General features: G+C 42.5%; 1 protein-coding gene across 7 annotated transcripts; it reads left to right on the plus strand.

Annotated features, from left to right (window-relative positions):
- The first annotated feature begins 1,402 nt into the window (after positions 1 to 1,402).
- On the plus strand, positions 1,403 to 38,763 carry LOC121534954 (SH3-containing GRB2-like protein 3-interacting protein 1). 7 transcript variants are annotated; one of them, XM_045206217.1, is made up of 25 exons: positions 1,403 to 1,860; positions 18,980 to 19,043; positions 19,339 to 19,360; positions 19,532 to 19,588; positions 20,079 to 20,136; positions 26,192 to 26,367; positions 27,182 to 27,193; positions 28,294 to 28,305; positions 28,661 to 28,685; positions 28,967 to 29,030; positions 29,252 to 29,352; positions 29,597 to 29,677; positions 29,946 to 29,990; positions 30,228 to 30,956; positions 31,200 to 31,321; positions 31,526 to 31,676; positions 32,723 to 32,782; positions 33,193 to 33,304; positions 33,520 to 33,555; positions 33,837 to 33,992; positions 34,408 to 34,537; positions 34,644 to 34,858; positions 35,120 to 35,184; positions 35,355 to 35,519; positions 35,778 to 38,763. In XM_045206217.1, exons 1-25 carry the CDS (start codon positions 1,851 to 1,853, stop codon positions 35,798 to 35,800), a joined length of 2,691 nt encoding a protein of 896 aa, XP_045062152.1. In that variant the 5' UTR covers positions 1,403 to 1,850; the 3' UTR covers positions 35,801 to 38,763. The 7 variants fall into 7 exon arrangements, with proteins under 7 accessions (XP_045062152.1, XP_045062153.1, XP_045062155.1 ...); XM_045206218.1 differs by having other exon boundaries at positions 34,656 to 34,858; XM_045206220.1 differs by lacking the exon at positions 33,520 to 33,555.
- Positions 38,764 to 60,062: the final 21,299 nt, after the last annotated feature.

A 60,062-nucleotide genomic window follows, 5' to 3' on the forward strand; every position in this document is an offset into this window, starting at 1 on the left:
CAATTTGTCTGTCATAGTTGACGTGTACCTATGATGAAAATTACAGGCCTCTCTCATCTTTTTAAGTGGGAGAACTTGCACAATTGGTGGCTGACTAAATACTTTTTTTCCCCACTGTACATTCTCGCCAGTAAGTATCTAGCCTACAGTATATCTCTTTCACGCTCACAGATCTGGGGGTGTAGCTGGACAGTAGCAAAACACTTTAGGTTGCTAGCGACCGAGAGGTTATGAGTTCAAATACCATTTAAGGCGAAGTCACAGTACAATATTTTATAGTAATTTACATCAGAATACACAAGCAGTACAACATTTTATAGAAATAACACCTTCAGGTTTTTGTATATATTTACTTTATTTTTACTGGAACTTTAGGCAAATTGCAGAAGTGTATTCTTGGCAATTAATACAGCATATAGCCAATCTTCATTATGTCAACAGAACTGGTGGCGCAGCAGGAACTTCAGGTAGCTAGCGACCAAGAGGTTTTGTGTTCAAATTCCAAGTGAGGTTGAGTCCCAAATAATCAGCATCATACTGTCCTTTCACATTAACACCGTATTTTAGCTGTAAAAATGCAGTATCATATTCATGTTTACATTTTTCCTTCCCATGTTGTCACAAGAGATCTTGTTCTCACATATTATCACATATTGTCACATGTTGTCACATTAACTTCACATTAATCACATGTGAAATGCATGTGTTTTTTTCGGTAAGGGAATGGTTATTTTATTTATAGAGTGCTCCTGAGCTAAACTGTCCCATGACAATTACCCCAATTCCAAATAAATACCCTTATCCCTTCCCACATACACATTTTAATCCTCCTTCTAATGTACCTAATTGACAAATCTCCCTCTCTCTTTCTCTGACAAGCTAAGATGTGTGTGTGTGACGTCCTACCTACTATTCCCTGTATGTGTGTATTTGTGTGCTGATGATTGTTGACAATGCAACTTTGGCATAAAGGACTGTCATCCTGTGATGCGAAAAAAGAGCGACAAACATACTGATGTGAATATGCATACAGTAAATACAAAAAAATTAACACACACACACAGTCATGCAGAAATTAAGACATGTTGTGTCCTTGGTATGATTTCACATCTGCACATCAAAAACGGAATATACTGTTAGATGCATGTAGAATTGTCCACATACTGTTGATAGATATTTTAAGCATCCCTGTGCTATGTTGCTGTATTAGCAGGCACAATAAAATAAAATAAAACATGCAATGAGTGTGCAATGATATGTATAGGCTACATTTTGTCTGCTAACAGACCAAGCTAAAGAGCTAAAGCATCAGGGGACAGAAGCCATGTGACAAAGCAGATGACTGCCGGAGTGCCGGGATTGGCTCAGCTCAGGTGTGACATCAGCAAGCATCTTACTCACTCCCTGTCCCTCTCTCTTTCTCTCTCTCCGTCTGCCTCTCTCTCGCTTTATGTTTTTTTCTCCTCCGTCTTTCCTCCTCAGCATCCACCTCTCGTTGATGGCGTGTATCGGTGCTGCTGGGGAGACTAAGGCCTGACGCGCTGGGCCCTTCCCCCGATTCGCTACACCTTCTCTGGGACTCTATCTCTGCCCGTTAGCCTGCCTGCCTGGCTACCTCCCCCACCCCCCGTGTGCTGGTGTCTGGAAGCTGGGCTCAAGGGGTGGAGGAGGAGGGAGCAACGGCGTTCCGCTTCACCTGGGAGCTGTTCAGCAATTAGCAATGCCCTACCCCGGCATCCTTTAGCCACTTGGAAAATCTCGGATTTATCCATCTGCCTGTCTGTCTCTCTATCCATCTGTCGGTCTCCCTCCATCCGTGGAGGGGGACAGAGGAATGAAAATCTGCAATCATGATGGAAGGTAATTATTTGTGCGCCCCCCTCCCCTGCTCCTCCTTCTTTTTGATCCTCCATCTCCCTCTCTTCTCCTACCCTCTTCTGCCCTTCTGCAAGGCGGTATGTTGGGTGCTATTGCTTGGTAATAAGCTCTAGTGGGTATCTAACTATCTGGAGCAACTCTGTGTTTTGGTGATTAGGCTACCGTATGTTTTATCTATCTATAGTGTGACGTGGCTCTGTCAGATGAGGCCAACGTCGGGCTCGGCAGGGTTGCGTGTGTGTGTGTGTGTGTGTGTGTGTGTGTGTGTGTGTGTGTGTGTGTGTGTGTGTGTGTGTGTGTGTGTTTCTGTCTCTGTCTCGGGCTCTCTCGTGATGGCTGTGTAAGTAGTTAATAGTCTTGTCTCAAGGTTATACCAACTGAGGTTGTGGCTGATACTAACTGTGCTAGAATTCGGTGAGCTCAAGTGTATTCTATTCGAGTCTTTTGTGTTGGCTGAAATAATGCTAATTTCAGAATGTGTTTGAATCAGTGACCCATTCACTGATCACCTATCATATTAAGAGGACATTATCAAAACATTCTTTATGGCGCAAATTAAACAGTGTTTTCATTGTGACATTCTTGGTCTATTCTCTATTTGTTATATTTCTTTAAACATAATGTCAACATGGTAGACATTGTTAACAAAACACATACACATACAAGTACCAGTCAAAAGTTTGGACACACCTACTCATTCAAGGGGTTTTCTTAATTTTTACTATTTTTTACATTGTAGAATAATAGTGAAGACATCAACACTGAAAGAACACATATGGAATCATTTAGTAACCAAAAAAGTGTTAAACAAATCAAAATATATTTTATATTTGAGATTCTTCAAATAGCCCCCCTTTGCCTTGATGACAGCTTTGCACACTCTTGGCATTCTCTCAACCAGCTTCACATGGAATGCTTTTCCAACAGTCTTTAAGGAGTTCCCACGTATGCTGAGCACTTGTTGGCTGCTTTTCCTTCACTCTGCCGTCCGACTCATCCCAAACCATCTCAATTGGGTTGAGGTCGGGGGATTGTGGAGGCCAGGTCATCTGATGCAGCACTCCATCACTCTTCTTCTTGGTCAAATAGCCCTTACACAGCCTGGAGGTGTGTCGGGTCATTGACCTGTTGAAAAACAAATGCTATTCCCACTAAGCCCAAACCAGGTGAGATGGCTTTTGGCTGCAGAATGCTGTGGTAGCTATGCTGGTTAAGTGTGCCTTGAATTCTAAATAAATCACAGACAGTGTCACCAGCAAAGCACCCCCACACCATAACACCTCCTCCTTCATGCTTTACGGTGGGAACTACACATGCGGAGATCATCCGTTCACCCACACCGCGTCTCAGAAAGACACGGCGGTTTGAACCAAAAATCTCCAGTTTGGACTCCAGACCAAAGGACACATTTCCACGGTCTAATGTCCATTGCTCGTGTTTCTTGGCCCAAGCAGGTCTCTTCTTCTTATTGGTGTCCTTTAGTAGTGGTTTCTTTGCAGCAATTCGACCATGAAGGCCTGATTCACACATTCCCCTCTGAATAATATAATATAATATGCCATTTAGCAGACGCTTTTATCCAAAGCGACTTACAGTCATGCGTGCATACATTTTTGTGTATGGGTGGTCCCGGGGATCGAACCCACTACCTTGGCGTTACAAGCGCCGTGCTCTACCAGCTGAGCTACAGAGGACCACATGAAGTTGATGTTGAGATGTGAACAGTTGATGTTGAGATGTGTCTGTTACTTGAACTCTGTGAAGCATTTATTTGGGCTGCAATTTCGGAGGCTGGTAACTCTAATGAACTTATCCTCTGCAGCAGAGGTAACTCTGGGTCTTCCATTCCTGTGGCGGTCCTCATGAGAGCCAGTTTCATCATAGTGCTTGATGGTTTTTGCGACTGCACTTGAAGAAACTTTCAAAATACTACATGATTCCATATGTGTTATTTCATAGTTTTGATGTCTTCACTATTATTCTACAATGTAAAAAATAGTAAAAATTAAGAAAAACCCTTGAATGAATAGGTGTGTCCAAACTTTTGACTATTAGTGTACATGGTCTAACATTGCTTAATTTCATATGTATTGTGTTGTCAAACAAATACTGTATTATACTGTATGTTGCTTAGGTTTGCTGAATGAATGGCTCACATAAGAAGTGTAGAATGGTTTATTGATAATGATTATTTGTGAATCATGCCATTGATGACATGACAGTGTCATCGACTGAATCATTTCTAGACTTTACATTTACATTTACATTTTTTGTTTGTTTTGTTTTTCTTTATTTTTTCTTTCTTTATTTTTTTTTGGGGGGGGGTAGAAGGATTACTTTATCCTATCCCAGGTATTCCTTAAAGAGGTGGGGTTTCAAATGTCTCCGGAAGGTGGTGAGTGACTCCGCTGTCCTGGCGTCGTGAGGGAGCTTGTTCCACCATTTGGGTGCCAGAGCAGCGAACAGTTTTGACTGGGCTGAGCGGGAACTATGCTTCCGCAGAGGAAGGGGAGCCAGCAGGCCAGAGGTGGATGAACGCAATGCCCTCGTTTGGGTGTAGGGACTGATCAGAGCCTGAAGGTACAGATGTGCCGTTCCCCTCACAGCTCCATAGGCAAGCACCATGGTCTTGTAACAGATGCGAGCTTCAACTGGAAGCCAGTGGAGTGTGCGGAGGAGCGGGGTGACGTGAGAGAACTTGGGAAGGTTGAACACCAGACGGGCTGCGGCATTCTGGATGAGTTGCATGCCAAGCTGGCTAAAACAATTGAGATGTGAGGCTTTATCTCCATTCATCATTGAGAGCAATGGTAGTGTGGGCTTCAGTGCCCATGTGAATAGCAAGGTGCACTATGGGATTGAAAGGTCTTAGGTAACAGATAGGCATACTGGCCAGAAATAGAGATGCTGTGAGATGCATTCTGTAGTAGCGTGAGGGAGGGTCTTGTCTAGGGTTTCTCTGAGGCCAGTTGACTGCTATTCAGTGCAGTGTTACTGTACAATATTTTATTAAGTCGTCCATTAAGGAATCTGGAGCGGAGTGGGAAAGGGAAAACTGGGTGCATCTCAATAGTCTAAAGCAGCTTCATCCCCATGTGCCCTCTCTTTTTTTTTTACTGGCCTTGAAAAACATTGAACATTGGTTAACGCAATGGGGTAGAGCTCTTTCATGTCAGTGCAAATTAGGGAAAAGAGACTATTGAGATGCATCTCAGAAGTGTCCAAGGCTGTTTTTGTCTACTTATTGTGCTTGGCATAAACTAGGCCCAAATCAAAACAGCTGAATAAAATTGACCCCATGATTCAGTTATACTGTAGTTAAAATTATTAGTAGCGTTTCCATGTTACTACTGTACTGTGCCTACAGGCCCTGTTAAGTCAAACTTGGTAACGTGGTTTTCAAACACAACATTGTTCTTGCACTTCTTCATAGGCTGCATTTGGATTCAATGCACTTAACAAAACTATATTTAGAGGGTAAAAATAAATATATTAACATGTTACTGGGTGGGAGATGTTTTTAACTTCTCCATGAGACACAGTTACAGGTCATGATTCAAAATAGGCCCTTAAAGTACCTGTCCAGTGTTTCCAGATTTGTATTAAATATGACCTATAATCAATTACAATATGAGTTAAATAGTTTTCCTTCCAAAAAATGTATGTATGTTAATAAGTAGCTTTTCTGTGTTGGAATGGTGTGTGCGTACCCCAACAACAGAATGGTGTGGGCGTATACCGGTCATTACAAATATTCAAGTAGACTGCTGATTGGCCAGCTCAGCCAATGAGCCAACATGACATCATGTTCTATGAGGAAATAGCAAGCATTTTTTAAACAGTGTTTGAGATACAAGTTTGAGTTGGGGTTTTTGAAGAGTTTTTACTCCAATTTGTGCTTTGGCCACAAATACAAGTATAGTCAACAACATTAGTTGGGTATGAATTAAAGATGCGTTATAATTTCAGCCAGTAGTTTTGAAGTAGCGCTCACGAGCCAAAATGGATCCCCGAAGATTGTGCACAATTGTGTACAACATAATCAATTTCCTTTGATATGTTATGTCCTGAAAATATATATATAACAAAGTCCCCCTGCAATTCCAATTCGTACAATCTCTTTAACACAGGGGTTCTTAAACTTTTACAGCCTGTGCCCCAAATGAGAAATTCAGTATTTTCCTGGGACCCAAGTGCATGAAAGCATGCCTCCTTTTAGGGATTTGGTTGGGCGGGACCCCACTTCACAGGCTAAACATTTTAGTGGCCCCCCTCTTGATATCAGTGAGAAACATTTTAGAAACACATCAGCAGCCTGGTGATCCAAAATAGCATAACTGGTCAATTTTAACACCTTTAAACCCATCCGTTTAAAAATGAATTTAGTGTATGTCAATCTAGCAAACCAGGCAGCTAAAAGCAACTTTCTAAACAATGTTTTGGTTTGTTTCTTGCTTGTTAGCTAGCTAGCTAACGTTAAGTTAGCTGGCTAGCCAGTTCAAATAATGACCATATCATATAGCTGACAACGTCTTAACTTTAGCTAACTCTTAACTTTAGCTAATTTGTATTCATTATTACAGGGAAATAAACTCACAATAAGATCCTTATTTACAAGTTAATGGCGAGATAATTACAGAAAATAGCTTACGGTTGCGAGTGTGACGTAATAAAAGCAAAGCATTCTACCGGAGAATTGTAGAACTTGGACACTGTCTCGTTGGCCTAACGTTATATCCTAATTTGACTTTGGTGCAGGTCATGCTGTTCTTCACATTACTGTTTCTGGTAAACACATACTATATCAAATAAAATCAACGTTTATTTGTCACATGCACAGGATACAGAAGATGTAAACTGTACAGTGACATGGTTACTTGCATAATGGAGTATTTTGTTTAGACATGTAGCTAGCTAGCCAGCTAGCTAAACAATGAACCATAATTCCAACTCATAATGTTACTACCCTGCATGAATCTGCAGGTAGCTAACGCTAACCAACTAGTTTCAATGTTAGCTAAGTAGCTAACATTAGGCTATAACTAGCAATGCAAATGGCTCTGAGATACAAATAATATTACAACACAGATCATACACTTAATGTTAGCTAGCTAACAGTACGCTTTAACTTGCAATGAAAATGACTTTCTGACAAAATTAGAAACATATCATATCTGAAAATGTATACATGGGAACGCTTCTCCCTTTTTGTCACGGATGCCATGGTTGCCCTTAGTTTGAAGATGTAATCCGGAGACAGGTGTTTTATACAACAGCCTTCTGTGTTCCCTTTTCAACTCCCTCCGCATATTTGCAATCAAACTCGGTCCTCCCGAAATTGAAAAAGCATTAGCCTAGCAGTTCTTCATTATATATTTTTTAAAAGCTGCATTAGAAAGGATTACCTACACATACTGGGTAGCTCATGTTATAGACAGAAGCGTGCTACATAGCAGACCAATCCAAACTCATCTCTCGACATGTCCAGCCCATCCATTATCTCAGCCAATAATGGCTAGCGGCAAGGTTCCGGTCTTTTTCCGTGGCTAAACCAACTAGGTTCGTAATTATTATTTTTTATTCATATTTACAGATGGCATACAAGTTTGTTATTAAGGCACATGAAAGTTCACACGTTCAAATGCCTCTCCTGTGAAGTAGTGATGTGCGACATATGCCTAGTTTCCTGAAAGGAGTCACATTTTGCCATGGGGCGTAGAGACGTTTTATTTTTTGCAGTTTTACAGCTAATTTCCTGCAATTCTACCCATTTTGCCATGGGGTGGAGAGAAATCTTTGTGGTTTTAAAGCTTATTTCCTGTAATTCTACACATTTTGCCGTGGGGCAGAGATCTTTTTTTGTGTGCAGTTTTACAGCTAATTTCTTGCAATTCTACACATTTTGCCATGACTTAAGTCATGTTAATATGGTATTTGGTATTGGTATTTTATTAGGATCCCTATTAGCTGTTGAGATAGCAGCAGCTACTCTTCCTGAGGTCCACACAAAACATGAAACATGACAAGAGCAGCTCAAGAACAGAACTACATCAATTTAAAACAAGAAAAATATAACTAAAAGGCTCTGTACTGACTCTACTGAGAGAAAAAACACAGAGAGACCTACTATTCTAGGCCTACATTTATCATTTACATTTTTCATATATTACATTTACAGTCAGTAGCATCAATCAGTACATACAATGGTGGCCCCCTGGAGGGCAGGGCCCCTGGGCACGTGCCCTTCGTGCCCGGTCGGCACTTGGCCATGATTACTAGTTTAGATAGCTGGCTAGACTAATTTACCAGTCTAAAAATTGTTAGCTGACATGGCTAATTGAGTGACTGTCAGTGACTGACATACTGTAACAAGAGAAAAACTGCTGATGCACAACCAAATTTCAAAATTGCAGCTTGTGTATTCTACAATTCCCAACAGTATGTACACTATATATACTAAAGTATGTGGACACCCCTTAAAATTAGTGGATTCGGCTATTTCAGCCACACCCGTTGCTGACAGGTGTATAAAATCGAGCACACAGCCATGCGATCTCCATAGACAAACATTGGTAGTAGAATGGCCTTACTGACGAGCTCAGTGAATTTCAACGTGGCACCGTCATTGGATGCCACATTTCCAACAAGTCAGTTCGTCTGCCCCGGTCAACTGTAAGTGCTGTTATTGTGAAGTGGAAACGTCTAGGATCAACCACGGCCACACAAGCTCACAGAATGGGACAGCCGAGTGCTGAAGCGCGTAGCGTCTGTCCTCGGTTGCAACACTCACTACTGAGTTCCAAACTGCCTCTGGAAGCAACGTCAGCACAATAACTGTTTCTCGGGAGTTTCATGAAATGGGTTTCAATGGCCGAGCAGCCGCACATAAGCCTAAGATCACCATGCGCAATGCCAAGCGTCGGCTGGAGTGGTGTAAAGCTTGTCGACATCAGACTCTTGAGCAGTGGAAACGCATTCCCTGGAGTGATGAACACTTCACCATCTGACAAATCTGGGTTTGGCGGAAGCCAGGAGAACGCTACTTGCGCAACTGCATAGTGCCAATTGTAAAGTTGTTGGAGGAGGAATAATGGTCTGGGGCTGTTTTTCATGGTTCGGGCTAGGCCCCTTAGTTCCAGTGAAGATAAATCTTAACGCTACAGCATACAATGACATTCTAGACAATTCTGTGCTTCCAACTTTGTGGCAACAGTTTCGGGAAAGCCCTTTCCTGTTTCAGCATGACAATGCCCCAGTGCACAAAGCGAGGTCCATACAGAAATGGTTTGTCGAGATCGGTGTGGAGGAACTTGACTGGCCTGCACAGAGCCCTGACCTCAACCCCATCGAAAACCTTTGGGATGAATTAGAACACCGACTGCGAGCCAGGCCTAATCACCCAACATCAGTGCCCGACCTCACTAATGCTCTTCTGGCTGAATGGAAGAAAGTCCCCCGCAGAAATGTTCCAACATTTAATGGAAAGCCTTCCCAGACAAGTGGAGGCTGTTATAGCAGTAAAGGGGGGACCAACTTCATATTAATGCCCATGATTTTGGAATGAGATGTTCGACGAGCACTGTTGGTCATGTACTGTACAGTGGGGAAAAAAAGTATTTAGTCAGCCACCAATTGTGCAAGTTCCCCCACTTAAAAAGATGAGAGATGTAATTTTCATCATAGGTACACGTCAACTATGACAGACAAAATGAGATTTTTTTTTCCAGAAAATCACATTGTAGGATTTTTAATGAATTTATTTGCAAATTATGGTGGAAAATAAGTATTTGGTCAATAACGAAAGTTTCTCAATACTTTGTTATATACCCTTTGTTGGCAATGACACAGGTCAAACGTTTTCTGTAAGTCTTCACAAGGTTTTCACACACTGTTGCTGGTATTTTGGCCCATTCCTCCATGCAGATCTCCTCTAGAGCAGTGATGTTTTGGGGCTGTCGCTGGGCAACACGGACTTTCAACTCCCTCCAAATATTTTCTATGGGGTTGAGATCTGGAGACTGGCTAGGCCACTCCAGGACCTTGAAATGCTTCTTACGAAGCCACTCCTTCGTTGCCCGGGCGGTGTGTTTGGGATCATTGTCATGCTGAAAGACCCAGCCACGTTTCATCTTCAATGCCCTTGCTGATGGAAGTAGGTTTTCACTCAAAATCTCACGATACATGGCCCCATTCATTCTTTCCTTTACACGGATCAGTCGTCCTGGTCCCTTTGCAGAAAAACAGCCCCAAAGCATGATGTTTCCACCCCCATGCTTCACAGTAGGTATGGTGTTCTTTGGATGCAACTCAGCATTCTTTGTCCTCCAAACACTGACGAGTTGAGTTTTTACCAAAAAGTTCTATTTTGGTTTCATCTGACCATATGACATTCTCCCAATCCTCTTCTGGATCATCCAAATGCACTCTAGCAAACTTCAGACGGGCCTGGACATGTACTGGCTTAAGCAGGGGGACACGTCTGGCACTGCAGGATTTGAGTCCCTGGCGGCGTAGTGTGTTACTGATGGTAGGCTTTGTTACTTTGGTCCTCTGTAGCTCAGCTGGTAGAGCACGGCGCTTGTAACGCCAAGGTAGTGGGTTCGATCCCCGGGACCACCCATACACAAAAAATGTATGCACGCATGACTGTAAATCGCTTTGGATAAAAGCGTCTGCTAAATGGCATATTATTATTATTATTATATTATACTTTGGTCCCAGCTCTCTGCAGGTCATTCACTAGGTCCCCCCATGTGGTTCTGGGATTTTTGCTCACCATTCTTGTGATCATTTTGACCCCACGGGGTGAGATCTTGCGTGGAGCCCCAGATCGAGGGAGATTATCAGTGGTCTTGTATGTCTTCCATTTCCTAATAATTGCTCCCACAGTTGATTTCTTCAAACCAAGCTGCTTACCTATTGCAGATTCAGTCTTCCCAGCCTGGTGCAGGTCTACAATTTTGTTTCTGGTGTCCTTTGACAGCTCTTTAGTCTTGGCCATAGTGGAGATTGGAGTGTGACTGTTTGAGGTTGTGGACAGGTGTCTTTTATACTGATAACAAGTTCAAACAGGTGCCATTAATACAGGTAACGAGTGGAGGACAGAGGAGTCTCTTAAAGAAGAAGTTACAGGTCTGTGAGAGGCAGAAATCTTGCTTGTTTGTAGGTGACCAAATACTTATTTCCCACCATAATTTGCAAATACATTCATTAAAAATCCTACAATGTAATTTTCTGGAATTTATTTTCTCAATTTGTCTGTCATAGTTGACGTGTACCTATGATGAAAATTACAGGCCTCTCTCATCTTTTTAAGTGGGAGAACTTGCACAATTGGTGGCTGACTAAATACTTTCTTTCCCCACTGTATATATATGTTTTTACTCCCACCATTAACATGTCCGCGACCCATACTTTAAGAAAGGCTGCTTTAACAGAATATTAACCTTTTTAAATGAGATTTTCACTGGACAGTTACTTTAAAGTGTCTATACAGAACTTTTGCTTCTGGGGTTGCCCTTGAGCCACAAGGGGTACCCTAAATGCACAGAACTATTGTCCAAAAATGTGAAATAACTAAATTCTGCACCCACACCCAGTACTACGTTTTTCCACCTGTGCTCCAAAGTCACCTTAAACTGTACCAACATGGGAGCCCTCCGGGGGACATAGGCCCTTAGCTCTATGCTGTGCCCACACATTAAACTGTGTCAGGGTGTTGGTTTTTCCAGTTGCCCTGATTACAACACTGTATGATGCCAACTACCAACCCTGGAGGGGGCTTGGCTTCCGTTTTGGAACAGAATGGCCACCGTAGCTAGATTTCCCTCTGGCTTAATGGGGTGTATAGATTGATCACTACTGGCATTTCTTCCCTTTCCATACTGTCTTTGGTTGTACAAATGTGGTGATTGTGTTCCTGTCTTACAGTGCCTGGTGAAAGTCTGCACACCCTTTGCACAGTCTTCACATTTTGCTGCCTTAAAATTTAATAGAAAAAAGGCATATTTGGATGTAAATACAAATGAAGATGTCTTGATTGCATATGTTTTCACACCCCAGAGTTAATACTTGGTGGAAGCACCTTTGGCAGCCATTGCAGCTGTTAATCACTTTGAATAATATTCTACCAACTTTGCACAACTAGGCAACATTTATCCGTTGTTTTTGTCAAAATTGCTCAAGCTCAGTAAAATAAAAGAAATATATGAAAGGAACAAAAAGCCCAGGTAAAAAGTTAGAGGAAAACCCGCCTCAGTCTTCTGAAAACCTATCCCTGGGAGAAGTTAAACAAATGTTAATGCCAAAGACGCACCAGAAAGTCTTTCCAATAGATGTTGAGCGTTTCTGAATGGTCCAGTCTCAGTCCTGACTTAAATCTGCTTGAAAATCTGAGACAAGGTTTGAATATTGCTGTCCATCAATGTTTCCCAACCAAAAGCTTGAGCAATTTTGACAAAAACAATGAACAAAAAAATAAATGCAACATGCAACGATTTTACTGAGTTACAGTTCATATAAGGAAATCAGCTAATTGAAATAAATAAATTAGGCCCTAGTCTATGGATTTCACATGACTGGGAATACAGGTATGCATCTGTTGTGACCACCATTTGCCTCATGCAGTGCGACACATCTCCTTCGCATAGAGTTGATCAGGCTGTTGATTGTGGCCTGTGAAATATTGTCCCACTCCTCTTCAATGGCTGTGCGAAGTTGCTGGATATTGGCGGGAACTGGAACACGCTGTCGTACACGTCGATCCAGAGCATCCCAAACATGCTCAATGGGTGATATGTCTGGTGAGTATGCAGGCTATGGAAGAACTGGGACATTTTCAGCTTCCAGGAATTGTGTATAGATCCTTGCGACATGGGGCCGTGCATTATCATGCTGAAACATGAGGTGATGGCGGCGGATGAATGGCACGACAATGGGCCTCAGGATCTCGTCACGGTATCTCTGTGCATTGAAATTGCCATCGATAAAATGCAATTGTGTTCGCAGTCCGTAGCTTATGCCTGCCCATACCATAACCCCACCGCCACCATGGGGCACTCTGTTCACAACGTTGACATCAGCAAACCGTTCGGCCATACGACGCCATACACACTGTCTGCCATCTGCCCGGTACAGTTGAAACCGGGATTCATCTGTGAAGAGCACACTTCTCCAGCATGCCAGTGGCCATCGAAGGTAAGCATTTGCCCACTGAAGTCAGTCACGATGCCGAACTGCAGTCTGGTCAAGACCCTGGTGAGGATGACGAGCACGCAGATGAGCTTCCCTGAGACTGTTTCTGACAGTTTGTGCCGAAATTCTTCGGTTGTGCAAACCCACAGTTTCATCAGTTGTCCGGTTGGCTGGTCTCAGACGATCCCGCAGGTGAAGAAGCTGGATGTGGAGGTCCTGGTCTGGCGTGGTTCCACGTGGTCTCCGGTAGTGAGGCCGGTTGGACGTACTGCCAGATTCTCTATAACGATGTTGGAGGCAGCTTATGGTAGAGAAATGAACATTAAATTATCTGGCAACAGCTCTGGTGGACTTTCTTGCAGTCAGCATGCCAATTGCATGCTCCCTCAAAACTTGAGGCATCTGTAACATTGTGTTGTGTGACAAAACTGCACATTTTAGAGTGGCCTTTTATTGTACCCAGCACAAGGTGCACCTGTGTAATGATCATGCTGTTTAATCAGCTTCTTGATATGCCACTCCTGTCAGGTGGATTATCTTGGCAAAGGAGAAATGCTCACTAACAGGGATGTAAACAAAATTCGGGAGAAATAAGCTTTTTGTGCATATGGAAAATGTCTGGGATCTTTTATTTCATGAATCATGGGACAACACTTTATATGTTGTGTTTATATTTGTGTTCAGTGTACATGTATGTTGCCCTAAGAGTGGTGCAAGGTTGGTAGAATCTTATGCAAAATGATTCACAGCTGTAATGGCTGCCAAAAGTGCTTCAAACAAGTATTAATTCTGGGGTGAAGACATACGCAATTAAGAAATCTTCTTTTTTTGTAGAACATTTTCTATAATTTTCTTTGAAATTTGAAGTACGTTGTGTAGTAATTTAATCCCATGTTAGATGTAATTTTAATGCAGCAAAATGAAAAGACTGTGCAAAAGGCTGACTTTCACTAGGCACTGTATGTATCCTACCTTTGTTAATGTAGTGAATGTAGTAGTTCACATACTCTGTTTGTCAAAACATTGAGACTGCAATTGAATCTTTCTCCTTAGGAATTCATTTTATGCACCTTTGTATAAGAAAATTGTTACTTTTGGCTTGGTTTGTTGAACTGTACGTACCCTCTCAGAACTGCATCATTCTGCCTCAAACTGATTGAAGCAACTCAAACAATTTAAGTTATCAGGCCAATTCCACGTTAATGGAATTACACTTTAACTCCGTTTTTTTTTTTTACTTTAAAATGAACAGTGCATTCGGGAACTATTCAGACCCCTTGAATTTTTCCAAATTTTGTTACATTACAACCTTATTCTAAAATTGATTAAATTGATTATTTTCCTCATCAATCTACACACAATACCCCATAATGACGAAGCAAAAAAAGGTTTTTAGAAATTTTTGCCAATTTATAAAGAAAAATAAACTGAAATATCACATTTACATAAATATTCAGACCCTTTACTCAGTACTTTGTTGAAGCACCTTTGGCAGCGATTACAGCCTTGAGTCTTTTATTTTTTATTTTTTTTATTTAACCTTTATTTAACCAGGTAAGCCAGTTGAGAACAAGTTCTCATTTACAACTGCGACCTGGCCAAGATAAAGCAAAGCAGTGCGATAAAAACAACAACACAGAGTTACATATGGGGTAAAACAAAACATAAAGTCAAAAATACAACAGAAAAATATACAGTGTGTGCAAATGTAGCAAGTTATGGAGGTAAGGCAATAAATAGGCTATAGTGCAAAATAATTACAATTAGTATTAACACTGGAATGATAGATGTGCAAGAGATGATGTGCAAATAGAGATACTGGGGTACAAATGAGCAAAATAAATAACAATATAGGGATGAGGTAGTTGGGCGGGCTAATTTCAGATGGGCTGTGTACAGGTGCAGTGATCGGTAAGGTGCTCTGACAACTGATGCTTAAAGTTAGTGAGGGAGATAAGTGTCTCCAGCTTCAGAGATTTTTGCAATTTGTTCCAGTCATTGGCAGCAGAGAACTGGAAGGAATGGCGGCCAAAGGAGGTGTTGGCTTTGGGGATGACCATTGAGATATACCTGCTGGAGCGCATACTACGGGTGGGTGTTGCTATGGTGACCAATGAGCTAAGATAAGGCGGGGATTTGCCTAGCAGTGATTTATAGATGGCCTGGAGCCAGTGGGTTTGGTTACGAATATGTAGTGAGGACCAGCCAACAAGAGCGTACAGGTCACAGTGGTGGGTAGTATATGGGGCTTTGGAGACAAAACGGATGGCACTGTGATAGACTACATCCAATTTGCTGAGTAGAGTGTTGGAGGCTAGTCAAGGATCGGTAGGATAGTCAGTTTTACGAGGTACGTCTTCTTGGGTATGACGCTACAAGCTTGGCACACCTGTATTTGGGGAGTTTCTCCCAATCTTCTCTGCAGATCCTTTCAAGCTGTATCAGGTTGGATGGGGAGCGTCGCTGCACAGCTGTTTTCAAGTCTCTCCAGAGATGTTCGATCGGGTTCAAGTCCGGGCTCTGGCTGGGCCACTCAAGGACATTCAGAGACTTGTCCCGAAGCCACTCCTGCGTTGTCTTGGCTGTGTGCTTAGGGTCGTTATCCTGTTGGAAGGTGAACCTTTGCCCCGGTCTGAGGTCCTGAGCGCTCTGTAGCAGGTTTTCATCAAGGATCTCTCTGTACTTTGCTCCATTCATCTTTCCCTCGATCCTGACTAGTCTCCCAGTCCCTGCCGCTGAAACACATCCCCACAGCATGATGCTGCCACCACCATCCTTCACCGTAGGGTAGGTGCCAGGTTTCCTCCAGATGTGACGCTTGGCATTCAGGCCAAAGAGTTCAATCTTGGTTTCATCAGACCAGAGAATCTTGTTTCTCATGGTTTGAGAGTCTTTAGGTACCCTTTGGGAAACTCCAAGCGGGCTGTCATGTGCCTTTTACTAAGGAGTGGTTTCCATTTTGCCACTGTACCATAAAGGCCTGATTAGTGGAGTGCTGCAGAGATGGTTGTCCTTCTGGAAGGTTCTCCCATCTCCACAGAGGAACTCTGGAGCTCTGTTAGAGTGACCATTGAGTTCTTGGCCACCTCCCTGACCAAGGCCATTCTCCCCCGATTGCTCAGTTTGGCTGGGCGGCCAGCTCTACGAAGAGTCTTGGTGGTTCCAAACTTCTTCCATTTAAGAATGATGGAGGCCACTGTGTTCTTGGGGACCTTCAATGCTGCAGACATTTTTTGGTACCCTTCCCCAGATCTGTGCCTCCATACAATCCTGTCTCGGAGCTCTATGGACAATTCCTTCGACCTCATGGCTTGGTTTTTGCTCTGACGTGCACTGTCAACTGTGGGACCTTATATAGACAGGTGTGGGCCTTTCCAAATCATGTCTAATCAATTGAATTTACCACAGGTGGACTCCAATCAAGTTGTAAGGATGATCAATGGAAATGCACCTGAGCTCAATGTCGAGTCTCATAGCAATGTAAATAAGGTATTTTGGGGGTTTTTTTGTTGGTTTTTTTGCAACATTTCCAAATAAACTGTTTTTGCTTTATGATTTTGGGGTATTGTCACGGATCCCCCCGGTACTGCTGCTCCTTCCGTTCACCAGCTCTGGAGGTCTACGTCACCGGCCTTCTAGGCGTCACTGACCTGGTTCATTACCACCAACCCCGGACTGTCTTGTCTCATTACGCACACCTGGTTCCCATTCCCCCTGATTAGTATGTGTATATATGTGCCCTCTGTTCCCCATTGTCCTTGTCGATTATTTTCCCATGTTCGTTCGTCTCGTGAGTACCGTATATTGTGCTCTTGTTATTACGGGTCTCGTCCCGTGTATTGTGTAGAGGTTACACCTCACTGTTTTGTTTGGGTTACATCCCTTTGTTATATATATATATATATATATATATATATATATATATATATATATATACGTGTTTGTTTTGGGCTTCGTCCCCGTCGTTTTCCATGACGTACCTTGTGTTGGGTGGAGTAAATAAAACCCCTAATACGTATTCATGCGCCTGTCTTCAAATCATTATACAACGTGAAACTTGAGCGTGCATCTAGCCACAGGGATTTTTGCCCATTCTTCAAGGCAAAACTGCTCCAGCTCCTTCAAGTTGGATGGGTTCCGCTGGTGTACAGTCGTGGTCCAAAGTTTTGAGAATGACACAAGTATTGGTCTTCACAAAGTTCGCTGCTTCAGTGTTATGAGATATTTTTGTCAGATGTTACTATGGCATACTGAAGTATAATTACAAGCATTCCATAAGTGTCAAAGGCTTTTATTGACAATTACATTAAGTTTATGCAAAGAGTCAATATTTGCAGTGTTGACCCTTCTTTTTCAAGACCTCTGCAATCCGCCCTGGCATGCTGTCAATTAACTTCTGGGCCACATCCTGACTGATGGCAGCCCATTCTTGCATAATCAATGCTTGGAGTTTGTCAGAATTTGTGGGTTTTTGTTTGTCAACCCGCCTCTTGAGGATCGACCACAAGTTCTCAATGGGATTAAGGTCTGGGGAGTTTCCTGGCCATGGACCCAAAATGTCGATGTCTTTTGCCTTACGGCAAGGTGCTCCATCATGCTGGAAAAGGCATTGGTCGTCACCAAACTGTTCTTGGATGGTTGGGAGAAGTTGCTCTCAGAGGATGTGTTGGTACCATTCTTTATTTCAGGCTGTGTTCTTAGGCAAAATTGTGAGTGAGCCCACTCCCTTGGCTGAGAAGCAACCCCAAACATGATTGGTCTCAGGATGCTTTACTGTTGGCATGACACAGGACTGATGGTAGCGCTCACCGTGTCTTCTCAGAACAAAGTGTTTTCCGATGCCCCAAACAATCAGAAAGGGGATTCATTCGAGAAAATGACTTTACCCCAGTCCTCAGCAGTCCAATCCCTGTACCTTTTGCAGAATATCAGTCTGTCCCTGATGTTTTTCCTGGAGAGAAGTGGCTTCTTTGCTGCCCTTCTTGACACCTGGCCATCCTCCAAAAGTCTTCGCCTCACTGTGCGTGCAGATGCACTCACACCTGCTTGCTGCCATTCCTGAGCAAGCTCTGCACTGGTGGTGCCCCGATCCCGCAGCTGTATCAACTTTAGGAGACGGTCCTGGCGCTTGCTGGGCTTTCTTGGGCGCCCGACATCTTCTTCACAACAATTTAACCTCTCTCCTTGAAGTTCTTGATGATCCGATAAATGGTTGATTTAGGTGCAATCTTACTAGCAGCAATATCCTTGCCTGTGAAGCCCTTTTTGTGCAAAGCAATGATGACGGCACGTGTTTCCTTGCAGGTAACCATGGTTAACAGAGGAAGAACAATGATTTCAAGCACCACCCTCCTTTTAAAGCTTCCAGTCTGTTATTCTAACTCAATCAGCATGACAGAGTGATCTCTAGCCTTGTCCTCGTCAACACTCTCACCTGTGTTAACGAGAGAATCACTGACATGATGGCAGCTGGTCCTTTTGTGGCAGGGCTGAAATGCAGTGGAAATGTTTTTTGGGAATTAAGTTAATTTTCATGGCAAAGAGGGACTTTGCATTTAATTGCAATTCATCTGATCACTCTTCATGACATTCTGGAGTATATGCAAATTGCCATCATCAAAACTGAGGCAACAGACTTTATGAAAATTAGTATTTGTGTCATTCTCAAAACTTTTGACCAAGACTGTACTTATACCTACTTTTTAAGATGGAAAATGGTTGAAAAATGTATCTATGCCTTCATTTTCCAAAAATATACTCTTAGCTATCATTTGACATCCAATTTGATATGCTCCTATGAATTTCACGTTAGTGCTCATGGGTACCTTTCAATGGAAATGCCCATCAGTATTTCATTACTCTCTCTAACTCACTTTCTCTCCTTCTTCTTCTCTTTCTTCGCTGCTAGGACTGAAAAGACGCACCAGGAAGGCCTTTGGGTTACGAAAGAAAGAGAAGGACACAGATTCCACGTGAGTGTGCACGAGTAGACAGTTTAACATGCAGAATTAAACACCTGGCACCAAGACATTAAAAACATTACATAATTCAGCAGCTAGATTTACTTTGGTAACACTTATTTGATTGTAAGTCCATAGACATGCAGTTAGCATATTGCTGCATGTTCAACATCTATGGACTATCTAAGTGTTTAATTTTTTATTTTGGTCTGATAGCTATTAGAGCGGTCATTTAAAACTTCTGAGCTTTTGTCAAAGTAGTATTACCTGATGATTCTGTCCTTTCCTCTCGTGTCTCTCTATACAGGGGCTCACCTGACAAAGATGGAGTAAGTACGGGAAAGGTAGACTATGGGGTAAACTTTAGTTGAATGTATCCCCTTTGTGAATGTTGTTGTTGTTGTTATTGTTGTTTTTTCAAGCTATGGGTATTTAAAATATGGGTATATAAAATGCTTGTTGTTATGAGAGTTTCTCACTCACACGTTCCATTATCACAGAAAAAGACCAACGGGGCTCCAAATGGCTATTATGGGGAGATTGATTGGGATCGATATGTAAGTACATTCATACAGTGCAGTAAGTAATCCCTCTATAGTGTCAGTAATTAGTAATAATACAATGGGTTAGTGAATAAGCAATAACATTTATAGGGAGCACAAGAGGAAATGCCGCCCTGGTTGTCAGAACTCGACCCCCATATGACAATTTCTATAAACCATATTCTAAACTTTACTTCCTACAACCAGACGTTACTTCCGCTTCTGCTACCTATAATTTTCTTGGTTATGGCAATCAATCATCCTCATGTAACTTTGAATTTGGAATCAAAACGTGATCTCTGTTTTCAGAATCGTACATAAAGTTTGTGTGAGTCTGAACAAACAAGCATCTTCAAACATCTTTAGCTATGAAAAACACAGGACTGCAGTTTTTGTGTGCATTTATTTAATCACAAGCATGAGAGAAGTGACTGTATTTGTTGTCACACAATGTCATAAACCATAAATTGACCACTTAGTTATACATATTTACTTCCTGTTACAGGCAACTCCAGATGTGGATGCTGAGGGCTTCAGTCTCAGACCCGGAGAGGAGGGGGAAAATATCCTTTTATCAGATGTAGCTGATGTGGAATGGCTAGCTAGTTAGCGGTGCACTAGTAATGGGAATCTTGAAAGTGAAGTCACCTGCTCTGAGACCTAGTACTGTTGCCGGGCACCAAGAAATATTTGACATTTTGACATTTTTGTCATTTATCAAGAGCGACTTACATTAGTGCATTCATTTTAAGAAGCCGCCTTGCCTCCGAGTCCTCACCAATGGAGGTGGGCAGCACCCCCTACACCACCACGGACCACAGATCTCCTGGCGGCTCCCTATCTAGTCGGTATGACTTCCGTCGCCGCTCCGTGAGTGTTCCGTCATCTCCTGTCATCAAACCATTGTTGTTAGTTCCCCTAATGGTGAATGGTTCTTCCTTTTCTTCGCTTTCCACGGCAATGATAGATTACGGATCAGTGGGGAACATTATAGATAGGGAGCTGGTCTCTGAATGGGGGTTGCCCACCGTGCCACTGCCTTCTCCGCTACACATCACCTCGCTGGACAATAAACCACTTGGATCAGGCACCATTACGCACGTCACTCTCCCCATCACCATCACCATTCCCACACTACCGGAGCACCACGAGGAGCTGTCCTTCCACATCATCACGTCACCCCTTCACCGGATCGTCTTGGGATTGCCCTGGCTCAGACTACACAACCTCACCATCAATTGGATCACCAAGAGGATCACAGCCTGGTCCCCCTCATGCCGGAGGACCTGCCTGCCGGTAGTTTGTTGTTCCACGTCAGTGGAGAGTCCGGAGTCCGCCCTCCAGCCCAACATTCCACGTGAGTACGCAGATTTCTCCGATGTCTTCTCTGCCTCCAAGGCTAAGTGTCTCCCTCCTCACAGGCCCTGGGACTGCGCCATTGACCTGCTGGCGGGACAACCCCTCCCAGAAGAGTCGCATTTACTCCATCTCCATAGCGGAGACTGAGGCCATGGAGAAGTATGTGGCGGAGACCCTGAAACAGGGGTTCATCAGACGCTTAACTTGTCCTGCCTCCGCCAGCTTCTTCTTCGTGGCCAAAAAAGACGGAGGACTGAGGCCGTGCATTGACTACTGGGGGCTGAACGCAGTCACCAGCAAGTACCGGTACCCCATCCCTATGGTTCCGTCGGCCATCGAGCAGCTGTGAGGGGCCCGGTACTTTACCAAGCCTACAACCTGATCCGAATCCGGGAAGGAGACGAGTGGAAGACGGCATTCAGCACTACCTCAGGCCACTATGAATACTGCGTCATGCCCTACGGCCTCGCCAACGCACCTTCCGTGTTCCAGTCCTTTGTCAATGACGTGTTCCGAGACATGCTGAGTAGACAGGTGAAGGTGTACATTGACAATATCCTGATCTACTCGGGTTACGTTCGAGGAGCATGTTAGTGACGTCAGAGCGGTCCTACTCCGCCTTCGGGAACACAGCCTGTTTGTGAAGGGGGAGAAATGCGAATTCCACTAACAGGCCATCTCCTTCCTGGGATACAGGATCAGACCTCAGGGGGTGTTCATGGAAAGAGCGAAGACAGACGCCTTCAGGTCATGGCCAGTCCCCACCACCATCAAGGGCCTACAGAGCTTCCAGGGCGTCGCACATTTCCTCCGCCGTTTCATCAGGTACTTCAGCTCCATAGCCGCCCCGCTCACCTCTCACCTTAAGGGGGGCCTCAGAAGCTGGCCTGGAACCCTGAGGCTGACGCTGCCTTCAAGAGGCTGAAGGAGAAGTTCACCACAGTGCCCCTCCTAAAACACCCAGATCCATCTCGTCCTTTCATCCTGGAGGTGGATGCATCTGAGGAGGGCGTGGGTGGGGTCCTCTCCCAGCGGCAAGGTAAGCCAGAGAAAATGTATCCATGTGCCTTTTTCTCGAAAAAGCTTACCCCCGCAGAGAGGAACTATGGAGTTGGAGACAGGAAGCTGTTGGCGGTGGTCCTCGCTCTTGAGGAATGGAGACACTGGCTGGAGGGCGCAGTCCATGCATTCCGGATACTCACTGACCACCGAAATTTGGAGCACATACGGGCAGCGAAACGGATGAACTCTCGTCAAGCCAGGTAGGCCCAATTTCTTACTCGCTTTCAGTTTATTCTGTCCTACCGCCCAGGATCCCAGAATGTGAAAGCCGACGCACTCTCCAGGATGCGCCATACCAGAGAAGGGAAGGATCTTGGGGGTCCTATCCTGCCTCTGTCTCTCATCGTGGCACCTGTCGTTTGGGATGTGGACGAAGACATCCACCTGGCGGCTCAGGAGGACCCAGCGCCCGCCAAAGCCCCTCCGGGGCACGTGTATGTACCCACCAGGGTCCGTGACACCACCCTTATGGCAGGGCACTCCGGTATGACGCGCACCCTACATTTTCTCTCACAAAAATACTGGTGGCCCACCTTGGCTACTGATGTCTCCGGCTATATCAACTCCTGTTCCGTATGTGTCCAAATGAAGACACCTCAGAACGCCCCGGCAGGCAAACTATTTCCTCTCCCAGTACCTCAGCGACCTTGGTCACACCTGTCCATAGACTTTGTCACCGACCTCTCACGTTCTGACGGCTTCACCACAGTCCTGGTGGTCGTAGATCGGTTCTCCAAATCATGCCGTTTTTTCCACTAACTGGTCTTCCTTCTGCTCTCCAGGTCGCTGAGGTCCTGTTCCAACAGGTCTTCCGGCATTATGGACTTCAGGAGGACATCGTCTCGGACCGTGGCCCCCAATTCACCTCCCGAGTATGGACAGCTTTCCTGGAGAAGATCGGGGCCACGGCCAGCATCACTTCCGGGTATAAGCCTCAGTCGAATGAGCAGGTGGAGCACATGAACCAAGAGCTGGGGAGGTTTCTTCGTTGCCACTGTCAGGACCGGCAGGGTGAGTGGGCAAGGTTTCCTCCCTCGCTCCCTTCCAGTGCGTCCTGGGGTACCAGCCGGGCCTGGCCCCTTGGACACCCAGCCAGACCGATGCACCCGCTCTCGAGTGGTTACGCAGGGCCGGACAGGTCTGGGATTCCGCCCATGTCCATCTCCAGAGGGCCATTCATCGGCAGAAGGACCAAGCTGACCGCCACCGCAGTGAGGCCCCCGTATTCCAGCCTGGTGATCTGGCTGTCCACTAAAAACCTCCCTCTCCGCCTGCCCTGCAAGAAACTGAGCCCCCGGTTCGTGGGGCCGTTTAAGGTCCTCTGCCGGATAAATTAGGTATCGTACCAGCTGCTCCTTCCCCCTCACTACCGTGTCTCACCCACTTTTCATGTGTCTCTCCTCAGGCCGATGGTTCCTGGTCCTCCCGGGGTACGCCCCCTCCGCCCCTGGACATTGACGGGAGTCCGGCGTATGCGGTGAGGGACCTGCTGGACTTCAGGTTCCGTGGAGGATGGCTCCGTTACCTGGTGGACTGGGAGGGGTATGGTCCTGAGGAGAGGAGCTGGGTTCCGGCTGGGGACGCTCTGGACCCCAACCTAATTCGGGACTTCCACCGTCGCTGCCCTGACCGGCCCGCTCCTCGTCGTTGGGGTCGTCCTCATGGTTGGTGACGTCCTGCGGCGGGAGCCGCATGTCCGGGGGGGTGTACTCTCACGTCTCCCATCGTTGCTCCCCTCTGGCGCTCTGATTTGCCAGTCTACTGAGCCACCGGTCTGAGCGCACCACCTTGGCAACACCAGAATGGAAACCCAACGCACCCTAATCACCTCCAGCGCACCTGCACCTCATCATCTCATCACCACCACTATATAGCCCTGGACTGTTCAGTGTTGTGTTGTGTGTGATTGTTAGTGTCTTGTCGTGTACTCGCTCTTTGTTGTTCTCCTGCTCAGTGTTAAGTAAACCTTTACATTGTTGATTCCTTCGTCTGCGTCCTGCCTCTTCGTATCCTCAGTACTCGTCACACTACTTCACCGATAGTTTCTTTCATTTTTGCAAAAAATAGTTGTGTGTTGTTCCAGTAGTTAGCTACACCGCTACATATAAGAAGTAGTAATTAATTAGTGAAAACACTACCAAGATTTGAATTTAGTTCAACTACCACCAAGCTACTGCAAAATGTAGTTATATTACTAGTGGAACTAAATGTAGTTCACTACTCCCCAACACTGGTGAAAGGGTAACACAACCTGAACTCAGGGGTAGACGTAACATAGCAAAGTTACATTTGTTTCCCTCCATTTAGTGTCATATGTTACGTTTTGTATGATATGTATGAATTTGTGGATGTCCATCATCCATTTCATATGATATGTTACTTCGTACAATATGTTACGAATTTTAAATATGTATGATATGTTACGAATTCCAATTTGTTGTGGCTAACGGCTAACGAGAGCTAGCTAGGTGGCTAAGGTTAGGGGTTAGGGTTAGGAGTTAAGGTCCCGTGTAGCTCAGTTGGTAGAGCATGGCGCTTGCAACGCCAGGGTTGTGGGTTCGATTCCCACAGGGGACCAGTACGAACAAATATGAAAATGTATGCATTCACTACTGTAAGTCGCTCTGGATAAGAGTGTCTGCTAAATGACGTAAATGTAAGGTAAGGGTTATGGGTTAAGGTTAGGGGTTAGGGGAAGGGTTAGATAACATTAGTAGTTAAGAAGTTGCTAAAATGCTGAAGTTGTCGTGGTATTCAAACTTTTTCAGCGGGGACCCCATTTTTTTCGCCATAATTTCTGGGGACCCCATTTTTTCCGCAACAGTTTCTCGCGAACCCACCCCAAATCTAATGATACAACCTTAAAATCTGTACATTTCGATTTTTACATCAACAAATAACCTTCAATTCATTACATTTTGATCTCTTGAAAATAAACCAATAAATACATTTACTCAATACATCTTTTTTTTTCAAATTATCTTTCTCAAAACGTTTGTATATTTCCGCATAAAATAATCTGTTCTCATAATTGTTTGTTCCAAATTATTTGTTATTTTATTTTATTGACCCCACTGCAGTTCCCCCGTCGCGTCCCCGACTTTGAATACCAATGTCGTGGTGTGATTCGAACACGCAACCTTTGGGTTGCTAGATATCCTAGTTCCTGTCTTAAGTAACCTTCTGTCTTATGTAACCATACCAAACATAACATATCATACTAATTGGACCGATACAAATGTACATCTACTATGTTACGTCTAGTCAGTGTGGCCAGGCTGGTTAACAGGGCAGAGTCAAATAAGAGTAGCCTATCTCTGTTGCATCCCGCCTAGAAAGTTTTCAATACCATTGGTTTCAATTGAAAAGTTATGTTTTCACTGGCCCAGAATCAAATTAGCAATTGAGCCATTGGACAACGTTAGGGGTAGGGCAATATTCAGTGAGATTTTCTACCATCAGCAGTGAGAAATAACAGTATTTGGGCTAGGGTAATCTGATCCTAGAACAGGGACAATATCTACTTCAGTTTCAGCAGGTGCAGTGTAGTAAACTGGGCCATACCAGACGGAGTCAGACAGGTATACTGTATATCGCTGCACCATTTGTACTCCAGCGACTATTGGCTTTGCATCTGACAAAGTATCTATTTGGCCCAATTCTGATATTTTGCCACTAATTCATCTTTTGACCAATCAGATCAGATCTTTTGCCAATAATTGGATAAAAGATCAGAATTGGGCTGCCTTAGTAAATGCACCCTTTGTGTCTTTGGAACAGATGTATGCTAACGCTAATTATACATTTTGTGGCAAGGGAAATTGATAGGCACTTGGCTCGACATGCTGGGATTGGCTCTGGTATTTGAGTATGTGTGAGTATTGGTTTTTGATGCCCTTAATTTCATTTAGGGATCAAATTACACATTGACCCATTGAGGTACCCGAAAGATAGGGAGTGGACAATCTTTAGTAATTTAGTTCATTGGAAATGCTTGGGGTGCTCCTTTGTCTACCCCTCTCTCATGGACAGACGTATGTAACATAAATGTATCTAACCATAATAGAGAAGGTCATGCAATAACGCAATATTTTTGTTCTGGGTTTCCAAGATTAGGTTATAGGTGCCAAGATTACCCCTGTGCACCTCTGTAATGTGACTCTTTGTAAAATATATTGTTCCTTAACGAGTGTTCACCAGCTCCCAAAGGCAAGCAACACTTCTTCTCCTCCAGCGACTCGGAGGACGAGGACGACAAGAGGAAGTTCAAGATCAAGATCAAGCCGTTGCCTTCCGACACTGCCAAGTGTGCCGTCCCATCTATGGACGAACTGAAAGCTTCAGTTGGGGGCTTGGCTCTATCTCCCTCTCTGGTGAGCCCTTGATGTTCTAACTGTGTGTAATTGGAGTAGGGTGAAGTTGTCCCAAGACGCTGCTCTTCGGTTAGTTTAGCATATTTCTCACTAATGGTTAAGGATAGGATTGGGGAAGGGGAAGCTGACCCTAGATTTGTACCTAGTAAAGTCGGTTATAGTGCAATGTACCTGACCAGGGCTTGAACTCGGGTTACTATGACCAAGGGCCACCGCCGTAACTCAGGCTCTCCAGGATTTTGCTGGGATTTCTTTGTGATATTTGCTGGCAAAAATGCTTGATTTTGCTGCCGCAATTCTGACATTTTACATGACAATATGCAATGATTTTGTCCAATTTGTTGCGAAAATGCGCAGACGAGGGAAAACGTTTGTTGACGTGTGGCTTGATTGAACCATATTATGCGGCAAATGTGCGGTGATTGGTTGAAATTGCAAGCTCTCTTTTTGTACTGCGGTGATGGGTCAGTTTTATGCGATAATATTGCGATGATTTAACTGTTTTATGAGGAAATAGTGCTGTGATAAGTAAAATTTGCAAACTCTCACATAAATTGGCAGAATCGCATAATCCTGGAGGGACTGGTATCTGCTACTCCAAAGCTAGCTCTCTCTGGTGTTATATGAAGTATTACTGTATATGAATCTGTTTGTTGAAACTTGAGACAGCTACAGCTAATTCTAGCCTGTGAAATTATCGGGAATGTACTGAACATCTGAATATCTTTCCCTCCTCTCACTTCCTCTCCTTTATCTCTCCGTCTCTTCCCTTTCTATTCCATCTCTCTGTTTCTTACGTCTGTTGCTCTTGTAGAGGAGAAGTCCGGTAAGCCAGGTTTTTTCTTCCACTTCTTTATCTGTTTCACAATAAAGAAAGAGCATGGCTGTGGATTCACTTGGCTGTGGATTCACTTGGCTGTGGATTCTTTTCTCATGTGGATTCTCTTTCCCCTACAGAAGCAAAAAAAATCCCCAGCAGGCAAAATGTTGCATGTGATGTGACGTCAGTTTCTTTTGTTAGAAATTGATTTTCTGATTCAGAAGTCTTCATATCACCAGATTATAACCAACCAACCTATGTTTTCATGACGAAATCAAGAAAGACGTCATATATTGGTTGTTATCTGGTCAGGTATAACCTGATTACAACCAGATGAAGATCTATTTTTCTGGTTGCTAAAAATACATTTACAAAACGTCCTTTTACAACCGTAATGATGCCATTGATGTCATTGCAACCAGTTTTTCCTGCTGGGATTGGCTCTGGTATTTGAGTTGTTTAGTTATTCTAATTCCTCTCTGCATATTATATATGTTTTATATTACTAACACTTTCACACTGCATGCCTTTAACACATTTTAAAGAGCATCCTTGGTTAGAACGTTTTATTTTAGTTGAAAACTTACTTGAACTTCCCCTGCAAGGCTTACATGGTACATAATGCACAATTCTTCACATAACACCTGTTGATAGCCCATTGATTCTGTTTGACCAAAGCTGATTGGTAGGCTAGCAAACGGGATCACATGTGCAGCTTTGTCAAATAAATAACAGCAGGGTCTTGTTCTTAGGCACCAAATGGAAGAAAACAGACTAAAGCTGGGAGGGTCTAAATGGACATGTCCAATAGGAAACCCTTTTTAATGGACATGTCCAATAGGAAACCCTTTTTAATTAACTTTAGCAAAACATTTCTTAAATATATTTTCCATTCTGTGCCCTAAAGAACAGGACCCAGGCCTATGTTGATTGACAAGCTCAGGTAACGTAACCTACCAGGTGCTATGTTGTATTGCTGCATTATCGTGTGTAGGCTTTATGGCATAGTGCTGAAGTAAAGGGGTGTTATATTATTTTCCATTCCATTTGACTGATTTGTCACTCTCTGACCAGGTCTGTTCTCTCTTCCTTTTTGCTGGTCTCAGAGATGCAGCCCGGTAAGTCGCCACCTGGTGGCACCCAAAATGCTTGCAGGGAAATAAATGAATTATTGAAGATTATCTTTTGGTGCTGTCCATTTAATTTTCTACAAACCCAAACACGGCCTTTCAACTCCTATTCTCCAGTCCAGCAATATGAAATGTACTGATGGCCTCACAAAATGTGGTCTTTTGTCAGTGTCCATACTTACAGTTAGTTCTTCACTCTATTAATTCACATTAGCAGTTGTACAGGGAGACTCATCCGGGGAAACTCTTAATTATCGGTTGCACTGTTTACCTTCATGTTTCTTATGTGAGGTTAGGATTCCTTTTTACTGTTATACTGAAAATGACTTTCTTTTCGTTGCAGGGATCGATAAAGAGACACCTGTCTTGTAAGTACATTGCTAGAAGTAGTGTAATGCTATCTGTAATTAGTTTGACATTCTGTCAGTGTCAACTACATCCATGTACAGTACAGTATCTTTTCATAGTTCTACACCATCAGTTAAGCAATTTGTTTACAGTTGGGATACATACTGTAGTTACAATAGTTTGAGTTTAGATGCACATTCAGTGGCTGTCACAGAATTTGAAGACCTCCAGTATACATTTAATAATATATGATATAATGTTATGCTATATAATATTAGTGGTATTGGGTTGTTCTTTCCAGGTGAGGAGATAGCCAGACCCAGACGCTCCACCCCTATGCCAAGCCCCGCCCCCGAGACACAAAGGTCAGAGTTCAAACCCGTGCTAATGCTAACAATGCAAACAGGCTAGCATATTAACATACTGTATTGTTAGAATTTGTGTTGGGTGTGCTAAATGTTATCTTTGGGAAAAATAAAGCTGTTAAATTCAATTTCAATAACACACTACAAGAAAATCGATGAAATCTTGAATATCAGAGTCATAAAATCATATTTACATATCTTAACTTTATCATCTCTTGCAGTGAGAGAGTATCCCAGAATCGCAGAGCATCCCCAGCTTTCTTCGGGCTTCCTCCAGAGATTACCTATGAGACACACAGATATGATAGTAACAGAAATGATGGTAACTCTCACAAAAATAGTCTTTCTGACTGCATATGTGTGTTTGTGTTGCATGGGTTTTAGCTATGTGTTAGTATAGTGGTATGTTGGTTGATTGCTCCTAATCATAATAATACTATCTATAGCTGTATTATCACCCAAAAGTGCCTGGTCTGGTTTAGTGTGATATATTTGTGCATTTGTGTTCCCACTGAAGTTTGATAAACCTTTGATCAAGTTTGATATCATGTCTTCCTTTATCATAGTGGTCTGCATAGAGGCTGATGCATGGTGTGACTCCAGACCATACTCTGACTCCCCTCTGACCCGATCCTTTCCCACAGGAGGTAAGCCCCAACTGTATCATGCATCAGTCATGCTTGTGCTTTTATATTATTATATTTCTAAGACTTCCACGGGCCATTAAATCGGCTTGTGGTCCGCATCTGGCCCGCGGGCCGCCAGTTTGAGACCAACGTTTTAGTCAATAGTGTTACCAAGTGTTATAGTAAGTCTACAGACTGACCTAGTGTCACACTCTCTAGTGCCGTAGTACTGTAGACTAACTATTGTACAAAATGCAAGTCCTTTGACCAAGTGTCACTCTCATTGTAGCTCCTCCTCCACTACCTACCAAGAACATCCCAGCAGCTAGTCAAGGTAATTCTTCGACTGATTCTTCCGGTAATATTATTCTGCCAATGACCATAATTCCCATATCGAAGCAGATTAATTCCAAAACTTCAATGGTTTTATTTGTATTTGTTTTGGAATGAATCAGCTTCAATATTCCCATGCCTCATGCACAGTTGTCATATTGAATCGTTGTTCTTTGGACAGCATTGATAGAAGTGCCCCTTTAACTCAGCAAGATCTCTGAACAATTTTTTTCCACAGATGATTTACCCAATGGGAGAATAGTCCCAAGCCCCGCCCCCATCTACCTGAACGTCCAATCCCCAGCCTCGTACAGAGGTTCCCCTGTGCCTGACCTGGACAACGTGTTCGGCCCCATGGAATCCTCCCGGACCATTGAGGACAGGGCCTCGCCCCGATGGGTCAGCTTCAACAGCGAGAGACCGCCCCCACCAGACGAACCGGCCCCGCCTCCGCCCCCTGCCTCTCCGACTCCCGACTCGCCCCACTCCCTCTCCTCCCCCCCAGACTCCCCCTGCCTCTCCCCGGGCCACCCTCCGGATGAGCCTCCCCCCTCCCCGCCACCCTTCTCCTCACCCCCCGACTCTCCCATCTCCATTATCTCCATTCCTCCTCCAGATGAACCCGTTCCCCCCCTGCCTCCCGACTTCTCTCCCCCGGACTCTCCGCCATGCATCGCCATCGATCCTAGTCTGTTTTTGGATGATGAGATACTGGAGTACTCTCCTGCTCCCTCTGGCCCACTAGAGTACTCCTCTGCCCCTACCAGTCCTATCCCTCCCCCCCTTCCTGCGGAGCGCTCCCCTCGGGCGGGTGTCCCTTCCCCTCTGGTGTTCCTGAGGGAGGAGCAGCCTGACTTTATGGCCTCGCCCCTTGGGCTGACCCCGGGCTTCAGGGGCACGCCGCCACCCCTCCCCCCGCACACCTACAGGTCCATGGTGTCCTCCCCCAGACCCTGCCCAGGCAGCGGTGAGTACCACTGTAGGAAAACAGAAATAGAATGGGTAGATTACCACTGTAGGAAAACATAGAAATACAATAATTAGAATGGGTATTCCGATCATAGTGAAAATGTAATCTATTCCTTGGAGACAATTGCTATCGGATCTAGATGGTCATGTATTCTATATAGTGTAGGTCATAGCTGATCATAACACTTCTTAATAAGGGCCATTTTTCCTCATGTCACGTGCCTTTCTTTTCCCTCTACAGACCCCTCCTCTCCAGCTCGACCTGCCACGCCCCTGTCAGGAGGCAGTCCAATCCCTCCCCCTCTTCCTACAAGGCCCTCCTCTCGACCCAAACTGCCACCTGGGAAACAATTAGGAGACCTGGTATGGCACCTACAGTTTACTCTTCCATGTGTTAGACTTGTGATCGATACCATTAGAATTTGTTAGACTTGCGACCCTCATTATTCGTTTTTTTCTTCAACGGATTTCCACTAAGTTAGAGATGCTACTAAACCTAACATTACATTGTGTTTTTAAAAGTTTGGTACAGCAGCGGGCTACTAATATTCTCACCCCCTCCCCCAGACTCGACCCTTCAGCCCCCCAGTGTCCGGCAGCCCCCCTCCCTTCGCCCCGCTGGCCCGGGCCGAGAGTTCCTCCTCAATATCCTCCATCACCTCACTGAGCGCAGCCTCCACCCCAACCCTGGGGAGAGAACTCAACATATCCACCACAGGTACACCATCCTCCATAACACCTCATTCACCTGTGTACCCTGAGTATACCAAACATTAGGAACACCTTCCCAATATTGAGTTGCCCTCAGAACTGCCTCAATTCGTCAGGGCATAGACTCTACAAGGTGTCGAGAGCGTTCCACAGGGATGCTGGCCATGTTGACTCCAATGCTTCCCACAGATGTGTCAAGTTGGCTGGATGTCCTTTGGGTGTTGAACCATTGTTGATACACACGGGAAACTGTTGAGTGTGAAAAACCCAGCAGCGTTGCAGTTCTTGACACAAACCGGTGCCTCTGGCAACTACTACCATAATCCGTTTAAAGGCGCTTAAATATTTTGTCTTGTCCATTCACCCTCTGAATGGCACACATACACAATCCATGTCTCAATTGTCTCAAGGCTTAAAAATCCTACACTGATTTAAGTGGATTTAACAGGTGACATCAATAAGGGATCATAGCTTTCACTTGGATTCACCTGGTCAGTCTATGTCATGGAAAGAGAAGGTGTTCTTAATGTATGTCTCTGTTGTTAATACATTCAATGTTCAACATAATGAACTGTTCATTGTTTTGTCATTTTGCGAGTGGTAGTATGCTCAAATTTGAAGCACACAGTATAAAATGACTTTGGTGGAACAGGTATTTTGACCATAATGGGACAGGCCTTTTGACCATAATGGGACAGGCCTTTTGACCATAATGGGACAGGCCTTTTGACCATAATGGGACAGGCCTTTTGACCATAATGGGACAACCTGGTTAAATACTGTGGAGAATGGAAGCATGTACACTGTACAGTATGATGCATACATGCACACCGCTCGTCATCGTCACCCTCCTAAACACACAATGGTATACCATGCACAATCTGATGTTCACCCACTTTCTTAATATCTAGCCATCACGCAAAACTCCCTCTGGCCTTGCCCTCAGTGTCTCGTGATGGGTCTACACCTCCAGTAACTCATCCACCTCTTCTTCTCTTCCTCTCCTCCTGCCTGCCTCTACCCCATGTCCTCTAACCCTCCCCGCACACACAGAGGAAAAACAGCCAGCCATGGTATGGTTTGACCATGGCCGGTTTTATTTATCTTTCGAAGGTGAGTCGTACCAGGGTCGAATTCATTAGGGTACACTGCAAAAAAAACACGTTTGCAACGGAAAAGGAAAAATAGCATGTCTAATTGGACAAGTTCAGGTAGTCTCTTTCAGTCCGTTTGGTGCCTAATGAATATGACCCAGTACCAGTGTATGGAGGCTACTGTACTGTACTACCCTGGCTGTCCATGTTCCTCTAGTCTCTTCAAGCATCCTCTTCCTTCGTCATTTTATCACTTTCTATGATCTGTCCAATCGTCTTTCTTGCCATTTCTATGCTCTTCCCATCTCCCCCCCTTACGCATGTCTGCTCATTTGACCACGTCTGTAGGCCGTTACAGACACAGGAAGTGCTAATAGTACTGAGCTAGTGTCTTTCTATGGTAATCAACTGTGTGTGTGTGTGTGTCAGGATGCTCCAGAGGTCCCAGTCCACTCACCATGGGAGCACAGGACACTCTGCCTGTGGCGGCTGCCTTCACCGAGACCATCAACGCCTACTTCAAAGGAGCCGACCCCAGCAAGTAAGATTAGCATTCCTATCAATGCTAGGCTATTCCTGTCAATGCTAGGCTAATGCTAACACAAGTAGCATTAGAAATAGGCTAACATTCTCATTTCAATGCTAGGCTAATGCTTAAACAAGTAGCAACATTGATACTATTGTCGATAACAACATTGATGTAAATCAAAGTCAATACTGATGTGAATGCAAATTCATGACAACATGATGTTTCAGCCGGCAAAGCGACCCTCATCAGAATAAATGCAACAAGTAAGATGGCTATGATATTGTTGTTGATATATATTATCACATTGCAGCTATGCCTTTTTCAATTCCGTTTCAAACTTTATTGTCCCCTTTTGCTGTCCCCACAGGGAAATTAATTTAGCCTAGATATTGTTCTGAAAACTGAGAATGTAGATATTTTGTAGAATGTAGTTTGTTTGTGGCATCCCTATGGATTCTGGGTACTGTAGTTTTTGTCCTTTTCTTTTCTTTTTTGTCCTGACCCATTTCTGAGCACTGAGCTGGCTCTATTCTCCGTGTTTCAGGTGTGTGGTAAAGATCACTGGGGAGATGGTGCTGTCTTTCCCGGCGGGCATCACCAGGCACTTTGCTAGCCACCCGTCTGCCCCTGTGCTCACCTTCAGCATCAGCAACTACAGCCGGCTTGAGCAGGTCCTCCCCAATCCACAGCTACTGTGCTGGTAAGGCATATTATACAGTACACTGACTCATGTATTTTGGGGCAAGGATAAAAATAAAAATAAACATGTAGCATGGATTGTGGCCAGGATTGGAGCTACACATTGACTGTTGGTGGATGCCCCTAAAAATAGTAGACAATCACAGGACCAATAGCAATGTGTTTTAATCCTTATATTTAAACAGTAAGACACTGTGCTTTATCATGAATATAGTCACAGGTAAATGGCGTTGTTTGGTATGATGCGCTGGCTCTAATTTGTTGGGGGAGAGACACCGCTGTGATTAAAAAATGATGGTGTTGCATGTACACGTGCAAGATAATATCATAATATACAGTACTTGAATCAGATACAGTAATTGTAATATTACACCATCAGCAAACCAGAAATGCCCACGTCATGTATTTGTTTCCAGTGACACCGTGTCCAATGTGGACACCAAGGAATTCTGGGTAAATATGCCAAACCTGATGAGCCACCTGAGGAGAGTGGCTGACCAGAAGCCTCAAGCAACCTACTACAATGTGGACATGATCAAATATCAGGTGAGACCATCTGCATAGTACATATTATTAAATATTATTACATATACTGTATATAGTCACAATTACATATAATTGTTAAACAAATGCAAAATACTGTGTGTGTGAGTTTCTGTCGCAGGTGGCAGCCGAGGGGATCCAGTCGACCCCCCTGAACCTGGCAGTGAGTTGGCGTGGCGACGCCACCAGCACGGACCTCAGGATAGACTACAAATACAACACGGAGGCCATGGCCGCCCCCTCGCCCCTCCACAACATCCACTTCCTGGTCCCTTTGGACGGGGGCGTGCACAAACTCCAAGCCATGATCCCCACTGCCACCTGGTAAGAATGCTAAATTGCTGACCTGAAATTCTTTTAAAATGTATTTAATCTTAGAATTTGTATTTAAATGTTTTACATTTTAGTCATTTAGCAGACGCTCTTATCCAGAGCGACTTACAGTTAGTGAGTGCATACATTTTTATATATTTAAAAATATATATTATGTATATATTTATATTTAGAATGTATTTTTCAGGTGAATGTCATTGAAATAATAATGGCAAGTAGGCAACTATAACTGTATTTGGTTTTCTCTCTAAGGAACTCAGAGCAGCAGAAAATTCTATGGAAGATACCAAGCCTTTCCCAGAGGTCTGAAAATGGAGGTAGATGATCTTCCTTTATCTCTTCCTCATCCTCGTCCTCCTCTTTCACTTTTCCTGTCTTCCTCCTCCTTCTCCTCTCCTCTCCGTTTTCATCTGCCTCAACTTTATCTTCATAATCTGAATAATGCTCTTCATCATCACCATCATCACCATTATTCTCTTTCCTATAGGAGTGGGAGCTCTACTGGGTAGGTTCCAGTTGACAGAGGGTCCCAGTAAGCCGTCCCAGTTGGCGGTGCAGTTCACCAGCGAGGGCAGCACTCTGTCAGGCTGTGACATCCAGCTGGTGGGGGCCGGCTACAGGCTCTCACTGGTCAAAAAGAGATTTGCAGCAGGTCAGTGTCTGTGTGTGAAGGAAGCATGGAAATACTAGCCTGGTCCCAGATCTGTTTGTGCTGTCTTGCCAACTCCCATGGTCATTGTCACACATTTTGGGATGCCTATCATGGGCCCTATTTGAAACTGAATTGAAATTATATTGATCCTAACCCTGAATGTGACATTGTTGCCTGACCATGCAAACAAGGCAAGACAACACTTTGGCAATAGTTGAAATTCCTTTGACTGAATACTCTGATTGTGTTTCTTTACAGGGAAATATCTGGCGGACAACTAGTCACCACTGTTGTAAAATGACACCCTTTCACCCCTACAATGGCTTTTGACTCTGAGGATGATGAGAGTCTACTATGTATTCTTCATTCAAGCTACAAGCTACTAACTGAAAAACATCTGAAACCGTACACTTGAGCAGGGAAGGGTGGATGATGGGAGAGAAGCAACAACAGGATGTGATGTAATGGACACAGTTCACCAAGGTATCACTTTATGTTTTAACACACTCAATACAGTAGTCTCACTGTTGGGGTTTTATGCAAGCAGTCACCGCCCTTTTCTGTGCACCTTGAGGGTTGTTGAGGCAAAGATAATGAATTCAACACTTTTACATTTATCAAAGTAATGTATTATTGGCACCACATACAGTGATCCAGTTTTATTTGTGAGAAGAAATGTTTACATTTTAGTCATTTAGCAGATGCTCTTATCCAGTTAGTGAGTGCATACATTTTTCATACTGGCCCCCTGTGGGAAACGAACCCACAACCCTGGCGTTGCAAGCGCCATGCTCTACCAACTGAGCTACAGGAAATGTATGTGAATGGGTGATGATGGAAGATTCACCGGACAGATTTATGTGAATAGATATAGATACAGTTAACATTCATTGATAATTCAATAGATTATGAAAATAACTCCATTCGCTATGATGACATTTATATTCTATTATTTGATGCTTTTCTTTTATTTATTGGGTTGGTAAAACTAATATGGTACCAGCTGGTACTGTACCAGCAGGTTGAGGCCCACAACTTGGAGTCAATGTGGAGACAACATTATGTATTGTGTGTTTGCTGGGAGGTCAAGTGGTTCATGTAATGGTTCACATTGTTTACCTGATTGTGGAAGACAAAAACAAAGCAGGCTGCCTCACAGGCTGGATAGTAGAGTTGCCTTGGACCAGAATGGATGACTTTCTGAGTCTGTTTATCGCTTAGCATCTCCAGGAGGCCTAACTAAGCAAAACTGGCTGAAATTACATAATTACAATGAGAAACTGGTTGAAATTACGTCAAAACTGGTTGATATTTGTTCTTTATGACGTCAATTCAACCAGTTTGAACCAGTTTTGCCCGCTGGGAAGAATAACCGGAGGACATCAAAGATGAAAAAGTGATACAATAATTATTTATTTAAAATAGAATACTAATGTACGTATATGTAATGGAAGGCCCTAATGTTATATTTCTTTTGTTGTTTTTCCACCGTGTGGAGTAAATAGGTGTTTTATCATTTTCTAATAGCAATATATTGAAAATCAATTTGTGAAAAAGTGTAAGTATGAAATAAGCTTCCCTTTGGACATATGGGTGTTTCTGCGTATTGTCAAATAAGAGTTAAGAGTTATGTTATATGGTGGTGTTAGCCTTCACAATACATAACAGAAACATTTTTTAAAAGTATAATTTAAGTTTCATTTCTAACATGGATTTCTTGTAAATACTGTGACTGTCCATGGTTTCAAAAAAACCTCATAGGTACAGCATGAAATCTGCATTACTCAAAATGTTGTTTTTGGTTACCTTTTTACTATAACACGATGCTATTTATTTCAAGACATTTAAGATGCACAGCAGCACACAATATGGAGAAGAAGAAAAGTCATTGAGTCACCTCCTTATCCAATGCTATTCCAACCTAGCCTGGTTAAACCAAACAGTAGTGAATGTAGCATTCAGTCTGGTTTAACCAGGCTAATTCAGACCTATGCCTGTTATAGTAAGTTTACTATGTGATTGCCTTCACTGTAACTTCTAGTCACTTCATCGTGTTTCACCGTTCACCTAAAGCTTTGACCTTTGGCATGAATCCCAACAACATTATCACACTTCCATGATGTATTGCAGTTAACATCCTCCTATGTTTGCTCCTGATTACTGTAAATGGGATTTTCCAGGTGAACAAAAGGAACAGTCGATGATCATATCAATCAAAATCATTTCGGTTTATTACAAGAATTCAGGGAGCACATCTCCAGAGCAGAAGCCGAGAGACATTTCTAATTTGACTTCTCTAAGCAGGCCCTTAAATTCTAATCTCACAGCACCAATGTTCTCTAAACAACAGCCAGAGAGGCTTGTACAAAGGCACAACAAAAGACAGTGATTTTGCCAGCTGCTACAAAATCACTATAATATCTGTGTGCCTTCGGCTCAGTCTACCTCCAGCGTGACGTCAATCATTATCAACAATATGAGTTTGATACGTAACAAACAGCATCGAGTCTAGTGACTATCAACCCGTGACACAAATGAGTGTCACAAATAGAATACTTGAAATCATGTGTATTACATAAAAGGAAACATTTCAATATGCTAAGCATTGTGTTAATTACTCTTAACTGAATATTAACTTTATTACACCAACAACTAATTATTTTGCGTAACGATAATTGTTTTGCTCCTGCTGATCTCAAGGGGAAAATGTTTAGTGTATTATTTAATGCATTTTCACTTTATGATAATGGTAATAGCCTCACATTACCTCATATTTTCTTACTAATTTCCAAATCAATATATTCAAAAGGAGTCACAACCAATGACAAACATCCCTTTTTATCCTTGACATTATCACTAATTATGGTACTATTACTTTTTTGTCCTGGTTGCAATCTTTTATTTCTTTGAGCCTTACTGGTCCTTAAAAAATAATGCACAAATACCAAACTTCTCTCCAGATATGTAGAAGCAGCAATTTATAAATGTTTCAATAATGCTTACATGTTTTATTTTTTGCCTTATTATGGATTAGCATATTTCCAGCCATATACTGTAAGAGACTTTCTGTATGTTTTTTCTTCTTCTATGAAATATTGATTTTTTCTGTCTGTATTTTATTCACTGCATAGGACACATTTCATGTAAATTTCCCATCCAAAGATTTTAAGAGTGAAAATATAAAAAGTGAATATAATGTGATAACATTACCTGGTTTACTTGGTAATAAAGAATGGAAGAATATTGGAAATTAAAATGGATGTCTTTATTTTTTACATTTACCACTACCACTATTACAGGTGCAGATTAATTTTTATTTAACTAGGCAAGTCAGTTAAGAACAAATTCTTATTTACAATGACGGCCTACACCGGCCAAGCCCGGCACTACTCTTTTGGATAGGCTATTGAATGGGCATTGCTGTTGCAATGTTGTTGTTGTGTTGTTGTTGGCAGATGCATTGGAGTGAAAAAAGTTTTCCCCACACGCCAAACTGTACAGGGTCCCTTTAAAAACCTATGCAGACAGTTGGCACAGGATATGAAACCCCTCCTCCAAAACTGACGGTTGTCAGGACAACAGAATACTCTGGATGGCTACAGTGTTTCCTCTTTGACTAATGAAATTGTGATTTAGGTAAGAGTGTTGTTATTTTAAGCTGAACAAAAATGGCACAATTTGCAACGTGTTTGCAACACTTTGGTGACTTGTCTGTCGTGTGCACTACACTGTGTGTTGGTCTTTGGAATTGACAAGTTGCAACCATAGACTTAGATAGGCATTGCATCATTGTATCTGTCAATTTCCACAACTATCAACTCAGAAATGCATTACTGCAACAGTTTTCAAAGTCTAACAAAGTAACATTGCTTACTTAGTGAAAAGGCCTGAGTTAAACATAACACTGAAAACAAATATTTTAAAAATGTAATTAACATTTCTTTAGTAATTTATCTCATTACCGTAATACATAACCTTTTCTGAATCTTGTCCTTTGTCATAATTACTTGTGTATATATGTTATTTTTTATGTATACAAAGAACAAAAGGCACAGTATCCGATTAAGCCAAAATTGCTAAAGTATATGTTTTATCTTTCCTAGTATTTCCTAAATACTGGTGCATTACGGTAATAATGAGCAGGTTTCGAGGTGAGAATGTTTCGGTAATGAATGATGCATAGTTTGCCATTGAAAAACTGTACTGAGCGCAATCAGCGATTCAGTAACCCAACACATTAAACTGTGTCATTGTTAAACGATATTATAACCGCGATCGATAAAAGACAGTACTGCGCAGCCATCTTCATCCACCTGGCCAAGGCTTTCGACTCTGTCAACCACCACATTCTTATTGGCAGACTAAATAGCCTTGGTTTCTCAAATGACTGCCTCGCCTGGTTCACCAACTACTTCTCAGATAGAGTTAAATGTGTCAAATCGGAGGGCCTGTTGTCTGGACCTCTGGCAGTCTCTATGGGGGTGCCACAGGGTTCAATTCTCGGGCCGACACTATTCTCTGTGTATATCAATGATGTTACTCTTGCTGTTGGTGACGCAATGGATGACACCATTTTGTATACATCTGGTCCTTCATTGGACACTGTGTTAACAAACCTCCAAACGAGCTTCAACGCCATACAACACTCCTTCCATAGCCTCCAACTGCTCTTAAACACTAGTAAAACTAAATGCATGCTCTTCAACCGAACGCTGCTTGCACCCGCCCACCCGACTAGAATCACTACTCTCGGCAGGTCTGACCTAGAGTATGTGGACAACTACAAATACCTAGGTGTCTGGTTAGACTGTAAACCCTCTTTCCAGACTCACATTAAGCATCTCCAATCAAAAGTTAGATCTAGAATCGGCTTCCTACTTCGCAACAAAGCCTCCTTCACTCATGCTGCCAAACATGCCCTCGTAAAACACTCTACTCAGCAAATTGGATGTAGTCTATCACCGTGCCATCCGTTTTGTCACTAAAGCCCCATATACTACCCACCATTGTGACCTGTACGCTCTTGTTGGCTGGCCCTCACTACATATTCGTCGCCAAACCCACTGGCTCCAGGTCATCTATAAATCACTGCTAGGCAAATCCCTGTCTTATCTTAGCTCACTGGTCACCATAGCAACACCCACCCGTAGTCTGCGCTCCAGCAGGTATATCTCACTGGTCATCCCCAAAACCAACACCTCCTTTGACCGCCATTCCTTCCAGTTCTCTGCTGCCAATGACTGGAACGAACTGCAAAAATCTCTGAAGCTGGAGACTCTTATCTCCCTCACTAACTTTAGGCGTCAGTTGTCAGAGCAGTTTACCAATCACTTCACCTGTACACAGCCCATCTGTAATTAGGGCGGCAGGTAGCTTAGTGGGTAAGAGCGTTGTGCCAGTAACCGAAAGGTCGCTGGTTCTAATCCCCGAGCCGACTAGGTGAAAAATCTGTCAATGTGCACTTAAGCAAGGCACTTAACCCTAGTTGCTCATGTAAGTCGCTCTGGATAAGAGTGTCTGCTAAAATGTAAATGTAATTACCCCATCCAACTACCTCATCCCAATATTGTTATTTATTTTGCTAATTTGCACCTCAGTATCTCTATTTGCACATCTTTTGCACATCTATCATTCCAGTGTTAATACGAAATTGTAACTATTCTGCACTATGGCCTATTTAATGCCTTACCTTCATAATTTACTACATTCACACACACTGTATATATATTTTCTGTTATATTTTTGACTTTATGTTTTGTTTACCCCATATGTAACTCTGCGTTGTTGTTTTTATTACACTGCTTTGCTTTATCTTGGCCAGGTCGCAGTTGTAAATGAGAACTTGTTCTCAACTGGCTTACCTGGTTAAATAAAGGTTAAATAAAATAAATAAATAAAAAATCCCAAACGATTTGCATAACACTAAAATCACTGATCTTAATGTAATTGACAAAAATACCCCTTACGTCATGTATGTTCAGAAGTCAAAAGTGGATTTAGGCATAAAAACGTGGTCTTTACATATAATATTGGTGTATTATGACATGGATATGTGTGGTTGTAACATATTTTTGAAGTGTTTCTGGATTGAATGGCATCCTATGGGCAAATGGCATAATACGATACACCTATAATGTATCTAAATATGTGAGATATGGACCAAAAACTGTCTTGGGATATCAAACAACATTATAGGTAAGTGTGAACACAGGTACACGTCTAAATGGGGTATATCCTCATTTCAGTGGTGGTGTTGCTCTTTGCTGAAACACAAACTCCAGATTATGTCTTTAAATAAATTAAATGGGGTATAACACCACATATTTCTTGACAAACCATACTTAATTAAATAACTGAAGTTTTATACAGTACAGTAGGTGTAAGGAGTGGTCCTAGTAAATAATTAAAGTTACCAGCACAGCACACTCATTGACTATACATTAGAATAGTTTATTAGCATTACCGAAATTAAGTTTTCATTACTGAAACAGACCTAAAAATGCGGTAATGAGAGATAATGAGAGATTTCTGTTTAGGTAAGGAGAGGCCCTTAGCTAAATCTGCAAATAAAAGGAGACAGCCATTATTAGTCAGCAAGCAATTGACCACATCACTAAAGCCCATTCATGCCTCCATGTTGGTAAGATAATGGTTCTCTGACTTTTTCCCAATTTGAGCTTTTTAGCCATTTTGGTCATGAGAAGGTAAAGTGTGGTGTTTGAGAATAAGAACCTCAATTCTGAAGGTATATAAGCGAATGAATTCAAATAACTTGCGCTTATCTAAGGACTACTCCTCTAGATGATGCATCATGGGTGAATAGAACTTTATTTTAAAACTAATTGAAGTTTTTACCGGAACTTGAAGAAGCGTTACAGTAATGAGAAACATGTCCACGGACAGTGTTTTTACGTAATAAATATAATATATTTCATTCAAATAAGTTATGTTTTTCTCAAGTAAAATTTTATAAAAATGACTTGAGAATTGAATCAGAGATTCAGATTCAGAGTGTTTAACAGTCAGATGTACAGGGTTGCAGGTGTGATTGCAGGGTACAGTGAAAATCTTATGCTCCAAGCTCCAACATACAGGACCAAGTTAAATAAAATAATGAAACTGGTCATAAAAAAACCCCAATAGAAATAGAAATAGCACTATATACATCATAACAACTGTAGCAGTGATGAATAAATACATGTCCATTGGGGTGGAGGCAGAGTAAAAGACTGTTGAGGGGGTTGGGGGAATGTCAATAGGGGGAGCCGCATGGCCATTGAGGGGGTGTAGGGCAGTGGCATTAGGTGTCGTTTAAGATGGGGGAGGTCGTTTTTTTTTTATGAGCATGGCCTTATTTCTATTACAGCATTTTGGATGACTGTCATTCATATTCCATTCACCCAGCTCAATGTAACATCGATAGGTTTAGGCTACTACTAATTTTCCCTATACCCATCATGAGGTTGCAACAACGTAGACTACAAATTAAAGTTTACAACGTAGGTGCACAGGTCGAGAGAAATGTGAGTAATCAAGGTGACAGACAGTGACATATTCAATACCACCTTGCACACTCTTGCATGCATCTAGCTGATCTAGGTTGTAATCATTAGTCAGTTGCAAACAAAAGTTTATATTGGACAAATTCAGGCATGTTTATCTTCGTTCCGTTTGCTTCCGTTTAAGAAACGTTTTTCAACAGAATCGGCGGAATGAATACACCCCTGATCACACGCAAACATAAAATTCAGTCTGGAGTGCCAGAGTGCGCTCTGGGCGTTCGTAATTTCAGATAGTTTCGCCACGTCACGACGGCAGCCAAGCACCATAACTGGCTAAAGTTGGCTAGCTTGCTAGCTACTTCCAGACACAAATGAGAGAACACCTCTGAACATTTTACTCACCCTAGCAGAGCTGGTTAGACTATTTTCATGTTATCTATCTGGTGACTGAAACTGTGCTGCTGGCAACAATTTAAAAAAGTTTTTTTTGCCGACGTTTACTGACACCTGTCATATTCAACGGGTGTTGCAGGTTCGTAAATGCATCAGTTATTCTGCGCACTGGGCTCTGGCACACTCAGACTAGAGTGCTCTGGAGTAGATAGTCAGAGTGAATTTACGAACTCACCCATAAACTCTGTGTATGTACAGTATAATTCCTTCTCGCATCTCCTCCTCTCACCTTTTCCCTTTTGTATTGAAGTCAATGTACCCAGAGGAGGACAGAAGCTAGCTGTGGGCAGCCTTAAAGCTAAGTGGGCTTGTGTCATGACAGTGTTGTCAATTGCCATAAAGTGACACTAGCTGTTGTCTAATTGTTATAACAGTCTTATGAAACCCTTATGACAGAGGGTTCAAGTAAAGTGTAACCAAGTTGTCTATGTTCTATTTCTGTATTCATACAATGGACTGTAGGTATTCTAAATTGTTTATCATTTGTATTTTGTTCATTTTCATATAATAGAGAATGGTTGTGTGGAAGTGCTGGGAAACCAAATAAAGGTCATGCCTAGAGCATTGTCGTTTTGTCAAACATATAAAGTATCAGAAGCAATAAGAATATAGTCTCTAGTAAAAGGAAATTAGTTAATAAATTCATAGTCTGAATATCTTTCTGGAAATTATTAATTTTGGTTACCTATTTTCTTGTGTGTCTAATAATGTACCAATATTGTATCTAATTAAAGCATTTTCCTGTCATTTAAATCTCAACTAGCCTCTGGAATAGAAATTTGAATGCTTTATCACTGTCTTCTACCTGTAAGCCCCAAGGCATTTTTAACTCAAATACGTCTAGTAAGTTCAACTCAAAGTCAATGAAAAGTCATTATTACTTAAAATGCTTATATGGTACTGACTCACAACTAAATGAGAAGTCACATCAACTCTATTTTTCGAAGTTATGATAACAAATTAACTTTTGTCCCAGCATGCTCTACGGCAGGTGCATCATTTTTGTAACCTGGAAATGGTGGAGTGATTTCTGCATATTGCAAAATACAGTTGAATTCTGAAGTTTACATACACCTTAGCCAAATACATTTAAACTCAGTTTTTCACAATTCCTGACATTTAATCCTAGTAAAAATTGCCTGTCTTAGGTCAGTTAGGATCACCACTTTATTTTAAGAATGTGAAATGTCAGAATAATAGTAGAGAGAATAATTTTATACTTGCATACTATTGTTTGTACAGATGAACGTGGTACATTCAGGCATTTGGAAATTGCTCCCAAGGATGAACCAGACTTGTGGAGGTCTACAATTTTTTTCTGAGGTCTTAGCTAATTTCTTTTGATTTTCCCAACATGTCAAGCAAAGAAGCACAGATTTTGAAGGTAGGCCTTGAAATACATCCACAGGTATACCTCCAATTGACTCAAATGATGTCAATTAGCCTATCAGAAGCTTCTAAAGCCATGACATCATTTTCTGGAATTTTCCAAGCTGATTAAAGGCACAGTCAACTTAGTGTATGTTAACTTCTGACACATTGGAATTGTGATACAGTGAATGATATGTGAAATAATCTGTCTGTAAACAATTGTTGGAAAGATTACTTGTGTCATGCACAAAGTAGATGTCCTAACCGACTTGCCAAGAAATTTGTGGAGTGGTTGAAAAACAAGTTTTAATGACCCCAACCTAAGTGTATGTAAACTTCCGACTTCAACTGTATATATTTTGCACTCTTCACTGAAATGGTTGTTCCAGTTTAAATGGCTTAGGTAGTCTCCTCATGCTGTTCCTAACCCTCGCAGTCACTATGAATGCAGGTTGCGGGTGAATAAACATTAAAACTCTCTCTTTCTCTCTTTCTCTCTCGCTCTCTCTCGCTCTCTCTCTCTCTCGCTCTCTCTACCGCACCTGCTGTTTTGCCCTCTGAATGCTCGGCTATGAAAAGCCAACGGAAATTTACTCTAGAGGTGCTGACCTGTTGCACCCTCTATAACCACTGAAAAGGACTGACCACCCCTCATATCCTGGTTTCTCTCTAGGTTTCTTCCTAGGTTCCTGCCTTGAAAGGGAGTTTTCCTAGCCACCCTGCTTCTACATCTGCATTGCTTGATCTTTGGGGTTTTAGGCTGGGTTTTGTATAAGCACTTTGTGACATCTGCTGATGTAAAAAGGGCTTCATAAATACATTTTATTGATTGATTGATTGATTGATAATGTGAATTGCAGGTAGGGTTGCAAAATTCTGGTAAAATTCCCAGGTTTTCCATTAATCCCGGTTGGAAGATTCCTGGAAATCCTTCAACTAGGATTTGTTAAAAATCTGGGAATTTTGTGAAAGTTACCAGAATTTTGTAACCCTACTTGCAGGCCTGCTGTGGTCTGTAAACCCACATTTTAGGGAACTGTATTAGGGTAAACCTAGGCCTCAAAATAAGAACTTATGAGATATGTAATGCATTGCCATAAAAAGTGTAATTATAATGATAACATTCACTTAGGAACTCACTTGGTGAAGGCTACAGGACTGAAAATGAATGAATTCAACAACCATGTCTTTTGTCACTAACAAATAAAGTCATGGGGAGTAGCTCTACAATTCACTCGAAAAGGCACACTAGGAAATTATATTGGAGGCATAGCTTAGTGGGGGCGTTACTCAAAACGTTCAACAACTCAAATCTGGACCCCCTACATGCTCACAGTGACTATCGGTTTGAGTAATGACTACAAAATCACTCTAAGTAACTGTACTCAGATATATTAAAGTGCAACAGGTTTTAAATAGCTCAATGGAACCGTAAAGGAAATCACACTACAAACTCTCCCCCTCATGCTCTTAAGGAAATCATCAATGTCATGGATACAGTGGGGGGGGAAGTATTTAGTCAGCCACCAATTGTGCAAGTTCTCCCACTTAAAAAGATGAGAGAGGCCTGTAATTTTCATCATAGGTACACGTCAACTATGACAGACAAATTGAGAATTTTTTTTCCAGAAAATCACATTGTAGGATTTTTTATGAATTTATTTGCAAATTATGGTGGAAAATAAGTATTTGGTCACCTACAAACAAGCAAGATTTCTGGCTCTCACAGACCTGTAACTTCTTCTTTATAATAATAATAATATAATATGCCATTTAGCAGACGCTTTTATCCAAAGCGACTTACAGTCATGCGTGCATACATTTTTGTGTATGGGTGGTCCCGGGGATCGAACCTACTACCTTGGCGTTACAAGCGCCGTGCTCTACCAGCTGAGCTACAGAGCCTTTAAGAGGCTCCTCTGTCCTCCACTCGTTACCTGTATTAATGGCACCTGTTTGAACTTGTTATCAGTATAAAAGACACCTGTCCACAACCTCAAACAGTCACACTCCAAACTCTACTATGGCCAAGACCAAAGAGCTGTCAAAGGACACCAGAAACAAAATTGTAGACCTCCACCAGGCTGGGAAGACTGAATCTGCAATAGGTAAGCAGCTTGGTTTGAAGAAATCAACTGTGGGGCTCCACGCAAGATCTCACCCCGTGGGGTCAAAATGATCACAAGAACGGTGAGCAAAAATCCCAGAACCACACGGGGGGACCTAGTGAATGACCTGCAGAGAGCTGGGACCAAAGTAACAAAGCCTACCATCAGTAACACACTACGCCGCCAGGGACTCAAATCCTGCAGTGCCAGACGTGTCCCCCCGCTTAAGCCAGTACATGTCCAGGCCCGTCTGAAGTTTGCTAGAGTGCATTTGGATGATCCAGAAGAGGATTGGGAGAATGTCATATGGTCAGATGAAACCAAAATATAACTTTTTGGTAAAAACTCAACTTGTCGTGTTTGGAGGACAAAGAATGCTGAGTTGCATCCAAAGAACACCATACCTACTGTGAAGCATGGGGGTGGAAACATCATGCTTTGGGGCTGTTTTTCTACAAAGGGACCAGGATGACTGATCCATGTAAAGGAAAGAATGAATGGGGCCATATATCGTGAGATTTTGAGTGAAAACCTCCTTCCATCAGCAAGGGCATTGAAGATGAAACGTGGCTGGGTCTTTCAGCATGACAATGATCCCAAACACACCGCCCGGGCAACGAAGGAGTGGCTTTGTAAGAAGCACTTCAAGGTCCTGGAGTGGCCTAGCCAGTCTCCAGATCTCAACCCCATAGAAAATCTTTGGAGGGAGTTGAAAGTCTGTGTTGCCCAGCGACAGCCCCAAAACATCACTGCTCTAGAGGAGATCTGCATGGAGGAATGGGCCAAAATACCAGCAACAGTGTGTGAAAACCTTGTGAAGACTTACAGAAAACGTTTGACCTGTGTCATTGCCAACAAAGGGTATATAACAAAGTATTGAGAAACTTTTGTTATTGACCAAATACTTATTTTCCACCATAATTTGCAAATAAATTCATAAAAAAATCCTACAATGTGATTTTCTGGAGAAAAAAATTCTCATTTTGTCTGTCATAGTGGACTTGTACCTATGATGAAAATTACAGGCCTCTCTCATCTTTTTAAGTGGGAGAACTTGCACAATTGGTGGCTGACTAAATACTTTTTTCCCCCACTGTACATTAGAACTAGTGGATATATGGAGGCATAAATATCCTGACCTAGTGAGAGATACATGGCGGAGACTCAATCAAGCTAGTCCTCTTGACTTCTTTCTCATGTCATTCTCGTTGGCACCAAAAGTTTAAAAAGTGTTGATAGGGGACAGAATGCAGTCGAACCATCAAATAATTGACATATGCATTACTCTTACTGAATTTCCACATGGGCGAGGATATTGGAAATGTAATAAAAGCCTATTGGATGATAACTTGTTTTTAACTAGGACAGAGGAATTTATAACTGAATTTTTCCAACGTAACATAGGTACAGCAAATCCCCTTATTGTATGGGACACTGAAATGTGCCTTTAGAGGCCATGCAATTCAGTACTCATCTTGAAAACAAAAGTAATATAGGTCAAAAGAGTCCATACTAACAAAGGAAATAGAATGTCTAAGAGAATAGATAGATAGCAATAAAAACTGTAACATAGAGGCTAAGAATAAATTAGAGAAAAAACTAAAAGAAATGGAGGAACTTATTCAAGAAAGATCAAGTGTTATATATTATAAAAATGAAGCAAACTGGATGGAATATGGGGAAAAATGCACCAAATTATTTTTTTATCTTCAACATAGAAATGCTACCAAAAATAATTTACTGAAACTGGTTACAAATGACGGCGTCACCCATGATTCACCAAATTATATTTTGAAGGAGGAAGCAAAGTACTTTAAGCAATGTTTTCGTTTCAGTCACCTCCATCTCCTCTAACTGAAGCTAATTGTATGGATTTATTTTCTATTGTTAATGTAAAATTAACAATCATACAGAAAGAAATTACAGAGGAACTTCTGGAGGCAATTAAAGACTTTAAGTCCGGGAAAACTCCAGGGTTGGATGGCATACCAGTTGAGATATACCAAACCTTGTCTCACCCCATGTTCAAGAATGGCCTATTTCCCTTTATTCAGATTACAAACCTCTCACTTTCAGTTATTTGAAAAGGATATCATCTCCCAAATATCACTTTTTCTAAAACAAGCCATGGTTGCAATTTCAATTTAATCCTCCAGAAACGACAGAACAAATAATGCAACAAATATTGTGGTTAAACTCAAATATACTAATTGATCAAAAACCATAATTTTTTGAAAAAATGTTTAAAAAAGGTATAATCTTCGTAAATGATATCATAGAACTAACAAAAAAATTACAACCAAATAATTGCAGCATTACCGCAAAAATGGAAGTGGAAAGTGGAAGAGGGAAAAAGTAAGGAACTTGTCTGTCGGCCCTGCATTAAAGACCATAATTGGTCAAAGAAAATTGTGATAAATAAAAAAGTATACCAGTTTCATTTAAAGACCAAAGGACTGACAGCCGTCCCATATAGATTGCAAAATAGTTGGGAAGAGATTTTTGATGTACCGATTCCATGGCAAATGGTTTATGAACTGATACGCAAAACAAGGCCTGATTCAAAACTTATAATTTTTCAATTTAAATTATTATACAAAATTCTTGCAACCAATAGAATGTTATTTATATGCGGGATACAATCTTCCCAGCTCTGCAGATTTTGCTCCGAAGTGACAGAATCATTAGATCATTTGTTTTGGTACTGTCCATTTGTAACTTGTTTTTGGTCACTGGTCCAGGAATGGCTGAAGGATTGCAATATTTACCTGGAGCTAACCCTGTAGATAGCACTGCTGGGTGATCTGAAAAGTCATAGTCAATCGATCAATAATGTAATAATACTTTTAGCAAAAATGTTTATTTTCAATTTACAATCTGTAGAAACAATGAGAATAGAAGGGTTCAGAACTTTTGTGAAACATCACAGTACAGTAGAAAAATATATGGCAAGTAGAAATCCAATGTGGATGGTGTTAAGAGATAGATAGGTGTTGAATGGAGCTGAAGGATGGGACTATTAACAACTAATAACAACAAAAGAACTCATGTAAAACATACTGTGTCCATAATAAGTATATAGGTTGAGAACTTTGTGAAAGAGCACAGTTTGGGGGATATGGCATGTAGAGGCAAACCGGCTGGACATCATGAAAATGATCAGAGAGGTTGAGGGTAAAGGAAGTTCAGGAGTAAAAACAAACAAAATAGAATTATTGTAAAATGTACTGTGTCCATAAAATGTATATAGTATGTATAAACTGGAAGTAGAGGCCTAAGCGTTGTTGTTCACTAGTTTACTCCAATTAAGGGAGGGGCTGTGGGGTTGGAAAGTAATAAAGGAAAATACATTTTTTTTAAAGGATATGTATATATTTGTATGTATATGTATTTATTTGTATGTATGTGTATATGTATGTATGTGTATGTATATATATTTGCAAAAAAAACATATGGGGGTTGGAAGTGATGCAGACAATTACATTGATGGAAGTTACAATCTACAGTGGGGAGAACAAGTATTTGATACACTGCCGATTTTGCAGGTTTTCCTACTTACAAAGCATGTAGAGGTCTGTAATTTTTTAGAGGTCTGTAAGAAAAGCAGAACTTAATATTTGGTACAGAAACCTTTGTTTGCAATTACAGAGATCATACGTTTCCTGTAGGTCTTGACCAGGTTTGCACACACTGCATCAGGGATTTTTGCCCACTCCTCCATACAGACCTTCTCCAGATCCTTCAGGTTTCGGGCCTGTCGCTGGGCAATACAGACTTTCTAGGCCACTCCAGGACCTTGAGATGCTTCTTAGGGAGCCACTCCTTAGTTGCCCTGGCTGTGTGTTTCGGGTCGTTGTCATGCTGGAAGACCCAGCCACGACCCATCTTCAATGCTCTTACTGAGGGAAGGAGGTTGTTGGCCAAGATCTCGCGATACATGGCCCCATCCATCCTCCCTTCAATACGGTGAAGTCATCCTGTCCCCTTTGCAGAAAAGCATCCCCAAAGAATGATGTTTCCACCTCCATGCTTCACGGTTGGGATGGTGTTCTTGGGGTTGTACTCATCCTTCTTCTTCCTCCAAACACGGCGAGTGGAGTTTAGACCAAAAAGCTCTATTTTTGTCTTATCAGACCACATGACCTTCTCCCATTCCTCCTCTGGATCATCCAGATGGTCAATGGCAAACTTCAGACGGGCCTGGACATGCGCTGGCTTGAGCAGGGGGACCTTGCGTGCGCTGCAGGATTTTAATCCATGACAGCGTGGTGTGTTACTAATGGTTTTCTTTGAGACTGTGGTCCCAGCTCTCTTCAGGTCATTGACCAGGTCCTGCCGTGTAGTTCTGGGCTGATCCCTCACCTTCCTCATGATCATTGATGCCCCACGAGGTGAGATCTTGCATGGAGCCCCAGACCGAGGGTGATTGACCGTTATCTTGAACTTCTTCCATTTTCTAATAATTGCGCCAACAGTTGTTGCCTTCTCACCAAGCTGCTTGCCTATTGTCCTGTAGCCCATCCCAGCCTTGTGCAGGTCTACAATTTTATCCCTGATGTCCTTACACAGCTCTCTGGTCTTGGCCATTGTGGAGAGGTTGGAGTCTGTTTGATTGAGTGTGTGGACAGGTGTCTTTTATACAGGTAACGAGTTCAAACAGGTGCAGTTAATACAGGTAATGAGTGGAGAACAGGAGGGCTTCTTAAAGAAAAACTAACAGGTCTGTGAGAACCGGAATTCTTACTGGTTGGTAGGTGATCAAATACTTATATCATGCAATAAAATGCAAATTAATTACTTAAAAATCATACAATGTGATTTTCTGGATTTTTGTTTTAGATTCCGTCTCTCACAGTTGAAGTGTACCTATGATAAAAATTACAGACCTCTACATGCTTTGTAAGTAGGAAAACCTGCAAAATCGGCAGTGTATCAAATACTTGTTCTCCCCACTGTATCTGCAGTATTAAAGCTGATCTACCCCCTTTCCTACCCCCTCCTAATGACAGCCAGTGGTGATTTTAGCATGTAAATCTTGGTGGGGCATGCCAGCAATGCCACTACACAACACAACACTGAACAATACATTAATTGCACTATAACGGTGACAAACAGTGCCAACAAACTGTTAGGGCCTACATAAAGCTGTCCCAACAGCAGAGCTTTCTTTTCAGCACCATGGAGTGAATCCTTACCACCGCTACACCTGGCTATCAGCGGAGTCTTGTCTGGCAGCGAAACAGTTCATTCAGCCTCATTTATTGCCTTTTTTAAAAACATAGCTGATATGGCTGACTTCCTCACGCAAATGTGGTTTCTACTGACAATTGAGATGTACAAACTATGGCATAAGGTAACGACGAGCGGATAAGAGGCAATCCGTAATTTCGATTAAGACATTAAGGAGCGAGCTAGGACGGACGTAGTCAATATACTATTTGTTCAGCACTTTTGAAATGTACAGCAACAGAATTCAGAACATGGGCCGTTCTTACAGTGTTCTCCCTGTACACCAAGTCAGAACGGTAGGATTAATAAAGGGGACATATAAGCAGACAATGAAAACTCGTACAATATTCGATGATTACATTTCTCTAAAACAGGCTATGGGCTACATGTGCACCACCAAATCAGAACAGTAGGCTAAGTTAAGAGGAAGAAAGGGACCAAATGATTAGGGTGAGGCACATGGGCTACTAACAGCTTACTACACAACATACACTTAGTTTTACTATCTTAGCTACAGTATACATATCTCCCTGGCATACTACAACATTATGCAGCAGCATACAATACATTTTTGGACTCACCTTGTTGTTCTGTACTCACTTGAACAGGAAGGTGGCGCGGCGGTCCTTCTTGTTGGCAAATTTTGTCATCAAACTTTGTCATCAAAGTCTGGCATTCTCTGGATTTATGGTGCTTTCAAGACAACTGGGAACTCTGAAAAAAACAAGGTTCAAATCAAATCAAATCAATTTTTATTTGCCACATGCGCTGAATTCAACAGGTGTAGACATTACTGTGAAATGCTTACTTACAGCCCTTAACCAACGATGCATTTATTTTTTTATTAAAAAAAGTAAAATAAAACAACAACAACAAAAAAATGTTGAGAAAAAAAGAGCAGAAGTAAAATAAAATAACAGTAGGGAGGCTATATACAGGGGGGTACCGGTGCAGAGTCAATGTGTGGGGGCACCGGTTAGTTGAGGTAGTTGAGGTAATATGTACATGTGGGTAGAGTTAAAGTGACTTTGCATAAATAATTAACAGAGTAGCAGCAGTGTAAATAGATGGGGTGGGGGTGCAGTGCAAGTAGTCCGGGTAGCCATGATTAGCTGTTCAGGAGTCTTATGGCTTGGGGTAGAAGCTGTTGAGAAGCATTTTGGCGCTCTGGTACCGCTTGCTGTGCGGTAGCAGGGAGAACAGTCTATGACTAGGGTGGCTGGAGTCTTTGACAATTTTGAGGGCCTTCCTCTGACACCGCCTGGTACAGAGGTCCTGGCTGGCAGAAAGCTTGGCCCCAGTGATGTACTGGGCCGTACGCACTACCCTCTGTAGTGCCTTGCGGTCAGAGGCCGAGCAGTTGCCATACCAGGTGGTGATGCAACCAGTCAGGATGCTCTCGATGGTGCAGCTGTATAACTTTTTGAGGATCTGAGGACCCATACCAAAACTTTTCAGTCTCCTGCGGGGGAATAGGCTCTGTCGTGCCCTCTTCACGACTGTCTTAGTGTGTTTGGACCATGATAGTTTGTTGGTGATGTGGACACCAAGGAACTTGAAGCTCTCAACCTGTTCCACTACAGCCCCGTCGATGAGAATGGGGGCGTGCTCAGTCCTCTTTTTTTTCCTGTAGTCCACAATCATCTCCTTTGTTTTGGTCACGTTGAGGGAGAGGTTGTTATCCTGGCACCACACGGCCAGGTCTCTGACCTCCTCCCTATAGGCTGTCTCATCGTTGTCGGTGATCAGGCCTACCACTGTTGTGTCGTCAGCAAACTTAATGATGGTGTTGGAGTCGTGCCTGGCCATGCATTCATGGGTGAAAAGGGAGTACATGAGGGGACTGAGCACGCACCCCTGAGGGGCCCCCGTGTTGAGGATCAGCGTGGCAGATGTGTTGTTACCTACCCTTCCCACCTGGGGGCGGCCCGTCAGGAAGTCCAGGATCCAGTTGCAGAGGGAGGTGTTTAGTCCAGGATCCATAGCTTAGTGATGAGCTTTGAGGGCACTATGGTGTTGAACGCTGAGCTGTAGTCAATTAATAGCATTCTCACGTAGGTGTTCCTCTTGTCCAGATGGGAAAGGGCAGTGTGGAGTGCAAAAGAGATTGCATCATCTGTGGATCTGTTGAGGCGGTATGCAAATTGGAGTGGGTCCAGGGTTTCTGGGATAATGGTGTTGATGTGAGCCATGACCAACCTTTCAAAGCACTTCATGGCTACAGACGTCAGTGCTACGGGTCGGTTGTCATTTAGGCAGGTTATCTTAGTGTCCTTGGGCACGGGGACTATGGTGGTCTGCTTGAAACATGTTGGGTATTACAGACTCAGTCAGGGACATGTTGAAAATGTCAGTGAAGACACTTGCCAGTTGGTCAGCACATGCTCGGAGTACACGTCCTGGTAATCCGTCTGGCCCTGCGGCCTTGTGAATGTTGACTTGCTTACTCACATCGGCTACGGAGAGCGTGATCACATAGTCATCCGGAACAGCTGGTGCTCTCATGTATGCTTCAGTGTTGCTTGCCTCGAAGCGATCATAGAAGTGGTTTAGCTCATCTGGTTGGCTTGTGTCACTGGGCAGCTCGCGGCTGTGCTTCCCTTTGTAGTCTGTAATAGTTTTCAAGCCCTGCCACATCTGACGAGCGTCAGAGCCGGTGTAGTACGATTCAATCTTAGTCCTGTATTGACTCTTTGCCTGTTTGATGGTTCGTCGGAAGGCATAGCGGGATTTCTTATAAGTGTCCGGGTTAGAGTCCCGCTCCTTGAAAGCGGCAGCTCTACCCTTTTAGCTCAGTGCGGATGTTTCCTGTAATTCATGGCTTCTTGTTTCTACATTTTTAATTTTTTTGTCATTTAGCAGACGCTCTTATCCAGAGCGACTTACAGTTAGTGAGTGCATACATTTTTCATACTGGCCCCCCGTGGGAAACGAACCCACAATCCTTGCGTTGCAAGCGCCATGCTCTACCAACTGAGCTACAGGAGGGCTTGTTGGGATATGTACGTACGGTCACTGTGGGGATGACGTCATCGATGCACTTATTGATGAAGCCAGTGACTGATGTGGTGTATTCCTCAATGCTATCTGAAGAATCCCGGAACATGTTCCAGTCTGTGCTAGCAAAACAGTCCTGTAGCTTAGGATCTGCTTTAGTTTTTGCTTATAAGCAGGAATCAGGAGGATAGAGTTATGGTCAGATTTGCCAAATGGAGGGCGAGGGAGAGCTTTGTATGCGTCTCTGTGTGTGGAGTAAAGGTGGTCTAGAGTTTTTTCCCCCTCTGGTTGCACATTTAACATGCTGGTAGAAATTAGGTAGAATGGATTTAAGTTTCCCTGCATTAAAGTCCCCGGCCACTAGGAGCGCTGCCTCTGGATGAGCGTTTTCCTGTTTAGTTATGGCCTTATACAGCTCATTGAGTGCAATCTTAATGCCAGCATTGGTTTGTGGTGGTAAATAGACAGCTATGAAAAATATAGATGAAAACTCTCTTGGTAAATAGTATGGTCTACAGCTTATCATAAGATACTCTACCTCAGGCGAGCAAAACCTTGAGACTTCCTTAGTATTTGATTTTGTGCACCAGCTGTTGTTTACAAATATACACAGACCGCCACCCCTTGTCTTACCGGAGTCAGCCGTTCTATCCTGCCGATGTAGCGTATATAGCCCGCTAGCTGTATGTTGTCCATGTCGTCGTTCAGCCACGACTCGGTGAAACATAAGATATTACAGTTTTTTATGTCCTGTTGGTAGGATAACCGTAATATTAGGTCATCTAATTTATTTTCAAATGATTGAACATTGGCTAATAGGATTGATGGAAGAGGCAGTCTACTCGCTCGCCGTCGGATCCTTACAAGGCACCCCGACCTACATCCACGATATCTCTGTCTCTTTCTCCTGTGAATGACAGGGATTTGGGCCTTGTCGGGTGTCTGTAGGATATCCTTAGCGTCCGACTCGTTTAATAAAAAAATCTTCGTCCAATACGAGGTGAGTAATCGCTGTCCTGATATCCAGAAGCTCTTTTTGGTTATAAGAGACGATGGCAGAAACATGATGTACAGAATAAATACACATAATAGTACAATTAGTTAGAAGGCAGTAAAACGGCAGCCATCTTCTCCGGCGCCATCAACATGAGCGAATCATGACATCAGTGATCTTCAGGTCGGAGCTCTAGAAAGAGTTCCCGACTTGGAATTCCGAGTTGGATGATCGTTCAAAACATATTTTCCCAGTCGGAGCTCATATTTTCAGAGTTCCCAGTTGTCTTGAACTCACTGAAGTCTGAGATTTCCCAGTTCCGATTTGCCAGTTGTTTGAACGCGGCAAAGTCATGCTGGATTGACAGCATGGCCAATGTATTAAACCTTTTCTGGCCCATGGTGTTGTATGTGAATGTTTATCCTTTTAAGCTTGGAAAAGAGACCCTTAACCCCAGACTTGGACAACACACCCACTCCACTGAATAGCAGGCTAGTGATTGCTTTGCAACGCTTGCAATTAGCCACTGATTCCTTCCAAACCACTCATTGGTGAATTTGCGATTTCCAACATGTTGTGTAATGTTCATGTCCAATGGCCGATGAGCACCGATACGTTTTATCTATAATTTCTCTTCATATGACAAGGATTGAAAAGGATTTTCCAGTAGATTGTCGACTTGATTCATGATGATGACTGCTTGTCTAGCTTGCTAGCTAAGATTTTGAAAGTATGATGTTGACATGATCAGTCCAATCAAAGCTATGGTAGATATAACATGATTTGACGTAATTTTATCTGTGGCCAATGACCTTAAGCCTTCTTTGATGGGCATTTCTAATGCAAATCTATGGAAACACCCAAGAGGCTTGAATTTTTTAGCTCTCCCCGTAGATTTTGCGGTGACGTAGTTTCCACATGAGTGGCAGAACACTGAGCCAATCACGGCGCAACTAGAGAACATTACCAACCCTTACGCTCCGTATTTTCTGCTGGCTGCCCCACCACCACAGAAAGCACTGAGCTAGGCTGAAACACCTGCATTTTGGAGCTGCCTTACTCAAGAAAGCAAAAAAGAGACCATGTTTGTATGTGGCTTTATTAACTCAATTATTTTGTTTTTACATTGTTTGCAAACTGATATGTGACACGTATTAATGCCAAAATAACATGCAAAACAGGCAAAATATTATTATAATAATGCAGTATATATATGTATATATATATATATATATATATATATATATATATATATTTATTATTTATTATAAAAACATTTAGCTAAACATGTGGGGCTCAGATTTTGCAGGGCATGTTTTTTATTGTATATTTTGGATGTTGGATGTGTCTGTGCTACATAATTTCAAATAAATAGTCTTAAATTGCATTCTGAGAGGCAAGGTCTGTACAATTTCCATTCAGTGGAAATTATATTGATATGTTGAATTATATGTTTGTTCAGTAGTTATATCATAACTTGCTGATCTTGTCATAACTTGCTGAATATATTATATTGATCTTGTACAGTAGTCCAGTCAAATGTCTACTTGTCAGGTCAATGATAATGAAGCAATCTGAAGAAATATCACAGTGGTTACAAGTGCAGTGTTTATTGCTGATAAGAACAATGAATTGCATTGAAAGTCATGATAAAAGTAATTGAAAATCATTAGAAATTATGGGAAGTAATGATACTTTTAGCTGACTTCTTTTTAAGCCAACCAACTATATTGGAAAAGGACTACTTTCCAGCAAACATTAGCGACATTCTGGTCTACCCTTCCTGGACAACCAGAACACCAACTGTTATCAATGTTATAGAATATTTTCTAAACTGTTAATGTACGTACTGCAATGGGCAACCAATGTCTGTTCTTGCTTCATTCTATGGCAAACTGTTATAAAACTTTACAAGCATTTACAAACATTTAATACACATAGCTGTAGGTTGTATGATGATTTATCATTCAAGTTTACATTATGACATATACAGTAGCAAAATACTTCATTTGAGTGTTGAGTTCTATGTCTATGGAAGACAATTATTAAATAAGTATGACCATAGCCATACAATATAATGGGGTTCAATGTAATTCTGTGATACTGACCATTTATGTCCTCAACTGGAAGACTTCTCCACTTCGACTCTCCACTGGTGTACACCATGGCCCCCAGAATTCCCGTCCACAGAGCCGCACAGTTGCATCCATCTGAACCTCCCCTACACATAGCACACACAGCAGCAGCAGAGAGAACAACTGGAACTTCATGGTGGATCAGTGGATCAAGATGCTGTAGATTGTGGATTCACTACACACAGTTTCTGTCTCTCTGAAGACACCTGTCTGGTCTCCCTTTTTATATAGTCTCTCTAGTTATGCAATGCTTTCCTATAGTCTTTTCAGGTGTCATACGTGAGTCCTCTCTAGTTATCATCATCTGCAGATGATATGTTGTTTTTTGATGGTGGGTGAGTTTTTAGATCATTTGGGGGAGACAGTTTATTGCTATGCACTGGTAAAGTGTTCCTTAATGAGGGTATGTTGATATACAGTGAGGGAAAAAAGTATTTGATCCCCTGCTGATTTTGAACGATTGCCCACTGACAAAGACATGATCAGTCTATAATTGTAATGGTAGGTTTATTTGAACAGTGAGAGACAGAATAACAACAAAAAGATCCAGAAAAACACATGTAAAAAATGTTATAAATTGATTTGCATTTTAATGAGGGAAATAAGTATTTGACCCCTCTGCAAAACATGATTTAGTACTTGGTGGCAAAACCCTTGTTGGCAATCACAGAGGTCAGAAGTTTCTTGTAGTTGGCCACCAGGTTTGCACACATCTCAGGAGGGATTTTGTCCCACTCCTCTTTGCAGATCTTCTCCAAATCATTAAGGTTTCGAGGCTGACGTTTGGCAACTCAAACCTTCAGCTCCCTCCACAGATTTTCTATGGGATTAAGGTCTGGAGACTGGCTAGGCCACTCCAGGACCTTAATGTGCTTCTTCTTGAGCCACTCCTTTGTTGCCTTGGCCGTGTGTTTTGGGTCATTGTCATGCTGGAATACCCATCCACGACCCATTTTCAATGCCCTGGCTGAGGGAAGGAGGTTCTCACCTAAGATTTGACGGTACATGGCCCCGTCCATCGTCCCTTTGACGCGATGAAGTTGTCCTGTTTTTCTGGAATTTTGTTTTGTTATTCTGTCTCTCACTGTTCAAATAAACCTACCATTAAAATGATAGACTGATCATTTATTTGTCAGTGGGCAAACGTACAAAATCAGCAGGGGATCAAATACTTTTTCCCTCACTGTATAAACTGGGTGGTTTGAGCCCTGAATGCTGATTGGCTGACAGCCGTGGTATATCCAGGCACTGTGTCCAGGCACTCTGCATTGCCTTGTGCTAAAGAACAGCCCTTAGCCAAATGCCACATATCCTCGGGCCTTATTGCTTAATTGTAGTCATTTTTTGAATATTTGATGAGGGTTGTTGATGTCAACCGCCTGTATTCAATGGAAAGCTATGCTACTAGACAACTCCAATATAGTTGTTTTTCTCAATATAGTGTTTCTCAAAGTTGCCGGGGTGTCACGTGTCCTACTTATATCAGTACACTCATAAAAATGTAAGCATTATGGAACTTATATTGATAAAATAAACCTCACATAGCAAGCAAATCAGCCTTTCATGTTTTTTTTTACCACTTTTTCGTGGTTTCCAATTGGTAGTTCCAGTCTTGTCCCATCGTTGCAACTCCCGTACGGACTCGAGAGAGGCGAAGGTCGAGAGGCGTGCGTCCTCCGAAACACAACCCAGTCGAGCCGCACTGCTTCTTGACACAATGCCCGCTTAACCCGGAAGCCAGCCGCACCAATGTG

The sequence above is a fragment of the Coregonus clupeaformis genome, chromosome 21, assembly GCF_020615455.1.
Source record: "Coregonus clupeaformis isolate EN_2021a chromosome 21, ASM2061545v1, whole genome shotgun sequence".
NCBI lineage: Eukaryota > Metazoa > Chordata > Actinopteri > Salmoniformes > Salmonidae > Coregonus > Coregonus clupeaformis.

What these genes read in the sequence shown, in the direction of transcription:
- LOC121534954 (XM_045206217.1), top strand. An exon ending in GGAAACAATTAGGAGACCTG is followed by an intron (nt 31,322 to 31,525) that starts GTATGGCACCTA and finishes CCCCTCCCCCAG; the next exon opens with ACTCGACCCTTCAGCCCCCC. An exon ending in TGGACATGATCAAATATCAG is followed by an intron (nt 34,538 to 34,643) that starts GTGAGACCATCT and finishes TGTGTGTGTGAG; the next exon opens with TTTCTGTCGCAGGTGGCAGC.